Here is a 72089-nt window from a genome sequence, read left to right as displayed (position 1 = left end):
TGGGTACCCAATGGGTACCCGTCACCCGTGCGGGTGTGGGTATGGGGGAATTTTTCACCCGTGAGCGGGTGTGGGTAATGAAGCGGGAGCATTTCATTTCAATGGGTGTGGGTATGGGGTAGGCGAACCCGATGGGTACGCACCCGTTGCCATCTCTAGTGATGGCGCCTCCGTGATCCTCTGTACCACGCCCCGCCGGACCTCCACCAAGCTTCCCCTACGAGCTAGAGAATGAGAGGATGAGGGAAAAAAGGTGGGGACTGGGGAGGAAGGACTCCAGCAATGACATGTGGGGCCGCAGAGGTAGAAAGAGAGAGGAAAGAGAAGAGAGAGATGGGAGAACTGACCTGTGGGGTCAGGGGTATTGGATGTTTCACGCTGTTTCTCTCCATTATTTAGCCAGAAATGAATATTCTAATAGACGCGGTGTCCAGCAGCAAATATCCATGTTTTGGGAGTGCTTTCCCCGAAAGATTAACTTCTGCAGTGTTCACCAGCTAAAATTGCAAAGTCGTGATGTCCTATACCAAAATTTGCCAATCTTTACTGCCAGTCTAAATAAAGACTACTACAGTTGGACTTCAGACTCTCAGAGAACGGCTTGTTTATTCATCTTTGCTACCATGAATGCTGCTACTGAATACTCTTTTGTGTCAAGCCAGCCCTAAACTCATCTAACCAATCATATTAACAAACAATACGCCATGTGGAAGGGTTCATGGGGGTAAACAATGCCATGAACCATAGTAAAAAATGCCGCACCAGCCACCGAACCATCTGAGCTCCTGGTTTGCTGGTGTAACGGTCCGACTGCTGGGTCAGCCATTCAGCTGCAGGACCAGAAACACTTATGTCATGTGTACATATCCTTCATTGGTCACACCATGCGGGTTGGCTAGCTGGAGGGTTTGACTCCCATATCACCTCTTTTTGCACAAATATTTGGAGTAATATGTATATGAGCCTTACTAGGTAGACTATTGGGCCTAATAAAGGTCCATGTCTTGGTTAGCCTGCACACGAACCACCAGTTTCTGTCAATAACTGCCCGGTTCATCTGGTCCTCACTTGGTCAATTGCATGAATGGTCCTTCAAGTAAGCTGAACAGCTGAGGGCGCTGGTTCCGCGTTTTGTACTATGACATGAACCCCTGCACATGAAACACTATTTTAGTCATGTATGTTTGATATATTGTATAATATATTATACTTGGAAAGCGAAATTCATGTGATGATAGTCTGACTGTCATGCTTTGATATCCCTTATGTGCAAAAATCCTGAATCCTTCAGATGCTGTGAGATATGATACAAGTGTGTTTGGTATTAAGTCTTTAAGACCAAAGTAGATGAATACCATAGGGAACTAACATGGCAATGAAACAATCATGACATTGAAGAAGATTTGGTTATTCCTATAATCGTATTGCATATTCCTTAAACTCAAGCTCAAAATAGTACAAGGGGTTGACACTTTCCGACAACCCTCTTGGACCTTTTGTACCCTCGCGTAATTGTTTTACACAAGAATCCACTCATGTGCTCTAAATTGCTTCTACTTGCTTTGGATGAGTCCCTGCGGCTTGTTCATGGCTTGGGTTGTTTATTGCCATCCCCCTTTTATATACAAGTTCACTAGTCATCTTCCAAACAGAAGTAGAAATCATAATCTTGTTAGTGTTCGTCCTAATCGGGTAGGATACAAGTCACACACCTTTCAACACTGGCATACTCCATTTAGATCCTTGTCCATACTTAAATGTGTACGTATAATGCGTTATGCAAAGCAGGCATGTCTCCTCAAGTGCATATCTAATGGTCCAGCGCTTCATCTAATTTGTGTTATTTCATATGTGATCTTATCTGCATCTGGTGCTGCTTTCATGTCATCAGGATAGGAGCATCTGTTTTTCTAGCTACTTCATTACTAAGTACTCCCTCCGTCCCACTCACTAAGGCGCACGCACACTTTTAAATTCAACTCTTTAAATATTTGACCAATAAATATTTTATTATAAATTAAATTTTATTTGATGAAAATAATAACATTGGATTATCATTTAGATTTACTTTTATATGATTATGATTTAGTTGCTACAAACATTGTAGTATATGAGAAATTTAAAGTCAAAGATTAGTTTAGTGAGTGGGATGGAGGGAGCACTCAACGAGAAAAAGAAACATATTTTTAGTTTATTTAATTAATTATCAGAACTGTTGGATTCTGTAAAATGTTCCTAATTATCTTCATTTCCCATTGCAGGTTAGTCAAATCTATTGATGATGCTTTGCATCTTTCAGATAGCTATGGGTTTCAGAGAGTGGATTTTGGACATACAGTTATTTTGTTTGTGTTAAGCGTTATCAAAATATTGACTGACTGTATATTGGAAGATTGTGGTTTGCCAACTATTGATGGTGATGGACATGACATTTCATATGCTATTGGAGCAGAAAAAAGTATGAACATAGATGGCAAGGGAAGCTCATTTGATAGGAAAGATGAGCACCGTGAATGTCTGAGGAGGAAGAACACAATTATGACTTTAGAAGTAGTTGAGAAGATCACTGCTAACAAAAATACTCAAGTTTTTCTCCGTCTAGTCTATCGTAACACGTATGCAGCTGCATCCTTGTTTCTTAATCTTTATTGCCTAAGAAAAAAAGATTAAATAAAATCTTATATATCCATCCGAACTCTCTATCAATTTTTTCATGATATGATGCAGTTTTGTTTTACTTGAGTTTTTAGCTTTTATTATTTGAATATACTTAGGTATACAATTTAAATCTTTCATCATTATATCATATGTTAATTTTGTGGCAGAAACTGCTTAGTTAGAAAATCCACTCAAATCTTTTATCATGTAATACTGTTTTCAAATTTACCATTTTTCACCTTGTCTGATTCTGATATCAGTTTTAGTGATTCAGCTTCATTTGAGACATAGATTCATTAAACAACTGGTTTTCTTGCCATCACATTGAAACCGCTTGATGTGCAAATGCAAACGTGAAGTTTTTTAACATAAAAGTGTATGATATTTTGGCAGATATTATGCAGTAAGATTTCATATTTCACAGCCATTGACAGATCTAATAAATCCGTTCTGACTTAGACATTTAGTTGATGCTGCTGGCTGCAGCAAAACATTCATTCTGGATTTTAGATAATTTCCTCATGGTTTGAAAGTTGTCACTGTTTTAAGTTTTGATCAAATTCTAGATAACTGTAGATTAAGGGTTCAACATCTTTAGATCTAGACTTCTTATCTGAAGATTTCTTATTAGGTTGGTTTCATGATCTCATCTAGTTTCTGCAGTCCAAAGGTGAAGTTAATCCGTGTTATAGATAAAAGAATAGTTTTACTTTAGGTTTTTAGGGCTGTAAATAGTCTGATGGTCTGATCTCCACAATGGTCAGAATCAGACCAGGTTAATTGGGGCTAGATAGTTCACTCCGAAACAGAGGCCAGACCACCAGTATCACCGAAAAAACTTATCTTTTGAGTTGGGATGACTCTATACTTCAAAGTTGGGTTTTTATTTCAGTTGTCATTTCACTCATATATAATTGCTGTGCGTTTAGCTGTTTCAATCCTACATGGAAGCTGGAATAATTAAAAGTTTCACTTAACTGGCATCCACACTGACTGGAAACCCTTTTTTTATGGATGTGCTAGGGTAGACCTGAAAATTTCAATATTTTGCTCCAGAGGCTTCAGCTTATTGGTGCTCTGAAGTCAAAGAATTTTGGAACTGCACATAATCTGCTAGGCAGCTTGATGATGAATATACGAAAAGTTGTTACTACAGGACATCAATTACACAAAGGCAATCTATTGGGAAGTATTGTGAGTACAAAGCCTTGCAGTTCTGCTGCACGCAGTGTCTTTGGCGCTGGAAAGAGCTCTTGTTGGATACCTTTTGACATGTTTATGGAGAACACAATGGACGGAAGACATCTTGATACCATATCATCAATTGAAGCTCTGACAGGTTCTAATATATTTTTCAGTTGTTGATTCAACTGCTGTATAACCTTTTTTATCAACTTGAAACCTTTGGTTGGCACAGAACTTGCTAAGACACTTCAAGTTCTTAATCGAGCAACCTGGCAAGAAACCTTTCAAGCTCTGTGGATTTCAGCTTTACGGCTTATACAACGAGTTAAGATAACTTTTGAAACATCATTTTTTTCTTTATTAACAGATGAGGAAGCTAGAATGTTCGTTTAATGTAATTTTGTATCTGTTTACTAGGATCGTGGCATTCCAGAAGGGCCATTTCCTCATCTTCATTCTCGATTGTGCATGTTATTGGCTATTGTACCTCTGTCTATTGCTTCCATTCTTAAGGAAGAGTCTGACAAGATTGAAGGTGGAATGGTCTCTGTTAGAAGAGGAGAATTATTGTCTTCACTTCAAGTTCTAGGGCAATTTTTTGGTCTTCTTTCTCCTCCACCAGCAGTAGTGCAGTCAGCAAATATTGCAGCTAGGAAAGCATTAGTTGCTTTATCTGTTTTGAAGGATCGGAATGAGAGAGGTCACAATTATTCCAAAGATATCTCCTCTATTAAAGCAGGTTATCTCAGACTGATTTTACAATATCTAGTATTTTTCTTATGCATTTCTTATTAGTAAACAATTCATTTTCTCTCATAATCATTCTAAAATTGCAGCGGGAAATATGCTACATCTTATTGTGGAAGCTTGTATAGCAAGGAATTTAGTTGATACATCTGTTTATTTCTGGCCTAGCTATGTTGTTCCAGTTAAAGACGCATCTGCTGTTGAGGAATCCCCTTGGTCAGCCTTAATGGAAGGGTCACCCCTTATGGGCCTTAAGGATGCACTTATGGTTACACCTGCTTCGAGGTGATGAGTCATGGACTTGTAAAATTCAATTCCTTAAGAGCATTTTGGGTTTTTTAATGTTTGCTCACTAGCTTGATTAATGGTACCGTTCCTACTTGATTATTTTAGCCTAGCAGAGTTGGAGAAATTGCAACCTTTTGCAGTAAGTGGGTCAGATGAGGAAAAGTTGGCGGCGTCTAAGATTCTGTGTGGAGCATCCCTTCTTCGTGGCTGGAACATTCAGGTAGAATTCTGTGTGGAGCACAAATAGAACGAGTGGCACATACAAAATGCTCTTGTTCTATTTTACAATCTTTGGCCTGAAAAGTTCCGTATAGTATGTGTCATTATTGACTATTACTGCCTTTGAAAATGATTTAATGTGGCTTTCCTGTGCTCTTTTAGGAACATGTTATCCAAATGGTGCTTAAGTTGCTGTCTACATTGCTCCCCCTAGACTCTGGATCAGATGGGTTCTATATACATCACATGCCTATGCTGCATGCTCTCATATCTGGGATTTCTTCAATTGATGTGGTTCATATTCTCTCTATGTATGGCTTGGTAAGGAAATCGATGTTTTTCATAAAGACAATGAATTGCTAAATTTCAGAGTTGCATTTTAAATTATTAAAGCAAATATCAATATGCTGGATTTTATATAATTTACAAACTTTTCAGGTTCCAGAACTAGCTGCCATTCTAATGCCTTTATGCGAAATATTTGGATCATTACCTTCGTCTGACCATAGGAATTGTAGTTTTGAAGAGGCCTCTGTGTACTCCGTATTCTCATGTGCTTTCCTGTGTCTTCTTCGCTTGTGGAAATTTCATAGACCCCCTGTGGAGTATGCACTATCAAAACATGGAGTCTTTGTTTGCTCAGAGATCAGTTTGGATTTTCTCCTGCTACTACGAAACAGTCATTTTGCTTTGAATAGTCCGTATGATGTTAGCAGAAAGAGCATATTTCAACTAGATCCATCGTTTCAAAAACCGGTGTATATTGACTCATTTCCAAAGCTACGGGCATGGTACTTTCAGAATCAGGCTTGCATAGCCTCTACTCTTTCTAGTTCTTACAAAAGGAAAAGTATCCTTCAAGTAGCCAATAAGATACTGAAAATTGTCTGCCATAAAATGTCAAAAAGTGGCATCCCTCCTGTCAGTTCCCAATCAACATCAAGTTCCAGTATGAGTGGTTCATCTCTAGGCACACAAGATGATGTCTCCCAAGGGCCGCCAGCTACTGCATGGGAAGTGCTGGAAGCTGTTCCTTTTGTGCTTGAGACTGTTTTAGCTGCCTGCGCACATGGGAGGCTTTCGTCTCGTGATTTGATTACAGGTTTTTATTCAGTATCCTGCATTTTACTTGCATATCTAACACTGGTCTTCAATTTACACTAACAAGCTAAATCTTCCATTTACATTTAAGTAGTGTTGTTCAGAAACTAATAATATCTTTTTGATGAAGTTTCTTAATTCCCTCAAGTTCATACTCCCTCCTCCGTCCCAAAATATAGCAACCAGTACTACATATGACATGTCCCCCTGTCCAGATCCTTAGTAGCAGCATGTGTCGCATCTAGTACTACGGTGTTATATTTTGGGATGGAGGGAGTAGTATTTAGTTCTAGTTCTGTCCTGTAAGTTATCCCAGTTACTTTCCACTGTGAAAGATTGAATCAAATGCCTTCAGTAACAAAATTTCTTTGAGCTTTTATTATCATCAATTTAACTCAAGTGCAATAGTACTACTTTCATAAATGTCATCCTGAATTTAAAATTGCTTACGTGTATTCAATATTCATATATTATGTAATTTAATTTGCAAAAATATTTCTGTCTATGGATATACTTCTCCTGTCCCAAAATAAATGGATCTCTCGCATTCCAAGGAAACTTTAGTAGGGAGGGTAAAACACTAAAATGCCCCTCGATGAGAAATTAGTATTAGTGGGTGGGTAGGTAAGGAGTATTGAAGGGATACGATTTCTTGATTTGTGGACCAAGGGTAGGTAAGAGCCTACTCCATTCCAAAATATAAACATGTCTAGGATTCAAAAAGTGTACCACAACATAAGCATTTTTAGGATACTGATTCCAGTGCATGGATATCAAAGCATTTTCAATCATCAGGAGCTTGGGAAGGGAATCTAAGCAATTCAAAATTTGACCAATGAGGTGATTGAAAAGAAATCTTTTCCCTCAACCTTAATCTTTGCCAAACAACTTATTTTGGGACAAATTTTGAACTCTAGAAATCAATTTATTTTGGGATGAGTACCTTTGAATATTTCAGTTCTCAATGAGACTATCACCTAATATTTAGGTGGTATACATAAAAAAGTTGGCTTTAGACTTTCATTTCCTGTCTTTTTTTTTATTTTCAATTAATCAACTCGATCATGCATGAAAATATTTTCCTTTTCCTCTAAGTGGTCTAAATATTTTATCAGATTACTGGGTTTTTAAGTGTACAGGATGAAATGGAATGTCATAGTTTAATATGACCTCATAAACATTTAAAGGTAATTTTACCTTGTAAGATGGTGTCCCAGGCTGATTTTTGTTTTCACATTTTAACTCATTGAGAGCTGCCATGGAGTTGATTAAAAATGAGAGTAACTTTGGTCAGAATTGGAAAGAAGGGATTGCACAGGGTGACAAATGGGAGATGAGATTCTCCATTTGCCCCATTTAAGCTCTAGTTGAGTAGCCTAGAACTCTAGATAACTTCAGGGTGGCCAATTTTGGTGTTTGAGCAGTCAACGTAGAAACTTGTTTGTAAAACCACCTTTTGGGAGCAGTGGCGGAGTCCGCATCGTCATCAAGCCCAGGTGTCAAAGAGCATTTCCTGGTTGCTGGCTACTTCTTATAGGTGTTTCTGGTAGTTGATAGTGATGACGCCAGCTGCAGAGCTCAGGTGGACACTTGATCAGCCTGGGAGCTGGCTGCACCACTGCTTGGGGGTTAAAGATCCTGTTAAGTGGACTTTGGTCTTGTACTTCAAAGTTTAGGGCAACTCGTCTGGTTGTAGTTCTTAGAGTTATGTAGGATCTACTAAGTCTATGGCACTATGGACGTTTTCCCTCTATGTAGCATTATATAAAAAGCTCACCTTCCAGCTATCTGCAAATTGTTTTCGTTTATCGAAATTGACAGACATCAACTGTATTTTTCACTTCCCATTGTCATTGCATATTTACTGGTGCATACCGTTACACTCTTACAGGCTTGAGGAATCTTGCGGACTTCTTGCCTGCTTCAGTTGCTGTTATCGTCAGCTACTTTTCGGCAGAAATTACTCGTGGCTTATGGAAGCCAGTTATGCTGAATGGGACTGACTGGCCCAGTCCTGCTGCAACGCTTTTAGCAGTTGAGTCCGATATTGAGGAGGCTCTTGCATCCGCTGGTGTTCATATTAACATCTCTCCACGAATACGTAAGTTTATGTCTTTCTATACAAATGATTCATTTCTGTTTGCTACTACAAGCTACCGTTGTTTCTATTTTTTATTTCATTTCCAGTGGCCTTATAAGTTGTTGACCTCAGTATTTGATGTTTGAACATTGTTTTATGCATTCACTCTGGGTTCTGTGGAGCAAAATTTAAGCTATCCTCCCTCCATTATTATAAGTCACTTTGGGTTTGTCCGGAGTCAAACCTTTTCAAGTTTGACCAAGTTTATAGAAAAATATACCAGCATCTACGACACCAAATTAGTTTTATTAAATCCATCATTGGATAGATTTTTATAGTATATTTATTATGTTGGAAATTTTTTGTTATATTTTTCTATAAAATTGGTCAAACTTAAAGAGATTTGACTTAGGACAAACCCAAAGTGACTTATAATATGAAACGGAGGGAGTACATCATGAGATATATTTGTTATAAACTTATAATGGTAGGTGTGAATGTTGTACATGTATACATTAAATAGCTGCTTTAAATTATAATTAGTGATCTAGCATTTAATCTGCATACAGAAGTAGTAAATGTACTGTGATAAACTTATAATGGGCACCCAACTCTGGCGACACCCAAGCCAGCGACTAAATCAGGATTGTGTGAGGATTATCTTCAAGTTGGTTTTATCAGGATTATTAGATTGGTTCACTACTTCACTGTTAGTTAATGAGTTCCAAGAGTTTAGCTTCATTTGTAGGATTGATGCCTCTCCTATAAAGGGACTTGGCCAGATAATGAAGAGATAAGCAAGAATTTAGTCCACTCTGTTTTCTTCTTCCTCCACCACTGCACTGGGATGATGAGGTGCAGAACGCCCTCATCCTCCTGTCATCCATGGCTATAGACTTCAATCGACTCCACAGAACCCACTAGCTGAAGACCATGACACCACTAAAGATCCGTAGTGGGATACCTACGATATCCCCAACTCTCTTTTAAAGAGTAAGAAATTGCATAAATTTTATTTTAGGATCTACTCCTACCTTTACTTTAGTAATTAAAAAACTTGGCTTTTAAAAGGACAGAAACACATTTCTTATTAAATTAGGTTGCTAATAACACAGGAGTAGTGGTGGTTCCATGGTTGTATGTCACAGGTATATACTGCTGTTATCATATTATCCTCTTTAATGTTGGTACGTTTACTCATTCATGTCAAATAGGGGCTTTACAGGCGATAGTAAATCATTTATTTGTCTTCATTTGTGAGCTATGCCATTGAAAATTTATCTTGAATTTAAGAAGACTTTCCTTGTAAGCTCTTTAAATGTAAGCTTCTTATACTATAACTGTTGCTTGTCACTCAATCATACAGGTCCACCAATCCCAATGCTTCCATTACCAATAGCAACTCTTATCAGCTTATCAATAACTGTTAAGATGGAGGAATTTAATCACTTACAAGGAATTATTGACAAAGGAGTGGAAATTTGTGCTACATCAAGTTCATGGCCTAGCATGGCAATCATAGGGGCATTCTGGGCACAAAAAGTTCGGCGGTGGCATGATTATATCATCCAGTCATGTTCAGAGACACCATTTACCAGAGATAAAAATGCAGTTGCTCAACTAATCAGGAGTTGCTTCTCATCTTTCCTTGGGCCTTTGGTTGATGGGCGTTCTTGCTTTGTAGCTGACAGAGGAGTGAATAGGCTGCTGGGGCAGGCTCACCAAGAAAGAAGTCCCCGGTTTTCTTTATCGCCAGGATTACTTTACACACGATGCTGCCGAATGTTTCCTGACAACTATTTTGTATGTGAAGAGATTTTGAAGGTTGTCATTGAGAGAGCTCGTGCATTAGCAAATGAATGTGACTCTAGTAGACCTCATCTTCTGAAGTCTGGTCGGATGACACTATCTTCTGCCACATGTTCTGTAGAGCAGATAGCATCACTTGCAGCATCTATGCTTTGTCATGCTGGTGGAATAAAGTTGGTTCGTCTTCTGTATGAGCAGATTCTGCCAACAATGCTGCTTTCAGCTGGTGAAGCAAGGCTGGGTTCTGCTGGACCAGTGTGCAGTAGTTTCGAAGGATTTGCTTTGGCATATGTTCTCCTTGTTTCTGGGGCCAGCACCTGGGGAGTAGGAGAAACCTCCCCAGTTTATACTTCCGTATACACATCGAAGAGGCAACGGGTTGTAGATAGGCACTTGGAGTTTGTCGCCAATGTAATGCAGGGTAACATTGAGCTTGGCTGTGGCCAGGTCACTTGGAGAACCTATGTTATATGTTTTGTGGGCTTGCTGGTCGACTTTGCGCCAACATGGATCCCTGAGGTGAAGCTCGAGACGCTGAAGAAGCTGGCGTCTGGGCTTTGGAAATGGCACGAGTGCGATCTTGCCCTCTCTTTGCTCGAGCGAGGGGGTCCAAAGGCCATATCTACAGTGGTTGAATACATCCTATGATATGCCCGTGCCAAATTGGTGCTCTAATTTGCCATGTACTTATGCTCTCTTGCTCCAGTACAGGCATACACATCTTACACCTGATCTGACGTGCAGAGACCCCCATCAGAGAAGCATATGTTCTAGTAGATGGCTTGCTCTGAACTAGATAGAAGTCTATACTACAGAAAGGATATCCAGCAGTTAGGTGTTTACACTTTACAGTACATTTACAGGTCAGTTCTTATTCTGGTCTTGCTGATCACAGTGCATGTGTACATAATTCGTGGAATCTTCTCTTGGTCGCAATTTATATTCACAAATGTAATTCAAATGTCTTAGATAGGATGACATGGTGTAAATGATCAAGCATAGCTGCCACTCCAATGACATGGTGTAAATGATCTTTCCGGCTCAATTGGAGATCAGATTATTTTTTTGGTTTTGCTCTTTCTTCAAAGGAACCGAGACCAAGTCTTCCAAGCCTGTTTCGACCATAGCATTGGTGACAGACTACAGAAAAGAGAAGTTACATTTACATATAGTCCACTGTATTACTGTTCATATGATCAATGTACAATCTGGTAAGTACAGTAGTGACTCGCTCTCTAGAACATCTGGAACCAACAAACCTGTCATGCTATTGAGCATACAACGGTTTTTTTTTTTCTAAAAACAGTCGAGGCGAAGCTTGAAAATTTTCCCTATACCTTCACCGGCTATCTCAACGGAGCAGGAGAGAGACGTGACAAGTGTCTTTTTGCTGGTAGATTTTGCATGTACAGCTAACAACACGGCAGCGCAATGAAGTGAATAGGTACTAGTTGAGTCGTTAGTCAGAACTCAGAACCCATTGATTTCCGGTCCCAGACGAGGAGATTCTTGACAGCGAGAGAACAAGAAAGGCTTCGCGAACATTATTTGCAATCGGTCGGAACACACTAGTGGTCAATGTAGTGTTGATCAACGGAGCACCTTTCGCGTTTAATTCCAGTAACTAAGAAGTCTACATAAAAATTTTGCCCCCACTTTGTATATAACTAAGAAGTCTACATATGTATTTTTATAAATATTGTTTAATATAATTACCTTGAAAAAAAATCACATGTACGAGGTAAGAAAAAAGTAGATGAACGGGTAAAGGTAGCGAGCTAACAGGTGTACATATGTATTTAGCAGGTGTACATATGTATTTATGTATCTTTCATGTAATATCATGACCAGTAACCGGTAACAGTATAGATCATGGTGTGGAGTTAAGCAAATAGCGCGTGAGTTAGGGGTTTATCTTGCGTGCCTAGAATGAATTGAGGCCTGCAAGCCTAGTGTGCGTGTGGCGTGTGGCCTATTAGCTCATTTCAGAACATGTTAAATATTCACCGGGTGGCTCCACTGTAGCCAATCTGGCAAATGAAATGAAACACAATCCCCAACTCTGCTCTCACTCTCTCTCTCTCACGTTCTCTGCTTCCTCCTCCGATCAATCTCCCTCCCTCCAACCGAATCTCGTTGGCGACAATCTCATCGGCGGGGGTGTGTTACAGTGGTATCAAAGACTAGTTGTGGGTGTCGCTGTGCATCTCATTTTTGTTGCCGATTTTCCATGATGCCCGCCAAGCTCTCCGCTCCATTAAAACAAGGCACGGAATTGATGGAATCCAAGCTTCTGGAGAAGTTGGAGGTCATCACTATTGATCAGCGGCTACTGTCAGGGTGGAAATCTCGAGAAAGTAATTGCTAAAGTGGATCTCGCTATGGATTCTGTGCCAAAGTGCAACTTGAGTGTGCAAATTTGGCTCGTTCGTTGAAGCGCGTGGCGGGATCACAGGAGCATGCTGGGATTCTCGGGTCCCCTTTCGACATATCGCTGGTGAGTACAGGTTGCTCTGCTCCTCTTCCGTTTCCTCCTCCTCCGCCTCCCCCTGCATAGTTTCATACAGTCATAGTCCGCTGTCTAAAATGGATTTTCTTTGCACTCCCTCCGTCCATGATTATAAGGGATTATTCCCTATTTAGCACTAACTAAGGAAGATAAAATAAAGTACATCTAAGGACATATGGGGATTAGAGATGGTGGGGATTGAGGATATTTTATTTTCCTTTTATCCGGTTGGGACTGGGCCTTAGTAGTTTAGTACTAGTAGTACATGTAATTTTCTTTATGTGTCTTTTCAGATGTGAAAAGATAGGAGTAGGATTAGACCCTGTTTAGATGGGATTAAAACTTTTAAGTCCCTATCACATCGGATATTTGGACACTAATTATAAATATTAAACGTAGACTATTAATAAAACCCATATATAATCTTGGACTAATTTGTGAGACGAATCTATTGAGCCTAATTAATCCATGATTAGACTATGTGATGCTACAGTAAACATTCTCTAATTATGGATTAATTAGGCTTAAAAAATTTGTCTCGCAAATTAGCTTTCATTTATGTAATTAGTTTTATAAGTAGCCTATATTTAATACTCTAAATTAATGTTTAAATACAGAGACTAAAGTTAAGTCCCTGGATCCAAACACCACCTTACTAATGGCTGTTGTACTCATCCTCTTGGGAGAAGTGTCACACCCTAAAAATCTTAAATATATAAATTGTTGTTTAATTGGAATTTTTAGAAATTATTTTAAAAGCCTACAAGCTAAACCCTAATTTTCTAGGAAAATTTTCAACATAAAAATGAGCTAGATAAAATTCTATTAAATACTATGCTTGCTCCTCTATTTTCTAGATTTTTCTGGGAATTATTTGAGCAAGGGAAGTATTTTTAATAATTGAAACATCAATTCACAAATTGTTTTTGTTTAAAAAGTTCAAAAATCCCCCTCTTAGGCCGTTGGGCCGATTTCGGCCCAACTCTCTCTTTCCTCTCTCTCCCCGCGCGCGGCCCATGCCGGCCCAAGCCGCCGCCGCCCGCGCCCCTCTCCTCCAGCCGCTGACATGTGGGGCCCACATGTCAGGGCCGTCTTCAACCTCCGGCCGGCCGCCGCCGAGCCCGAACCCTAGCCGCCGCTTCCCGCTCCGATTCCGCCCAAATCCGAGCCCGATTCCTCCGGGTTTTTGAGGGGTTTTGTTCCTCTCGTTCTCCTTTCTTTTCCCCAAGAATCAAAGCGAATCGTTGGGTATTTTATCCGAATCGAATTCGTTTTGTTTTATCCCTAAAAACCGAGTTTGATTTCTTCCCGAGTCGATTCCTCTCGTTTGCGGCTTGATCTCTTCAATCCGAGCTCATATAAAGCTTCCCCTCGTTGTCCTCTTCCGTTTGCCCCCTTTCCCGAGCTCTCCCGTGCCCCCTAGCGCCGCCGCGACGTGCTTCAAGTTCGCCGCCGCCGCCGGCCGTCTTCGGCATCGTCGCGCCGCCGCCTCCGTCGTCGTCGCCGCTCGCCGTTTCCGCCAAGAGGAGCGCCGTCGTGCGAGGAAGCTCGGCCGCCCCTCCGTTTTCGCCGCCGACCCCCGGAGCACCCTCGTCGCCGTCGACCCGAGCCGCCGCGCCGCCTCTTCTCGTCGCCGGCCGCCGTCGTGCACCGTTTGCCGTGGTGGTGAGTACCAACGGGTTCGCCTCGTTGTCCTCTACGCGTAGGTGGTCTCCGTTTCCGCCGCCGACCTCCCTAGCGCCGGCGAGCCCTCCGACCTGAGCCGGCCGTCGTGCTGACGTCATGCCGACGTCATCGCCAGGGCTGACGTCATCATCTCCAGGGCTGACGTCATCCTCTCTCTCTTTTTCCTTTTTCCCGATTTTCTAATAGATTTAAACTTCGGAAAATCATAACTAAATAACCGTAGATCCGTTTTAGGTGGTTCAAGTTTCTAAATTCTTCTAAAATCAAGGTCTACATGTTAAAAATATCCACATGTACTGTTTATGCTTGTTTTTGTGCTGTTTTGTTGATTTTGTTTATTTGCTTTAGTTTCCGACGTTCTGGAGGAGAGCGTTTCCGTTGAGGAAGGTTCCGAAGCGTTTGTGGAAGCCCAAGGCAAGTCACACAGATCCCAAACAACCCTTTGAGCATGTTGATCCCGTTTAAAGCTATTATTTTATTTCAACTATGCATTGTTTTTGAATGTCATCGGGTGGTGAACCTTTCCCAGTTAGTTAATGGCCGAAGATGACTTTATTTTCCTATGGGTTATAATTTGATTAGCATGAACCTTATATATTGGATTGGTTCAGCTAAATGCTATATATAGGTTTGCTTAGCTATGCTTAGAAACATTAGCTAACTAAAAGGGGTTAAATATAAAGTATATACATAATTATTATTGTTAATTAGGGTTATATTCAATGGTAGCTCACGATGGTTAATCGTGTGATGTTAATTAATTGATAATTTAAAACCTGGATAAGGTGGGTTGTGAGCATATGGTTTTGATGGTTGTGCTCATGACAATTAAGGACCGGTTCGCGAGCTACTGTTGTGAAACATTTATCGTGCCAACCACAAGCCAGCGTGGGCAACGGCTTTATCTTTTGTATAGCGTGATTCATTATAGTGCGCCAGACTGAGAAGTGGCGAGAAGTCCATGGGGGTCGCTGGGGAGTCCATGCCTTGTTTATAAGGGGGTGATTATGATCCAGGTACGGTGCACTGTGGTGAATTGTGTTATGCGAGGGGTATTGTCACGACTCCTTTCCGAGGTATCGTGGTGGTACTGAGGCACATGGTAACATGATGTGGGGTTGTGTCTTGTGGGTACAGTGGTACACCTCTGATCAGAGTTTTAATCTATTCGAATAGCCGTACCCGCGGTTATGGGTGAGTTGAGCAATGTTTTTCGTGATTAGTCTCACACTACTCATTAGTGGTAATAATGTGGTAATTAATTTAATTCCTGGTTTGGAATGGATAATTCCTGGTTTGGAGGTTTAATTTGTTCAACTGGGGTTGGTTGTACAAATACGGTTGGGCCTATGCAACACGGGTGTGTTGTATGGTGTTTATTTAATATTGATTAATTATTCAACTGTTTTACTATTCTCTAAAATATTTATTAAATGCTGTTTTCTGCAAATGAACTATATTATGCCATCCTTTGTTATCCTGTGCACTTGCATATTTGCTGTGTGGCTTGTTGAGTATGTTATATGCTCATTCTTGCAATATTCATTCATCAGAAGAGGAGTACTTCAGTGAAGGTGATGATCTGGAGGATTAGGCTTGTTCTGGTTAAGTTGCATGTGGAGTGGAGTCGCCATAGCTGTTCCGTAGTTTGTTATAGTTTTGTTTTCCGCTGCGTAGAATGTTTTATTTTTCTTTGAGAGGAACTATCTACCTCTGTAATAATTTATTATTTGTGAGTATTCAATAGTTAATTATTTGTACTCTATTATCAATATTGTCATTGTGTGCCTCGGTTGATTCCTGGACGAGGGTTTAACACACATGTAAGCGTTTGGAATTTTGGATAGAAATTCCGGGCGTGACAAGTTGGTATCAGAGCCACCTTGACCTTAGGATAAGCCAAATGGTAAACCTTAAGTAGCCTTCAAAATATTTTGAAAATAGAACTGCTCTTCTCTATTCTCTTATAAATTAATTAAGTTGGCAGCACATGCAAGGTTATGCACAAAATTTCTTTAATTCAATTTCTTTTCTTTTAAAAGCAAAAAGTTGTTCTTCTCAAAATATTTCTTTTACTCTTTACCAAATCTTATTGATTAGTCGGCACTGTACATCTATTATGGTATCGATACAATCATGATAGCACTAGTACTACTCATCTTTCTTGTGGTGACACTGTACCGTGCTTAAATTAAATCATAAGTATTTTAGTTTTATTTTTGTTATTTGTCAAAAAAAAAATATTTGTCCCTGTCCAAAAAAGTTAAATTCTATAAAATATTTATAAAATAGCTTTGTATGTGTCTTTTCTTTTATTTTCTTCCTTTTTGGTCAAAAATCAGTTAAGTCTAGTTGGTGCAGCTAACTTAGAAAAATATGCATTAATTCTTCTCTTCTATGTTTCTTTAGATGCCGCCCCATTCACCGAGAAATTTGATCGAGGTGTTAGGATTCGTCAGGGAGCTGAGGTTGATGGCTTTTGAGGTAGGCTATGAAGTTGCTCCCGAGTATCGCCAGATTTCCCATGACCCCGACGAGGAGAAGTGTCGTGTTCGTGTGACGTTGGCTAGTGATAGTGAAGACCTTCCGTCTTATAAGTTCGAAGCTGGAGGAAGATCGTACTGCCATGCTTGTCAAGAAGTAGCTTTGGTGGCTATTGGAGAGTTGCGTCAACACTTTGAAGAAGAGTTGGATTCATCAGCTTTCCAGTATCATCCTCATAAGCCTCATGGTCAAGATTATGGAACCTATACCTGTCCAGATGGTGAAGAGAGTGCCACTCTGATGCATGTGGTGCATATGCTTAGTGCTATGGATGCAGTAAGTGTGGAGCGAGACAAAGCAGCTCATGATAGGGAAAACTGGAATCGAGGCAAGATTTGCAAGTTGAAGAGCAAGGTGCACCGTCTACAGAAGGAATTAGCTGAACTTAAAGGAGAGACGCCACCGCCAACATCCAAGCTTCGCCTCACTGCAAGGAAGAGAACCTGTCCGCCCCCTCGTCTCCAGTTAGCTTCGAAGATTCGCGTGATGGGTGAAGCTGTGCCCGATTGTGCTCAACCTGTCATCGACATCATAAGTGATGAGGAAGAAGAGGAAGATCCTAAAGAAAGAGAGCCAGCTACTCCAGAGGAAGAAGATTCATCGCTTCGTTCCGACGCAAGGCGGAAGTAGACGTTTAGTTAGATCGTTGCCATAGTTCGTTGTGTTAGATTGCTTGTTTAAGTTTGCTTGTGAGTGTGTGGGTTGTAGTTGTTGCTTACATCATGGGTGGGATGTAACAGCATGAGTCTAGTTCTTTTGCTTGTCAGAGTGTAAGATAGTTGGTGAGGTAGTGTTAATGCAACTTAAATGTAATCATACACAGTTAAGAGCAATATAGAAATTTAAATTAATTAAATAACTTCGTTCTAAGGCTGTCTCTCTGTCGTTCTTTCCTGTTGTCTCTGCTTATCGTCAGATGGTGAACACGCGCACCGGCACTGGAAGTGGAAGTGGAAGTGGAGCCAATAACAATGAAGAGAACTCAACGCTAGCTCAGATTTTGGCCCAACAGACACAACTGATCAATCTGTTAGTGCAGCAGGAACAGAATCAGCAGGGAAACAATCAGAACCAGAATCCACCCCACCTCCCCAAAATAAGTTGGCAGATTTCTTACGTGTGAGACCCCCTACCTTTTCAAGCACCACCAATCCAGTAGAAGCAGGAGATTGGTTGCATGCGGTGGAGAAGAAGTTGGATTTGATCCAGTGTACTGAGCAGGAGAAAGTTTCTTTTGCTTCGCATCAACTGCATGGACCTGCTGCTGAATGGTGGGATCATTTTCGCCAAGGCAGGGCGGGAGGAGAACCTATTACTTGGCAGGAGTTCACAGCTGCTTTTAAGAAGACGCATATACCGTCAGGTGTTGTAGCTCTAAAGAAGAGAGAGTTTAGAGCACTCAACCAGGGATCTCGTTCGGTTACTGAGTACCTTCATGATTTCAACCGTTTAGCTCGCTATGCTCCAGAAGATGTTCGCACTGATGAAGAGCGTCAGGAGAAGTTTTTAGAGGGACTGAATGATGAGTTGTCTTATGCTTTGATGTCTACGGATTTCCGGGATTTCCAGCAGTTGGTGGACAAGGCGATTCGCCAGGAAGACAAGTATAACCGTATGGAGCAGAAGAAGCGCAGGGCTGCCCAATTTAAGGCACAACAGGGCAGTAATCAGAGGCCGCGTCTCGTTACTGGACCTCAAGCTCCATCGTACCCTCAAGGAGGATCTTCGTCAGTTGTCCGTCCCCAACGCCAGTTCTACAACAACAATACTGGTAATCGTGGCAATGACAACCGCAACGTGATAGCTCGTCCTGCAGCAACTCCAGTTCAGAATCAGTCTGTCAGGAAGGAACAGGGAAGCAAGCCCGTGATATGCTTCAATTGTGGTGATCCAGGACATTATGCTGATAAGTGTCCGAAGCCTCGGCGTGTGAAGAACGTTCCAGCCCCGAACAACTCCAATGTTCCAGCACCGAAGGCTCGTGTTAATCATGTTGTAGCAGCAGAAGCTCAGAATGCACCAGATGTTGTTTTGGGTATGTTTCCTGTTAACTCTATACCCGCAACTGTGCTTTTTGATTCTGGTGCTACACATTCCTTTTTGTCTAAAAGTTTTGCGAGCAAACATGGGATGGAAGTTGTTAGTCTTGGGAGACCTTTACTAGTTAATACCCCAGGCAATCAAGTATTTTCGACACAGTATTGTCCTTCCGCTACTATAGAAATAGAAGAAGTTCCTTTCCCATCCTCGCTTATCTTGCTAGAATCCAAAGACCTAGATGTTATCTTAGGGATGGACTGGTTATCTCGTCACAGAGGAGTTATAGATTGTGCCAACCGTAAGGTGACTTTAACCAGTAGCAATGGGGAAACCGTTTCTTTCTTTGTGTCCTCTCCTAAATCTCATGATGTGATCTTAAACCAAGTTGCTCTACAAGAGATACCGGTAGTACAAGATTACCCAGACGTGTTTCCGGAGGATTTGCCAGGTATGCCACCTAAGAGAGACATAGAGTTTCGGATAGACTTGGTACCTGGAACCAACCCCATCCATAAGAGACCATACAGAATGGCAGCTAATGAGTTAGCTGAGGTGAAGAAACAGGTGGATGATTTGCTTCAGAAAGGATATATTCGACCCAGTACTTCGCCATGGGCAGCACCAGTCATCTTTGTGGAGAAGAAAGATCATACTCAGAGAATGTGCGTGGATTATCGAGCGTTGAATAAGGTTACTATCAAGAATAAGTATCCGTTACCCAGAATTGATGACCTGTTTGATCAATTGGAAGGTGCTACAGTTTTCTCTAAGATAGACCTCCGTTCTGGATATCATCAACTTCGAATCCGTGAGGAAGACATACCAAAGACTGCCTTCACAACTCGGTATGGTTTGTTTGAATGTACCGTTATGTCATTTGGACTCACTAATGCCCCAGCCTTTTTCATGAATCTGATGAACAAGGTGTTTATGGAATATCTGGATAAGTTTGTCGTGGTGTTTATTGATGACATTCTTATTTACTCCAAGACGAAGGAAGAACATGAAGAGCATCTTCGTCTAGCTTTAGAGAAACTACGTAAGCATCAGCTTTATGCCAAGTTCAGTAAATGTGAATTTTGGTTGTCCGAAGTGAAGTTTCTTGGTCATGTCATCTCGTCTGGAGGAGTGGCAGTAGATCCAAGCAATGTGGAGTCAGTGTTAAGTTGGAAGCAACCCAAGACGGTTTCAGAAATTCGTAGTTTCCTTGGACTTGCAGGGTATTACCGCAGGTTTATTGAGAACTTTTCAAAGATCGCCAGACCAATGACTCGTCTTCTTCAGAAGGAAGTGAAGTACAAGTGGACAGAGAGTTGCGAACAAAGTTTCCAAGAACTGAAGAAAAGGCTAGTGACTGCGCCTGTGTTAATTTTGCCTGATTCGAGAAAAGGTTTCCAAGTGTATTGTGATGCATCCCGACACGGTTTGGGTTGTGTGTTGATGCAAGAAGGAAAGGTGGTTGCCTATGCATCTAGGCAATTACGTCCTCATGAGAATAACTACCCAACGCATGACCTAGAGTTGGCAGCTGTGGTGCATGCATTGAAGATTTGGCGTCATTATCTTTTCGGTAACCGTACAGAGATATATACGGATCATAAAAGTTTGAAGTACATTTTCACTCAACCTGATTTGAACATGCGTCAGCGAAGATGGTTAGAGTTGATTAAAGATTATGATATGGAAATCCACTATCACCCGGGGAAAGCAAATGTTGTAGCCGATGCCCTTAGTAGGAAAAGTTACTGTAATATGTCAGAAGGTCGACGTTTACCTTGGGAGTTATGCCAAGAATTTGAAAAGTTGAACTTGGGAATAGTCAGTAAAGGTTTTGTGGCTGCTTTAGAAGCTAAACCTACTCTGTTTGATCAAGTGAGAGAAGCTCAAGTGAATGATCCTGATATCCAGGAAATAAAGAAGAACATGAGAAGAGGTAAAGCCATCGGTTTTGTAGAAGATGAGCAAGGAACTGTGTGGTTAGGAGAACGAATTTGTGTCCCAGATAATAAGGAGTTGAAGGATACTATCATGAAAGAAGCTCATGAAACTTTGTATTCCATTCACCCTGGAAGCACTAAGATGTACCAAGACTTAAAGCAACAATTCTGGTGGGCTAGTATGCGACGTGAGATAGCAGAATACATGGCTCTATGTGATGTATGTCAGCGGGTCAAGGCAGAACATCAGAAGCCAGCTGGTCTGTTACAACCGTTGAAGATTCCAGAGTGGAAGTGGGAAGAAATAGGAATGGATTTTATAACTGGTCTACCCAGAACATCGGCAGGACATGATTCTATTTGGGTAGTGGTTGATAGGTTGACAAAAGTCGCTCACTTCATACCGGTCAAAACAACCTATACGGGGAATAAGCTTGCAGAGTTATACATGGTCAGAGTGGTATGTTTGCATGGTGTTCCTAAGAAGATAGTGTCAGATAGAGGTAGCCAGTTTACTTCGAAGTTCTGGCAGAAATTACAATCAGAATTGGGTACCCGTTTGAATTTCAGTACTGCTTATCACCCTCAAACAGATGGACAGACGGAAAGAGTAAACCAAATTTTAGAAGATATGTTGAGAGCTTGTGTTCTAGATTTTGGTGGAAGTTGGGATAAGAATTTGCCGTACGAGGAATTCTCATATAACAATAGTTATCAAGCTAGTTTGCAAATGTCTCCGAATGAAGCATTATATGGTCGTAAGTGCCGTACGCCGCTTCTTTGGGATCAAACCGGTGAACGTCAAGTTTTTGGGACCGACATATTGCGAGAGGCAGAAGAAAAAGTAAAGATTATCCAAGAAAGGTTGCGTGTTGCTCAGTCGCGTCAGAAGAGCTATGCCGACAATCGTCGTAGAGATTTAGTTTTTGAAGAAGGAGATTATGTGTATCTTCGGGTTACGCCGTTACGAGGAGTTCATCGTTTCCAAACCAAAGGGAAATTGGCACCGCGTTTTGTAGGACCTTTTAAGATCGTGAGTCGAAGAGGTGAAGTAGCTTACCAGTTAGAATTGCCTCCGTCAATGGCAGGAATACATGATGTGTTCCACGTGTCTCAGTTGAAGAAGTGTTTACGTGTACCTACGGAGGAAGCAGATCCTGATCGTATAGAACTTCAGGAAGATGTAACTTATGTTGAGAAGCCAGTCAGAATTTTGGAAGTAAGCGAGAGGAATACCAGGAATCGCGTTATACGGTTTTGCAAGGTTCAGTGGAGCAATCATTCAGAAGAAGAAGCCACTTGGGAGCGAGAAGATGAATTGAAGTCAGCTCATCCTCATCTGTTCGTTAGTTCTTCTGAATCTCGAGGACGAGATTCTGTTTAAGGGGGGTAGGTTTGTCACACCCTAAAAATCTTAAATATATAAATTGTTGTTTAATTGGAATTTTTAGAAATTATTTTAAAAGCCTACAAGCTAAACCCTAATTTTCTAGGAAAATTTTCAATATAAAAATGAGCTAGATAAAATTCTATTAAATACTATGCTTGCTCCTCTATTTTCTAGATTTTTCTGGGAATTATTTGAGCAAGGGAAGTATTTTTAATAATTGAAACATCAATTCACAAATTGTTTTTGTTTAAAAAGTTCAAAAATCCCCCTCTTAGGCCGTTGGGCCGATTTCGGCCCAACTCTCTCTTTCCTCTCTCTCCCCGCGCGCGGCCCATGCCGGCCCAAGCCGCCGCCGCCCGCGCCCCTCTCCTCCAGCCGCTGACATGTGGGGCCCACATGTCAGGGCCGTCTTCAACCTCCGGCCGGCCGCCGCCGAGCCCGAACCCTAGCCGCCGCTTCCCGCTCCGATTCCGCCCAAATCCGAGCCCGATTCCTCCGGGTTTTTGAGGGGTTTTGTTCCTCTCGTTCTCCTTTCTTTTCCCCCAAGAATCAAAGCGAATCGTTGGGTATTTTATCCGAATCGAATTCGTTTTGTTTTATCCCTAAAAACCGAGTTTGATTTCTTCCCGAGTCGATTCCTCTCGTTTGCGGCTTGATCTCTTCAATCCGAGCTCATATAAAGCTTCCCCTCGTTGTCCTCTTCCGTTTGCCCCCTTTCCCGAGCTCTCCCGTGCCCCCTAGCGCCGCCGCGACGTGCTTCAAGTTCGCCGCCGCCGCCGGCCGTCTTCGGCATCGTCGCGCCGCCGCCTCCGTCGTCGTCGCCGCTCGCCGTTTCCGCCAAGAGGAGCGCCGTCGTGCGAGGAAGCTCGGCCGCCCCTCCGTTTTCGCCGCCGACCCCCGGAGCACCCTCGTCGCCGTCGACCCGAGCCGCCGCGCCGCCTCTTCTCGTCGCCGGCCGCCGTCGTGCACCGTTTGCCGTGGTGGTGAGTACCAACGGGTTCGCCTCGTTGTCCTCTACGCGTAGGTGGTCTCCGTTTCCGCCGCCGACCTCCCTAGCGCCGGCGAGCCCTCCGACCCGAGCCGGCCGTCGTGCTGACGTCATGCCGACGTCATCGCCAGGGCTGACGTCATCATCTCCAGGGCTGACGTCATCCTCTCTCTCTTTTTCCTTTTTCCCGATTTTCTAATAGATTTAAACTTCGGAAAATCATAACTAAATAACCGTAGATCCGTTTTAGGTGGTTCAAGTTTCTAAATTCTTCTAAAATCAAGGTCTACATGTTAAAAATATCCACATGTACTGTTTATGCTTGTTTTTGTGCTGTTTTGTTGATTTTGTTTATTTGCTTTAGTTTCCGACGTTCTGGAGGAGAGCGTTTCCGTTGAGGAAGGTTCCGAAGCGTTTGTGGAAGCCCAAGGCAAGTCACACAGATCCCAAACAACCCTTTGAGCATGTTGATCCCGTTTAAAGCTATTATTTTATTTCAACTATGCATTGTTTTTGAATGTCATCGGGTGGTGAACCTTTCCCAGTTAGTTAATGGCCGAAGATGACTTTATTTTCCTATGGGTTATAATTTGATTAGCATGAACCTTATATATTGGATTGGTTCAGCTAAATGCTATATATAGGTTTGCTTAGCTATGCTTAGAAACATTAGCTAACTAAAAGGGGTTAAATATAAAGTATATACATAATTATTATTGTTAATTAGGGTTATATTCAATGGTAGCTCACGATGGTTAATCGTGTGATGTTAATTAATTGATAATTTAAAACCTGGATAAGGTGGGTTGTGAGCATATGGTTTTGATGGTTGTGCTCATGACAATTAAGGACCGGTTCGCGAGCTACTGTTGTGAAACATTTATCGTGCCAACCACAAGCCAGCGTGGGCAACGACTTTATCTTTTGTATAGCGTGATTCATTATAGTGCGCCAGACTGAGAAGTGGCGAGAAGTCCATGGGGGTCGCTGGGGAGTCCATGCCTTGTTTATAAGGGGGTGATTATGATCCAGGTACGGTGCACTGTGGTGAATTGTGTTATGCGAGGGGTATTGTCACGACTCCTTTCCGAGGTATCGTGGTGGTACTGAGGCACATGGTAACATGATGTGGGGTTGTGTCTTGTGGGTACAGTGGTACACCTCTGATCAGAGTTTTAATCTATTCGAATAGCCGTACCCGCGGTTATGGGTGAGTTGAGCAATGTTTTTCGTGATTAGTCTCACACTACTCATTAGTGGTAATAATGTGGTAATTAATTTAATTCCTGGTTTGGAATGGATAATTCCTGGTTTGGAGGTTTAATTTGTTCAACTGGGGTTGGTTGTACAAATACGGTTGGGCCTATGCAACACGGGTGTGTTGTATGGTGTTTATTTAATATTGATTAATTATTCAACTGTTTTACTATTCTCTAAAATATTTATTAAATGCTGTTTTCTGCAAATGAACTATATTATGCCATCCTTTGTTATCCTGTGCACTTGCATATTTGCTGTGTGGCTTGTTGAGTATGTTATATGCTCATTCTTGCAATATTCATTCATCAGAAGAGGAGTACTTCAGTGAAGGTGATGATCTGGAGGATTAGGCTTGTTCTGGTTAAGTTGCCTGTGGAGTGGAGTCGCCATAGCTGTTCCGTAGTTTGTTATAGTTTTGTTTTCCGCTGCGTAGAATGTTTTATTTTTCTTTGAGAGGAACTATCTACCTCTGTAATAATTTATTATTTGTGAGTATTCAATAGTTAATTATTTGTACTCTATTATCAATATTGTCATTGTGTGCCTCGGTTGATTCCTGGACGAGGGTTTAACACACATGTAAGCGTTTGGAATTTTGGATAGAAATTCCGGGCGTGACAAGAAGCAAAATCCTCTATAATTTTGGAGAAATCTAGGGACCAAAATCCCCTATAATTGTCGACAGAGGGAGTACTGATGGCTCGGATGTGCGCATATGGTTGGATATGTGTGAGACGTATTTTGATATGTACCAAATCACCCCAAATTTCAAAGTATCTGTGGTTGCGTTACATATGTCAAGAAATGCTGCTAAGTGGTATCACTCTTACAAGTTAGTGGCTGACCTCAGTTCATGGGGCCAATTTCTTCATGCAGTTTTTTGACATGAAACAGCAGGAGAGGCTCCTACTGTAATATATATTAATATATATATATATATATATATATATAATAAAAGGGAGAATTTACAAAGGTTACAAATAATTACAAATAATTACAAATAAAAAAATAATTTCTTCATGCAGTTGCTTCTGAATTTGAGGGGATTGTTGAGCATGAGAAAATGGTTGCATTAGATGCTTTAACTCAAACTAGAACTGTGGCTAAGTATAAACATCAATTTGATTCACTGGTTTATCGGATTAGAGTATTTGATCCATCAGGCATGATGTTGGTGACTCGCTTTCTTGGTGGTTTGAAGGATGAGATTCGTTTTGCAGTAGTGGTTCAACTTGATACACTTCAGCAGGCAGTTGCTATTGCACTTAAGCAAGAAACTGTGTTGGCAGAGAAGGCTACTAAAACTAAGGGCAAGTTTGTTAAGTATACTTGTCCTAAACCTGATTTTGGTGCTGAGACAACCCCTGCTCGATCTGACAAAGGAGATCTTTGGAAATCTAGATAGCTGAAATACTATAGGTGTGCTTAGGGCCTTTGCTTCAAGTGTGGGGAGAAATATAGCCCTGAACATCGTTGTAATGTGATTGGTCATATTAAGGCTATGCAATTGAATGAAGTTTTGGCTGATGATGTTCTTGATGCAGTGGTGGCTGTAAAGTATTCTGAGGATAAGGATGATCAAAGTAAAATTTCTCTTAATACTTTGACAGGTGCATGAATTCTCACTACCATCAGACTTCGTGCTTTTGTTCAGAACAAAGTCTCGTTGCTCTTGGTTGACTTAGGGAGTACTCATAGTTTTATTGACTATAATTTTGCTTAGCTCTTGGGTCTACCCTCTACAGCCTATTTCACCAAATTCTATTAAGGTGGGTAATGGGATTGTTTGCCCTGTCAGTATATAGTACCTCACTTTTCCTGGTGGATTCATAGACATACTTCCACTTATGATATGAGAGTGGTTGCCTTGGGAGGTTATGATGCTAATCTTGCCATGGATTGGCTAGAATAGTGGGTTGAAATGTCTTGTAATTGGGCCCAAAAGACCACTAAATTTCATCACAAAGAAGTTCTCATTTCATTACAATTAGTGCAAGACCCTTCTACTCCTTCCGAACCTACTGTTGTTTATATGCAAAAATTGTTTAAATGGCACAAAGGCCGTGATATCTGGGCTGCTGCCCTATTGGAACAACCTTCCAAAGTCCATATCCACCTCCTCTGTCATACCAGTTCCAGTTCAGCAGTTGTTGACTGAATTTGACGATGTGTTTCAGGATCCCAAATGCTTACCCCCTCATCGAGTATTTGATCATGCTATCTCTCTCATGCCAGATATATCTCTAGTTAATTGTCGTCCCTTCAGATACTCTCCCTTGCAGAAAGATGAGATTGAAAAACAAGTGACAAAAAATGATAGATGTTGGTCTTATAACACCCAATATGAGTCCCTATGTTTCCCTTGTGTTGTTGGTGAAAAAGATAGATGACAGTTGGCGCTTTTGTGTTGATTACAGAAAACTAAACTCCCTCACTATCGAAAGTAAATTTCCATGCCAGTTGTGGGTGAGCTAGCTGGCACTATATTATTTTCTAAATTGGATTTGAAGGCTGGATATCACCAAATTCGAAAGGTTGATGCTGATGAGGCCAAGACGGCTTTCAAAACACATCATGGCCAATTCCAATTTAGAGTAATGCCCTTTGGCCTCACTAATGTCTCCTCTACTTTTCAATGTCTCATAAATTCAGTCTTTGCACCATTTATCAGAAAAATTTGTGTTTATCTTTATGTATGGCATTTTGGTTTATAGTCCTGATTTAACCAGTCATTTGAGTTAGCTGTAGCAAGTGTTTATGGTTCTTAGACAACACAATTTGTTTGCTAAGAGATCCAAGTGCCCTTTTGCTTGTCATAAGTTGGAATATCTTGGCCATATTATTTCTGACAAGGGGATGAGTACTGATCCTGAGAAAACAATTGTTATGCTTGCTTGGCCAGTTCTTAGCTCTGTGACTGAGTTGAGAGGATTTCTAGGTCTGACTGGATATTATCAAAAATTTGTGAAAGGATACAGTGTGCTGGCCAGACCTCTTACTCTTTTACTGAAAAAAAGGGCTTTCCAATGAAAGAATGAGGCAGCCCAACTTGCTTTTACTCAACTCAAAACAACCATGAGCACTACTCTTGTTCTAGCATTGCCAAATTTTCAATTTCCCTTTACTTTGGGAACTGATGCTTGTGCTTATGGTTTGGGAGCTGTTCTTAGTCAACAGAACCACCCTATTGCTTACTACAACAAGACTATAGGTCCTAATAATCAGAAGCTGTCCATTTATAACAAATAATCTCTTGCCATCGTGATGGCTGTGGATAAGTGGAGGTGTTACTTGCAAAGGGGTCCCTTCACTATTAAAACTGACCATAAGAGCTTGTGTCATCTTGATGATCAAATCTTGGGAACTGAGCTACAACAAAAGGTCATGACTAAATTGATGAGGCTCCAATATACCTTCCAGTACGGAAGTGAGTGGACAATGTGGTTACTAATGCTCTTTCTAGAATCTAATCCCAAGTGAGTGCCATTTATGTGGTTCAACCCCAGTGGATTGAAGAGATGATTAATTCATATGCAGTGGATCCACATGCTCAGTGGCTGTTAGCTGAATTGGTTGTGCATTCTCCCAACAGCCCGGGCTATTCATTGAAGGAAGGACTGATTCGATATAATGACAAAATTTGGGTGGGCTCTAATGCTGGTCTCCAAACCAAGCTTATTCAGGCTTTTCATTCATCACCAATTGGTGTCCATTCCGGTATTGCTGCTACATATCACCGACTCAAACGTTTGCTTGCCTAGCCTGGGCTGAAAGCTCATGTGGATGGTTATTTGAAACAATGCCAAATATGTCAACAAGCAAAATATGAACATTGTCGTGCACTGTCACGCCTAGAAATTCACGAACCAGAATTTCTAAGCTTAATGTGCATTAAATCCCTGTCCAGGACCAGCCAGGGTACACAAACGACAATTGTTGACATACAGATCCACGTCTTACAAAAATATAAAAGATTACAAATGCAGCGAAAAGATAAAACGAGCTAAACTTGGAAGCCTGACTTCTGCAGCGGGCGACTCCACTCCACAGGCAACCCTTGACAGCAGCGACAAAACCAACCCTAACAAGATAGCTCCAACTTGGAAGATCTCCAGCTCTGGTGTGGGGGAAAAGAGAGCAAGACTGAGTACTACCCACTGTACTAAACAAGTCATACTGGAAGAGAAGGTATGATGCAGGATAAAACCAAAGGAGGCTAAGGGTTCATTTGCATAAAGCAGTCATTTAAAAGTAGTAGTTGAAAGCAGTAAAACAGTTGTAATAATTAAGCAATATTAACCAATCACTGTCCAACGCTACACCACGTTGCAAAGGCCCAACCAACCACCTGAACTACACCAGTTCATTAAGCTACACTAGGGGTGAGACTAATCACGGTGAATCTGGTTGATCGCCCATAACCGCGGGCACGGCTATTCGAATAGTTTTACTATGGCCAGAGGTGTACAACTGTACCCACAAGACACGATTCCACACATGTCGCCATGCCCCGAAGTATCACCATGATACTGCAAAGGGGGAAATCGTGACAAGACCCTCCGCATAACCCTCCCCTAACCATCCACACCACGCTAAGGTTTCACCCCCACCCCCAGCAGGCAGTGGGCAGTCCCCTCTGCGCTGCGGTGAATCCGGCAGCTGGACAACCGGACACCCCGGCCGACCCAACTCCATCACGCCCACCCTCGCCTAGGAAAGGGTCGAGCTATACTTCAGATCAAGCAGTTACCCACTCCCGCTTGTGGTAAGCACGGTAAGTCTCCCAGGGTTTCCCATGAACCGGTCCTTAATTGCCATGGGTGCGACCAGCAAAACCATGCACCCACAGCCCACCATTCAGTGTATTTTAATTAACTGACACCATTGTGGTGGCACCAATCCAAAGCTATACTCATAGTTAAAGTCTATGTAATAATGTGATCCGCATTGGTGTACTAGTTGAGCTAAGCATGGCTAAGCATTTCCTAAACCAACATCTAGTCATTTTGATACCCAAGTTATCAATGACATAAGGTAAACAATAAATGGCTGAGTAATAGGACCCATCCCACATGACATTGTAAAAGAATACAACATTTAATAGAAATACGGGATATTTGTAAATTGGGTACAATATGATCAATTGTAATGCATGACTTGCCTTGCCCTCGCATTGATGATACCACAGCAATGTCTTCGAGAAACCGCGGATCGACGAAACGGCCGAAATCTACGCGACAAACAAAGCACACAAGCAAAACACACTATAAGACTACTGAAACAAAGAACAAAACAATTTTTAATGGATTCTAGAGAATTTTATGAATTTACTGAGACTTGAATGGACTTAAACGGAGCTCGGATGAATTACTTATGAATTTTAGAAGATAAACTGTGTTTTTACTAATAGAGAAAAATCCTTAATCAATTTTATTGCGCAATATTGCCCCAGGGCTGATGTCATCAAAGGAGGGGGAGCGGCGCCGACAGGCGGGCCCCGCATGTCAGTGGCATGAGGCGGCCAGTCCACCGTGGACCGGGACCACACGAGTGGTCCACCACCGGCCCACGGGACTGACGGTCCAGATCGGCCGGGAGGCCGATCGGACGGCGCGGGCGGTGGCTTGGCATGGCTCGGCTCGGCAGAAAGCCGGCCGGCCGGCCATGAGGAGCGGCGGCGGCGCAGGAGGCGGCGGCGGTGGCCGAAGGCGATGGCGAGCTCAGAGAGTGGCGGCGCATGCGGGACAGGGGGAAGAAGGGAGGAGAGGAGCTCCTCACCGGCAAGCACGGCGGCCGGGGCGAAGGATGAAGGTGGCGGCGACGACCGGCGACGGCGAGCGATGGCCGAGCTCTGGGACACCCTAAGAGAGAAAAGAGAAAGGTTAGAGGGGGAGTGGGAGTCCACGGCGAGTGAGGATGCCGGCTGAAGGCGGGGAAATGGAGGAGCTCACCGACGTACGTGGGAAACGGGGCTCCGGCGGAAATTTGCGGCAACCGAGTGGCGGCCGAGGAGCAGGCGGCACCGGCGATCGCGAAGGCGGCAGCGACGAGGCTAGACAGCGGCCATAGTGGCGGTTAGCGGCTACCGAAGGTCGGCGGTGGGCGGCGGAGCTCGGAAGAGAGATGCGACGGCGGTAGAGGGCACGGATGGAAGCGGCGAGGGCGGAAAACGAGAGAGGGGTCTCGGGGGAGCGATTTATAGGTGTGAGAGGGGGGCGGACGTGGTCGGTTAGCCACCCTATTGCGCCGGCGACGTGGGAAGGTCGGGAGGGAGAGAGAGGGGATTCAAACTTGAATCCCGGTCGGTGCGGGACGCGCGCGCGTGCGAGAGAGGTGGAGGACTAGGCGGCGACATGGGCACGAGCGCGGGAGAGGCGCGGGATGGGCGCGGAGGAGTGGCGTGGGCGAGGCGGCGTGGGCGGCAGCGGCGGTTGCTGCCGAGGCGCGGGTGGCGGGTGGTTAGGGACGACTGACAGGTGGGCCCCACCTATCGGCGTCCCCGAGAGGAGGGAGGGGAAACGGGCCGGCCCGGCCAAGAGGAAGGTGAGCGCGGGAGGGAGATTGGGCCGACGGCCCAACAAAGGAAAAAGGGAAAATAAAAAGAAGAAAAAGGAAAAGGGATTCCTGGGATTAAATGTTGCACTTGCTCATTTTTAACTGGTTAAAATTATTTATAGAGCTCTGAAAATTTCACTAAAAATCATGTTAATGTATTGGAGCATGGGGAACTCAAGAAAAATTCCACCACGCCGAATTCGATTATTAAATGCATTTTTTAATTAGGGAATTAGCTCTAGGTTAATTTAAATAATTTCTTCGAGCGATTTATTTAACAAATTTTTAAAGCAAGAAAAAGGGAGAAACTTCAGGGCGTGACATGCAGCTGGGTTATTGGCTCCATTATCTATTCCAAAAGAGGCATGGCAAGATATTTCTATGGTTTACCTAGATCCGATGACTACAATGCTATATTGGTGGTGGTTGATCGTTTTACCAAAATTGCCACTTTTATTTCTCTTAAGAATTCTTTCACCGCTCCTCATGTGGTACATATGGTTGGAAAAAAAAATTTCAAGACAAATGGCATTCCTCGTTCAATTGTGTCTGACAAAGATAGATTGTTCACTAATCACTAGCAAATTTTGGACAACCCTCTTTGAGATTTGTAACACTCAACTTCAGAGGAGCACAACATATCATCCACAGACTGATGGTCGGACTGAAGATGTGAATCAAGCAAAATCCTAAAAAGTGGAACAACTAGATACACTTGGTAGAGTTTTGGTATAATTCTAATTATCACACATCATTGGTTTGTTCTCCTTAGAAAGCTTTGTTTAGCAAAGAATCAAATTACTCTCAACTCCTTGACCTCACTGAGACAACTCACCCTGAAGTTGTGGATTTGCAGACTAAACGATAGCATCTGTCTGAATTCTTACAACAACAGCTGACTCGTGCCCAACTTCGTATGAAACACCAAGCAAACAAGGGCCGTTCTGAGAGGGAGTTTGCAGTGGGTGATCAAGTGTTCCTGAAACTCCAACCTTATGCTCAATCTTCTGTGGTTAATCGCCCTTATCCCAAGTTGGCCTACAAGTTCTTTAGTCCCTTTGGTATCCTGGAATGTATTGGCAATGCAGCTTATCGGCTTGATCTTCCGGGTAGTAGTGCTATTCACCATGTGTTTCATGTCTCTCAGCTGAAGGGGCAAGTTCCCAACAATACACCTGCCTATTCTTCATTACCTTCGCCGGTCATCCTCGACGCTGTTAAGGCAAGCTATTTTGGATCGCCGTTTAGTAAAAAAGGGGAACTTGGCTCATGTGCAAGTGCTGCTAAAATGGTCTTCTCTTCCTGTTGATCATGCCATTTGGGAAGATTATCATGTGGTGAAGAATCACTTTCCTGATGCTCTAGCTTGGGGACAAGTTGTAACTCCAGCGGGCGGCACTGTCATGACCGGCAATAGTATGGATCACAACGTAGAGGAGTTAAGCAAGTAGCGCGTGAGTTTGGGATTTAGTCCTGCTTGCCTGGAATGATTTGAGGCCTGTGAGCCCAGTGTGCCTGTGGCCCATTAGCCTATTTCGGAACATGTTAAATATTCATCAGGTGGCTCAACTGTCGCGAGTCTGGCAAATGAAATCTATCGTGCATAGCTACCTTAAGTTCTTCCCAAGTAGTAGGTAAAACTCCCTCGTCAGCTAACCCAGTTCACCACATGATAGCAAAATCTTTGAACTCACTACTGGCTTGTCGAACTCTATGTTGCTTAGGAACAAGGTGGGCACTAAACTTTTGTTCTACTGTCATCTCTCAATTAAGGTATTTCTCAGCATCATAATATCCCCAAAAAGAGGGTATTTTAAACTTAACCTTAGCATAAGGATCATCGGGCACACGATTATTGTTACCTTGTTGGTGGTGGTGATTTGAAGTGCCACCCATACCTGTGCGGTTTGTGCGTAGATGATGTCGTAGCCGTGCTTGCCTTGTAGCTTGTGCATCAATATTGCCACTAGAATCATACACCGTGTCTTTAGGATGACCACTGTCGTTGCTGCTGCTTACTTCCTCTTTGGAAGGTTCTTGTGTCTCCAACACAGCAACCCGATCAGTTAGCTTGGACATCCCGCTTGTCCAACCTCTCCATTTGGTTTACGAAGCCGATTTTAAGGATGGCATCTTGGACAGCCTTTGTAACGGCCTCCGTCATCTCCTTTTGAGCATTTTCTACAACAGTAATATGGTGCCTCTCAACAACTCTCAGCAATATGGAGCTCCTTACCAAGCCATTATAAGGTTCTTACCAGCAAAGCAAAGGATACCTGGAAGATGTAATCAGCGATTGCAAGGATCAAGAACCTGTGCTGTCTAGAAGTAATATGTTGAGCTAGGAAGGCCAAATATATGTGAGTGGTACGCAATCCAATGACAGATAGTAATGCTGAATAAAATCCCAAGTCACTTGCCCTTAGTTGCTAGTCTACTCGTGTCCTAGACAGTAGTGGTAACAATGATGGCGCAAGGAAAATGACACTAGTAAACAGCAAGAAAGGACTGGTAGGCAAGCTTCGGCGAGTCTCAGCAAAAACAGCAAAACCGCAAGGCTGATAAGCTCAACGGAGCGCGTCGTGAGCTCGATGCACTAGTGGAAATCAACTTTTCTTTTTTTTTATTTTTTGATATTTTTTATTTTCCAGGAGCACAAAAATAGGCACACCACGAAGTTACAGCTCAATCGGAGTTGATATGTGGCCTACAGAATTTTCTGAAACCACTATAAAGAATGTACAGAAACTTGTGAGCTCGACAGACAATTTTGCAAACCAAATTTCAGAATTTTGTATTCGCCAAACCCTCCGAAGGTGGGGAGAAACGGATGTAAATTTTTTTTCTCTTATCCGAAAAGTTATGGTTGTTTGAAGTTAGGGCTTCCGACTAGGTTTTTCAGAGGGGATATAACCTAGTCTGTTTAGCGGTGGTATTGGGATATGGTGGCAACGGAGTATGTAGGATGCTCTGGTGATGCGTGGTGATCTGGATAGGTGTTTATGATGGCGGAAACGGCTCTCAAAGGATGAACCCTAACACACGGATGAAAGGTGGCGGCTAGGGTTACAAAGGAAAACACACGACTAGACTAAAACACGCATTAGACCAGCAACAAGAACTTAAACTAGGACTCAAACTCAACACTATGGACTCTGAAAAGGATCATGCAAAGGCTAAACACGGTCTGGGTTAAGGTGTCTAACGACTACAACTTTTTTTTGGCTTTTCTGTAGACTCTAGGATAACTGCAAAGAACAAAAACTAATCTAGGGTAAAGAAACTGAGCGAACCTGACGGTGAACCTAGAGCTCTGATACCACTTGATGTGGACTAGGGAACCCGATCTTCCGAAAGATTCTGATAATCAACGATTTTGGCGGAGTCGCGACACAAATCGATCCGGCTTCTTGAATGAACACGCTCTTGAGCCCCGCAATCGCAGCACCACGTCTGCTCTAGTTATCACCCGTGTTGAAACGCGGATGACCTCACCGAGAAGGCTAATCCTTGTTTGCGAATAGAAGAACACAAACAAGAACAAGGTAGAATACAACCAAAATTGCAGATGAATGATTAAGCTCACAAGTTGGGGTCTTACAAACCGATCTAGCGATGAAACTGTTCTCGACAGAATAATCTAAGCAAAACCCAAACCCTATAGATAATGGCGGGTACTGATATATAAAGTTTAAGGTTGTGCAACCAACCCTTGACGCAACCCTAATGGGTTCCAACATGATACACAGCCTAAAGGCCCAAATACGGCGACACAATACCGGGACAGATTCTGGATGTCAACTTATTTGGTTGATTACCGTTGACTCGGAAAGAATTTGGACGTCGGACCAAAACCATTGAAAAGATTATCTTCTTAGCTTTCCATCCATATAAAGAACGCCCAATCCGAGCTTGTATGTGACCTATGCGCCTGTTTTAGTGCAGACTGGTCTTGGACTCCGAATTGCACTCGAAGTTGACTTGGTTTGGACGTCCACCTTGATCCTCCATAACTCTAGGTCCTTCTCCAAGTGTCTTCTTATCCTCTCCATTATTCCTAATCACAATATAATCATTAGGTAGCAATATATTCTCAAATTCATACAAAGAAGAACATAGGAACGAGCTCACCTCTAAATTCAATTGTCGCGCGCGAGCTCTTGTTATCGGTCCTTGAATGACCGGTGGAGGATTGTTGTGTGTATCCGATGGAGTGATGTCCGCATCACTCTCTCCCTCCAACCTAATCTCGTCGGCGACGATCTCGTTGGTGGCGGTGTGTTACATGTAATCAAATCGTAGTAAAAAAATGTAAAATGGAAGAATTCTTCTCTGATTTTATTGTGTTATTTTTTGAAACACTTCTCCGCTTTATCAAAATGGTGAGCTTTACCTACCCCTGGATCCTGATCTTAGCCTTAAGTACTTAATCCTATCCCAGTGATTGCTAGATCAGCATACGGTTTCACCGCACCATCACCTACTTAATTGAGTTTTAATTATTTTAAACTTAGAAAATTAATTTATCTAATATTGTAGAGCAACTTCTATATAGAAAGTTTTTGCACGAAATACACCAAGGTAAAATCTGTACCCTAAGTGCAATGCAGTGCTCTTCATCTCCAATGGTACAGTATCTGCTGTTACAAAAATACTATCTCTGTTCCAAAGTATCTGCTGTTACAAAAATACTATCTCTGTCCAAAAAAAAGCTAACCTAGAAGGGGATGTGACTCTCCTAGTGCAATGAATCTGGATAGCCCTTTGTCTAAATTCGTTGTACTAGGAGGAGTCACATGACTCACATCCCCTCCCAGGTTGGCTTTTTTTTTTTTGATGGAGGGAGTAGGTTTGAATCTATATTATTAGTACAAATTTGTTGTTTTAGCTTGATAGTCCTAAAATGTTTGGATATAAGCTAATTATTTTTTTGTTTAGTATCATAAAACTAATATTCTACTTAAGGATGTTCAATTTATACACTATATTATTTTTCTAGGTTTAAATCGGGGTTATATTATTTAGTTATCTTCATGTACTTTTGTTTGATAATTCTCCTATTTATGTTCATGGAATGAATCTGTCATTCCTTTCTTATGTTCCTAGCTAGTTACCAATAACATATGCAAGTAATAAATTGCATGCACTTTTGTTGAAAAAGTTAATTCGTTCAAGTTGCCAGATAACATGATCTGTCAAATTCTTGTGCAAACTTTGTCGCCGCTCATACATCATATTGTTCAACATTTCTCTTTAAGTTGCATACAAATTCAGGGCTAGAGAAACCAACATGCTATCCAATGAAGAGACAGTAAAGCTGCACAAGGGCTTCATAATTTACATGTTGCTTCTATTTGGTCGTTCTATCTTTATTTTCTCAAGCAAGGTCGTTCAATAATTTTTATGGGCATGATTAATTACATACATGGTCAAGTGATAGATTATTTGAGATTTATACATGAACTGAAGCCGGTTTTATTGTGCAGTGAAGCAGGAGAGGAAACTTATATATGCAACCATGTGCGAACTAACTATAGGGCCGTAAATGCATATTTGTTGAGAATACACTCACTGGTGGAGAGAAACCATCTTTGGTCGGTCGACCAAATTCCACAATAGTCCCGGTTCTATTAAAAACCGGGACTAAAAACGATTTTTAGTCCCGGTTAAAAAAATTTTGATCTTTAGTCCCGGTTGGTAAACTAAAGATGATTTTTAGTCCCGGTTCATCCCCTGTCAGATGTATGTCAGGGGGTCGAGAATCTTTAGTCCCGGTTTATACTACCAACCGGGACTAAAGATTACCACTTTAGTCCCGGTTAGAGTTATCAACCGGGAGTAAATATTTCTCTCCCACATCTGATCGGTTAAGTCCAGACAGATATTTACATAAGATTAAAAATCCCCTCTCTTCCTCTTCTCAGATCCAATCCTCTTCCTCCTCCCCTCCCCTCTCTTCCTCCCCTCCTCCCCTTCCTCTTCTCCTCCTCCCCTCTCCTCCCTCCCATCAGCTGGCCCTTCCTCCTCCCCTCTACTCCCTCTTCCATCAGCCGGCCGGCGGCGGGCGGCGGCAGCGCGGCCGCGCGGGGGGAGGCGGCGGCGGGCAGGAGGTGGCGGTGGGTGGCGGCGGCGTGGCCGCGCGTGGGGAGGCAGGCGGCGGGCGCGGGGAGGCGCGCCGCGCGGCGCGGCCGCGCGGGGGTAGGCAGCGGCGGGCAGGCGGGCGGCAGGTGGCGGCGGCGCGGCCGCGCACGTGGAGGCGGGCGGGAGGCGGGCGGCGGCTGCTGCGCACGGGCAGTCGGCTGCTCGTTTGCTTTTATTTTATTTTTTTTTGTAATTTGTGTTTCATTGGATCTATAATTTTTTAGATGTTGTGATTCATTGCATGGCATGGATCTGAGATGTATAATTTGTATAATCTGTGATGTATTTAATTTGTGTGTAGTTTTTTAGGATTTGTGATGTATTTGATCTGTGTGTAGGATTTGTGATGTATTTGATCTGTGTGTATAATTAACTTAATATTTGGGATGTTGATTTGGAGATATGCATCCCATTTGATTCGGGAGAAAATACAGGGATTAACACTAGCCATTAGCAAATCAACAATAAAATAAAATAAAAAAGATCTCGAGGTCTTTAGTCCCGGTTGGTACCAACCGGGACTAAAGATTCCCCCTCTTTACTCCCGGTTGATGGTGTTACCAACCAGGACTAAAGATCGATCTTTAGTCCCGGTTATTTGAACTGGGACTAAAGATAGCGATCTTTAATCCCGAATTCGTAGTCCCGGTTGGAAAACCAGGACTACAAAGGGTTCTAAACCGGGAGTAAAAAGCATTTTTCCACCAGTGACTGTTAATTGCTTGCGGAGCAGTCTTGAGATCAAGGCCGTAGTGCAAAATGTTATGAATTCTGGCTGCGGTATTATTAGCAGTCGTCTACTTGATGCTGTAAGCTAGCTTCAAGTGAAATTGGAGGTCAATGGAATGAAATACTCTGAGATGCAGTTCTGTTCGTACAAAACTGAGGGTAACCGAAGGTTTTTGCCTTCTTTAAAAGTTCTGTTTTGGATGCTTCATGTCACTTGGACAATATGCTGGCATAGACGGTATGTACGATTCATTGAATATAATATAACATGATTCTTGGTTTTTCGGATATTTCATGTAATAATGACTCATGGATCCATTAATTCTTGCTATATAGCTGGTACCCATTACTAACAAATATTGCTATAAAGCAGCTCTCTGGTGCAGCCACATCATCGGTATGTTGTAGCCGTGGATCGTTGGTCTTGTTCTGATCTGAGCCATGTGATAGCATACGCCATCTCCTGAGTCACAGATCAATTGAGCAGCCTATGTTTAGCGGCTAAGCCAAAGTTAGGAGGATGTATGGACGTACGACCCATCCAATAATCCTCACGGTCGCATGGCCCCCTTCATCCAAGTCTTGCTCTTAAGACATCTAAGAGCAAGTTCTACATAATTGAATATCTTGACTGCAATGGGGGTTACATATTTGAAACTGTTTATGTCATTTTGAAAGTATCAAAATATTTCAGTAGTTTTCATTTGATATCGATATCTATTGCTACGTACAACCTGTTTTTTGCTACTTACTACAGTTGCATATATATCGCAGCTTGCTTGTACGGTTTCAATATGTAATACTCCTCCCTCCGTTTCACGATGTAAGTCATTCTAGCATTTCCCACATTTATATTGATGTTAATAAATCTATATGAATGTAAGAAATGCTAAAATGACTTACATTGTAAAACGGAGGAAGTAATATCTATCTCAGATCTAAAATATAGATGTAATACCCTGCAACAAAATATAGATATGATAATTAATATTATGATTTTTGGAAAGCACTTAATTTCCTATTTAGTCATTATTTGAGTTAGAAATCTATGTATTAAGTCATCTATGAGGTCCTCGAAAAAAAAGTCATCTATAAAGCCCGCAGCAACACAGCGGGGTATCTGCTAGTTGGGTCTGGTGTGAATGCCACGTTTTGAACGTGATGCTAAATGGATTGGTGTTGCAAGGCTGACTTGGCAGGGGGCTGACTTAGCAGGGTTGTGGGGGGCGTTGGGGACTTGCGGTGTATTGACCTCTATTTTGGTCAGAGCACAAGGGACGTGGTCTATGTGACTTTTTTTTGTACCGTATGTGCAATCGTAAGGACGCAGGAAAAAGAAAAGTCTAGAGGTAGCTAAGTCATTTTGCTCGTGCAGATTATGGTTTATCACGGGAACGCTTTGCAAGCTCTTAAATTTAAATTGTCTGACAATTATAGTATAGTAAATGCAATAACTAAATTATTTTGATCATTTTTTTATACATATTCAGTTTCTAAATATACTTATTTTGTATTCAGTTTCTAGACTTATTTTGTCAATATACTTTTCGTAGATTTGTATAAGCATAGTGCTTAATTTTTATTATTCTATTAAAAGTCAATTAATTTTACTATGTGGAAAATTTTGTATTTGGGTTGAGATTTGAGAAGGTGAAGAAAAAAACAAATCCAAATTAGGGGTGCAAATTCAATGAGCAGCATATAGATCAAATGCAAGATTATAATGTAGGCAAATTTTGCTACAGGATATCGCAACTTCGTGGTATTAGCTGTGGGACACCGCACAAAGTAGCTTTTGGGGAAAGACAGTCTCAAAATGTGGTCATTTGCCAATGCACACCGCAGACATTAAAATATTAATTTCTCGTTCAATAGGAGAGATAAACGGTGTAAAAGGTCAAAAATGCTCCTAGGCCCACTTGTCATATTGTTTTCCCACACCTAACTCCCGGCCATATCCTTCGATCACCGCCAGCGACCACCCCGACACCGACGTCGGCAACGGCGCGACCGCACCACCATTACTACTTGTTCTCCAGCAAGCAGCTCAACTCGTTCGGCGCCACGGCCGTGCTTGCCTTCTCCACCACCGTGCCGCTCCTTGCGCTCTACATCCTCGACAGCCTCCGCTTAGGCGACACGGTGGGTGTCACCACGGCGTCCCCGCACGCGTTCCTCCTCGCCGCGCAGATCTTCACCGAGGGCCTCCACGCTGCCGCTGGGTAGGTCGTCGTGCTCCATCTCGGCGTGTATTGGCTTGTGTATTGTGCGTCTATGGTGGGTGTTCTCTCTCTCCCTAGGAGGCCTTGTATTTATAACCATAGATGCCCCATTGTCTAAGTAGAACTAGGGAGTCAAGTATAGATACGATCCGAGTAGTCCTTTTCGTTTCCATATAGAACTTTATTGGTCCTTCCTTATCTGAAACTCCTTCTGTATACGAGGTATGATTCCGTATAAGACTTGGTATATGGTGGGTCCCGTCGAGCTTAGTCGATTACTATTGGGTATGTGGTATCCATAACGCTGACACTATTAGAATATAATCCACTTGTCAAGTCAGAGCAAAGTTTTGTATTATATAGTAGGAAAAACTTATAAGATTACAACATTAGAGGTTGTAACCTGGCAAAAAGAAAAGAAAACAAACATGCCACCACTACCACAACACAGGATGGCAGCTCCACAAAAAACGTGAGAGGGTACTAGCACTAAGCTGATTGCTGCTAAGCTTGACCGATCGCCAATAGACCTAAGGGGGTCATAGGTGCCCCGCCAAACACCGACTCCACACAGAAGAACGTCAACGTACGAGCTCCCGGTTAAACTCATGTACAGGGGTTGAGAAGAGGAAGAGAGCGAGAGAGAAGGAGATCCACTTGGACCTACCTCCAACCTTATGGCAACAACCAAGAAATGTCGATGATTAAACTGAGAGAAGGCGGCAACAGTGAGGAACGAAAGACCTCCTGGGCAATGCCTGTGGGGAGGTGACGCTAGAGGCTCCACCGTCACCCATGAAGGATGAGAAAGTGGTCGCTTGACAATGCCCTAATAGAGGGTCACGTTGCTAGAAGGCATCACCGTTGCTGGCTCAGGGAGATGTCGAGCTAAGCTTTCACCTGCAGAACCCACACCCACACCTATCGTCTCCACCTTAAAGCCTTGTTACCCGATCAATCTCTGCTAGCACATAACTCCGATGCACCAACACCCCAACGCCGGCTAGCTCATTCCCGCCTTCGTCGGGTCTCCACGTGCCAAAGTCGCCTCCCGCACCCATCGGTGTAGCTCACCACCGACAACTGCTTATCCTGCAATCCATGCCACGACCACCAGCCTCCATTGACTCACCCGCAATGGTCGCCTACAGCTGCCGGTCGTGCTGGCCTCCTTGCTGTCTCCAATGTAGTCCTCTTGTCGCGCCGGCTGTGTTAGCCTCCCGGCCGTTGCCCGTACCCTCACTGGCCGCTAGTGGCTATCACCACGCGGGCCTTCAGATACGGTGCGGAGGTGCTAGATACGGATGCGAGGACTCCAGATCTAGTCATGGCGACACCGACCACTAGCTACCGTCCCTAGGGCCATCTGCGGGAGCGCTAGAAGGTGTCGGATCCACCGCCTGCACCGCCCTTTCTTCGTGCTGCGTGCCACACTGTCTCCGCGTGCGCCAGCATGCCGCCTTCTTCGGTGAGCACACCATTGCGCGGTGTTTCCCCCAAGCCGTGAGGTGGATGAGAGGAGAGAGACGAGCGGTGGCGGCACCTAGGGTTTTCCCCCGAGCTACCATTGGGATGTAAATAATTATATCCATATATGTAGATATACGAGAAATGAATTTATATTTAGAATAGAGTTACATAATTTGAGTTGGTCACCAGGATTCTATGTTTGCACTGTGGGGTGTCGAACTAGAAAAATGATACGTTTTGATTAGTGTTCTTCTCTATGCAAACGATGAGTTCAACTCCCCCGTCTTATAATATAGCAACATAATACTGGATGAAATATATCCTAATATACTACGAATCTAGAAAGAGAGATGCATATCATCTAGTACTAGCATGAGACAGAGGGAGTATATAATTATAAGAGCTTGTCCCAGCTCATATCGTTGTAATTGAAGCCTGGGAGAGTTCGCGTCTATCCTAATTCATTTTTTAATTGTAATTAATTGGCTATGTGCACCGTGAACTTAGTGCAAAGGTCGGAAATATATGCTTTCTATAAAGTTTATTAAGTCTAAAACTCAACATGCAACCATACCACATCACCCACTAGCAATAATTACATATTTAATCACATGTAAGTATACAACATGATCTATATTTTATTTAATTCTACAAACCAAAATGCAAGCATATCCAATCATCACCCCTCATATCATCATTTACACAATATTTTAACAAACATATCTATCACTTTTATAATATTTAACATATAGTTATCAATATGTTTCACACTAAAGCACAGGTATCATTTGACTGATAAACCCTGATGTTTCTCTTTTATTTCTTTTTACTCCTAGCTTGATTGTAATATATATATATATATATATGTATATATATATATATATGTATATATATATATATATATATATACATATATATATATATATATTGAATCGCTTAGAAATTCCCGCAGCAAAGCGCGGAGAATCACCTAGTGTGTGTATATATAAATATACACTTCCTATTGTTTTAAAAAACATGCATGTGACGAATGCTAGCAAATCTGAAAACGGCGTCCCATTTTTCTTCAACTCGATCGACTCTAGTAGATCCCAGTTAACTTTTCGCGTTCCCATATGTAGATAAGTATATATATGACCAAATTCGTGTATTACTGATAATATACTTTGATCATTCTAGATCAGGAACACAAATTTCAACACACGGTCCCGGCCCCTTTGCACCTACCAGTCAACAAGCAGTACCAGGTCTTCACCCTGGCTGTCTCTTATCGAGTGATCAATTAATCCTAGCTAGTCCCATGTAGCTCAGTCGAAACTTCATAATTCAGCTGAGGTAGATGAACTCATATTCGTCAAAGGCAAATTTCTTGCGTTCCAGGTAATCTAATAAAGACCAGGTGATCTTCTTTGTGGTTGAATCGTGACAAGTCGACTGCCGCCAGTGGTCGATCGTAACAGTCAACTCTAGGACAGGTGTTTCGTTGCCTAGCATAGTGATGAACTTACTATGTCATATAAACAGAAGATTTAGTACGTAGCTGGTGACGACAACCATATATATCTTGAAGAAAAATCTCAAACACGACGTAGAAATTAACACACGGCGATCGAGTATATTTGGGCAGCAATAACTATAAATAGAAAGCCCCACCTCCAAATGAGATGCAGACACACATCTCAAGGCATTGTGCACGTAGACACGAGTGAGCTGTTTAATTGAGACTTCGTGCAGTCGTGCTCCTATCTTCTCATTAGGATTTAACTTAATCTGATCAGAAGATAGTATATGCACACGTGAGTGAGTTTGGCGGTTAAAGTGCGGTGACAGTCTGAGAGTGCGTGCGTGTAGTTTTCAAAAGAAAAAAAAAGTGCGTGTTTCCTAGTTGAACTCGTAATAGAATAGGAGTAGTAAACTAAGGATACGTGGCACTGATGGAAGGCAGCCGCGGTGACAAGGGCAAGGTAGTGGTGGTGATGGGCGCCACGGCCACCGGCAAGTCCAAGCTGGCCATCGACCTCGCATTGCGGTTCGGCGGCGAGGTGATCAACTCCGACAAGATCCAGGTGCACGACGGCCTCGACGTCGTCACCAACAAGGTCACCGACGAGGAGCGCGCCGGCGTGCCGCACCACCTCATCGGCGGGGTGCCCCCCGACGCCGACTACGGCGTCGACGACTTCCGCCGCGACGCCGCGCGCGCCGTGGCGTCCGTCCTCGCCAGGGGCCGCGTCCCCGTCATCGCGGGCGGGTCGAACAGGTACCTCGAAGCGCTGCTCGACGGCGAGGGTGGGTCGTTCCGCGAGCGGCACGAGCTGTGCTTCCTGTGGGTGGACTCCCGCGCGCCGGCGCTGCACAGGTACGTGCGCCACCGCGTGGACCGCATGGTGGAGCAGGGGCTCGTCGGCGAGGTGCGGGGGCTGTTCCGGCTGGACGACGCCGACTACTCCCGGGGGATCCGGAGGTCCATCGGCGTGCCGGAGATGGACGCCTACCTCCGGCAGGAAGCCACCGGCGCCCTACTGACGCACGGAGACAAGTACAAGGTCGCGCTGTTGGCTTCCGCCGTCGGCGAGATCAAGGCGAACACGTGGAGTCTGGCACGCCGCCAGCTGCGGAAGATCCACCGGCTCCGCGGCCTGCCCGGCTGGAGCCTCCGCCGGCTCGACGTCACCAGAGTGCTGGAGTTGAAGGTGGAGGCCCGCAGCGAAGCGGAGTGCGCCGCCGCGTGGGAGGCAGACGTCATCGCGCCTGCGGCGCGGGAGGTGGGGATGTTTCTGCATGGAGGAGGGAATGTGGTGGAGAGCGGTAGGGAGGAGCAGCCGGTGGTGGTAGAGAAGATGGAGGTTGCGGCAGTGGGTGGTGCCGGTGCGGCGGCGGCCGCGGAGAAGTGGTGTGGTCGGCGGTTGCTGGAGACGACGGCGGCGTACCATGGAATGGAGGCGGCCGCGGCAGTTTGACCAGTTAATAACGTCGGAAGAGTAGTACATATATATTCATGACGTTTCATGGTTTGGTTTGGTTAGGTTAGCTGGCGATTATTTTATTAATTAATTGTTTCATTTTTTAATAATTGTTGTATCCATTTAATAAACTCAACCTGAAGGTTGATTTTCGGAATGTAAGTTTGCGTCACCTCTTCTCAATATACTGGAGAATGTCAGCTCATTTTTTTCATCAAACTCAAACAATTATAAAAAAATCACTACCGTAGAAAGGCAACAAGTGCCGGTTGGGAAACCCTAATTGGTGCTGGTTTTTCCAATCGGCACCACGGAAGCAGTATGGATGACACTGGTCATCGGTGCCACCAAAAACCGGCACCTATATAGTCCTAATAGGTGCCGGTTCTAAGCCAAAAAGACACGTGGCTACTAAATTGGTGCCGGACCTAGCTAATAGGTGCCGATTCTAATGTAAAGAGACACGTGGCTGCCAAATAGCTGCCGTCTGGTAATGAAAAATCGGCACCTATATGTTGGGTAAAAAAAATAAATATTGCAGGAAATTCATCCATACAACCCTAATTCCATACGACCCCAATTTCATCCCTAAGTCAAAATTCACCAAGTCTAAAAACTCATGGGTCCAAAAATTCCTATCTTTAAATCCTAAACATTTCAATATATATTCTAACTCAAAATATGCTAAGTTTAAATTTCCTAAATCAAAAGATTGTAAGTCTAAAATTTTTGAAGTCTAAAAGTTGTGGGCTGCGGCCTGCTAACTTGTCAAGGCCTAGCTCGTTAAGGCTCGCGAGCAGCTCGAGCTGGCTCGTTATCTCTAACGAGCTAAAATCCTAGCCCGGCTTGTTAGAAAAATGAAGCCGAGCCGGGCTTGTCACGAGCCGAGCGAGCTAACGAGCCACGAGCTTCCTGTCCACCCCTACTTACATCCATTGTAAACTAGAGTTTTGGAGTCCTTCACCATGGTTGTGATCTTGCGATATTCCCTATTATCAGTGCCAAACCTCTCCCCATCGCGCAGCATCTGATCTAGAATAGGTTCACCATGATCGACACACGTTTGGTCCTCCTCCTCCTCGCAGCCGTCATTTGCATCATGCCCGTGATAGTTGCCGGCACTTCCCTCACCTTGCTCCTCCTCGCCAAGGAAGTTGCCCACAAAACCCCTTGTAAGAAGATGTGCATGGACCTGTTGAGCCGAAAGTTGTCTGTCTTTTTTGCAATCATGACATGGACACCAAATTTATTCCAGTGCATCAACTAAGTTTGTGCTGGTGGCCACGGCAACGAGAGCCACGATCCGCTGTAGTTATCCATTCCAGATCCATTACATTCAATGGGTACCTGCGATTATTATCGTTTATTACAAACCGTGAAGGAAAAAACAATGAAGATTTCATAATTTACAATTACATTAGAATAAAAACAATGAGGAATGACCATTTTATCCTATGATAAAATTGAGATTTTTGTACACACCCACGTCACAATACTTAGATATTCATGGCTAACGAAAATATAAAAAAATTTCTATTTTTCGTCAATGCGAAAAAATATTTGGCTAATGTGAAACACTAACGACGATGGCATAGATGGAATAAAACATTAATTCAAATTTAGCATAACATCCGAGAACAGATCTACGAATGACTGATGGATCCATACAAATGACTAGTGCATTTTACATGTATTACCACATGGCAATTCAATTCAACGAGAAAATGTGAATCGGGGTGAGAAATAATGAATATTTACCTTGTAGGCTTCAATCTTCAACTAAAACCCAAGAAAAATCGAGCAAAACCGCTTCCACCTCCTCTAGCCGATCGATGGGCACCCTAAGATAAATTTGAGATAAATCAAGCTGTCAATGGACATTTCCGTGGCCTTAAAATAGTTTGACTAGCATTAATTTGACTAACGACCATGACATAGATGGAAGAAAACATTAACGCAAATTTAGAATTTCATCCAACAATAGATTTAATGAGATTAATCGAGTGGCAAGGGAGGGAATACATGTACTGCTGTTGGAATAAAGGTGCTGGTTCAAAACCCAAAACCGGCACCTTAATTTCTCTTGTCAACCGGCACCTATGTGTGGGGCCCACCAACGGCTAATACATGTACTGACAAGCATTGTTGGAACATAGGTGCCGGTTCTAGACCCAAAATTGGCACCTTTGTCTTAAAATCGGCACCTATGTGTGGGGCCCAGCGACGTCTAATTTGGGAGGGAGAAGATTAAAGGTGACGGTTTGACGGTTTTTTACTATGAACCGACACCTTTCTCTGACACAGATTTTAGGTGTCAGTTTTATTTAAAAACCAGCACCTATTGTACATAAAGGTGCCATTTTTTGAAAATTTGGCACGTGGGAGCAGGTGCATAGGCACGAAAGGTATTATAGGTGCCAGCTTTACCTACTCCGGCACCTATAGTGCCGACACCGTAAATAATACGATTGACTAATGTAAGATATACCGGAGAATGTAAGTCTCCCGTAACTTTTTTTATACAACCTTCCTTACCGAGCTCTAGCTGGTAACCTTCCAGATTGCTTAATAATGTTGTGGTCAGAGTAAAGCCATAGACGCAAAACCTGTATCTGGTCTAGACAAGAGAAAGTACAAGTCTATAATCTCTCTAATACTGTCACGCCCAGAAATTTAGCCCAAATTTCCAGACTATTTTGTGTATTAAATCCCTGTCCAGGACCAGCCAGGGTACACAAAACGACAAGTAATAAACAGTTCCAAACGTAAATAAAGCGTAAAATACTTACAGAAGAGGCACTTAGTCCTCACACCGAAACAAAAGCAGCAACAGCGGAAAAAGGCGATCCTAGCGGGGCTTCAGCTCCACTCCACAGGCAAAACTCAACTGGGGTCTGAGCCTTGGTCTTCTAACTTCGTCTTCAGCTCAGAAGCACTACACTTCTGAAAAGGGGGAATAATAGCAAGGCTGAGTACAACCACCGTACTCAGCAAGCCACACCAATGATGCAGACGTGCAAGGGGATACAGGGATGGTTTGTGGCTATTTGCATAAAGGCGGTTGTAAAACATTTTATTGAGCAAAACAGTAAAACTGTTGAGTAATTAAAGTAACATTAAAATCTCCACTGATCAACGCTACACCACGTTGAACAGGCCCAACCAACCCACCTGGACTACAGTGCATTGGGTCGATTTATTAAGGTGGGACTAATCACGGTGAATCTGGTCGATCGCCCATAACCGCGGGCACGGCTATTCGAATAGTTTTACTCTGGCCAGAGGTGCACAACTGTACCCACAAGACACAACCCACCGACATGTCACCGCGTCATCATGTGCCCATGATGCACACATCACCATGTCGAGTGATTGTGACGAGACCCTTCGCATAACCCTCCCCTAACCATCCACACCACGCTAAGGTTTCACCCCCACCCCTCAAAAGGCAGTGGGCGGTCCCCTCTTGCGCCGCGGTGAATCCGGCAGCTGGACAACCGGACACCCCGGCCGACCCAACTCCATCACGCCCACCCTCGCCACCGGTGCCTAGGAAAGGGTCGAGCTATACTTCAGATCAAGCAGTTACCCATTCCCGCTTGTGGTAAGCACTGTAAGTCTTCCAGGGTTTCCCGTGAACCGGTCCTTAATTGCCATGGGTGCGACTCACAAAACCATGCACCCACAGCCCACCATTCAGTCGCATTTTAGTTGGATAAGCACGACCATAAAACATGGCCAAAAGTCTCGAGCACGCGGCTCAACAAGATACTAGAATGTCTAAAACTGCAATTATCCCATCGACTGATCTAGTGGTAATTAAGCATGGCTAAGCATAAAGTTCTAGCTAGGTCACATAAGTAACACAAGCTAGTCGATTTATTACCCAGGGTTGACAAAGGATAGATATCAAGTAAACATGGCACAAGCGAGCAGATAGGTAAACCCTGATCCCATGTAATTAGCAAAACATGCATATTTATTTGTAAACGGTAAAACATTTATAAATTGGGATCAACATGCTCAAGGGGAATGTGTGACTTGCCTTGCTTCCTCACTTTGATCTTCTAAACTCTTTTCCTCGCGACCGCGATCTTCCGAAACGACGGATTCTACACGCTGGCACGCAAAACGAGGAAAAACCCTAATAAAAACCAAGGAAACAGTACATAAAAAGTAAACAAACATGTAGAGCTTAATTTTAGATGAATTTTGAAATTTGAATGGCTCAATTCGGAGTTCGAATGAATTAGATATGAATTTTAGAAGTTTTGAGCCATTTTAATGAATTTCTAGAATTAAACTCGATTTATTGCGCAATTATTATTTATTTTTACAAAGGAAACGGACCTCGCTGACGTCAGCAAAGGGGAGGGGCGGCGCCGGCAAGCGGGCCCCACACGTCAGCGAGTCAAAGGGGGAGGGCGCACGGTGGACCAAGTCCACACGTGGCCTCGGGGGCACGTCCACCACGTGGACGGCCCAGATCGGCCCGAGCCGATCGGGCGGCCGAGGGGAGCGGCGGCCAGGGGCACAGCACGGCACAAGGCCGGCCTGGTCGAGCGATAGCGCGCGGCGGCGTGCGGCCAGACGACCGCCGGCGACAGCGGCGCGTCGCGGCAGCGGGCACGGGGAGCGGCGGAGGAGGGAAAAAGGAGAAGGGACGGTGGGGATTCTCACCGAGGACGGCGACGGTGAGACGACCACAGGGAGGCGGCTGGCGGCGGAAAGGATGGCGGCGACTGGCACGAGAGGCGGCGGGAACGGCGTTCCGGCGACACCCGACCATGGCGGAGACGCGGCCGAGGGCCGGCGGGGCCCTCGAGATGACGAAGCCGGAGGAGGTGGCGGCACAAGTCGGCGTCGACCGGAGAGGCGGCGCGACGCGGCTAGACTCGGCGGTGGCGGCGGAGAGAGATGGTGAACGCGGCGGCGGCGTTCCAGGGGCAGGGAGGGGAAACGGAGTAGGGGCCGGGGTGCGGCGAGGAACGGCGATGCCGATGGCGGTGGTAGCGCAGCGCGGCAGCGACGGGAGCGGTGGTGGCGCGCGACTGGAGGTGACGAGAGGCAGCTGTGGCTCGGGTGCACGGTGGATGTGGTGTTTCGGCGGAGTTTTGTGGAAACGGAGCGGTGGCCGGTGTGCGGCAAAGAGCGGCGGAGCCGACGGTGCAAGCGGCGCGGCGCGGCGGCGACTAACGCGGCGGGAAACGGCGACCGGAGTTTGCCGAAGTGTGGCAGCGCGTGGGTGCGGCGTGGGGAGAGCGAGGGAGAGTATGCCGGGCTCGGGAAAAAAGGGGAAACGGACGAGGGGAGCACGGGGATGCTTTTTATGGGCTCGGGAAGGCGGGATCGAGGCCGGACGTGGCGGATTTGAAGCGACAACGGCCGGCGACGTGGGCGACATCGTGGGCGAAGTAGGGCTCGATTTGGCGCCAAAAATTGGGGAAAAGTGGGGGATTTGGTGGAGGAGGTGGAGGGGATCGTGCCCACGTCGTTGGATGCGAGCTCGGGTGCGGGAGGGCGCCGTATTTTGCGGCGACGTGGACGGCAATGGCGGTTGGGGTCGGCCGGCGAGAGGTAGGAGGAGGAGCTGACGGGTGGGACCGCCGGTCCCACCTGTCGGCGAAGGGAGAGAAGGAGGGACGCAAAGCAGACTTTTGCGAGCGGGCCAAGGGAGAAGGCCGGCCCGAGAGGGAGAGAGGGGGGGGGGAATTGGGCCGAAAGGGGCCCAAAGAGAGGAGGGAGGATTTTATTTGTTTTCTTTTTATTTTAATTGGTTAAATGATCTTCGTGACTTTAAAACTATTTCTCGAGCTCCGAAAATTCACGGAAAATTCCGGAGAGTACATTAGGGCACAAAGAATATTACAAAATATTCCCGGCCATTGATTTTTAAGGGAAAATTTCAAATTCTCCCATTATTTTACTTGATTAAATTGATTTATCTTTTATTTAATTTCTAGAAAATGTATTATTAATTGATTTTTATTCCCGAACGAAAATCGGGGCGTTACAGCACAGGGTACACATTTTTTATTATGTGTTCTATATGCATTTACTCATTGAGAATTAGTGCCTTCAACCCATTCTACTCCCCTCTCATGTTACTTGCCCCGTCATAACCTTGCCCTCTTATGTCTTGTAAAAAGTTAATGTCAGACAAGACAGCACAAATTGAGTTCTTAAGAGTCAGTGAAGAAGTGTCCTTATAAGTCCTTTGTTGACAAACCGAAGAACTATTGCCATCTGCTCTTTTTTAGATTTATCTCGAGCTTCATCAACCATTATGCAATACTTGCTATTACCAATTTCTTCTCTAACTGATTTTTGCACTTTTTGAGCAATTATGCTTAGGATTTCTTTTTGGACATCGGATGATGTATACTTTTCATTTCTTGGAGAATTTTCTAGCACAACTTCTCGCACATCTTTGCTATATGAAGCCAAAAGCTTAACCATTTCGAGAAAATTATCTCGATTTAACGAATTTAGAGATTCATTATGGCCTCTAAATGGACACCCTTGAAATGTTAACCACCTACAAGGACATAATCAGCACACAAACACAAGGCTATTAGATATTATAATAGTATAGCCTGTAGAGTTTAGATGTAAATAATGTGCAAAAAAAAAAAAGAACAACTCATATAATTATCTAATGGATTCAATGGTAGTCGTAAGCCTTAGTCTTGCTCCTTCCACCAATATATCATTCTGCTTAACCATCACCTCGTCAATGTGAGCCATAAAGTTTTTTATATTATTGTAACAACCAACTCAAAAGTTATGAGCAGAAGTGGCATTCCCCATGTGTTTCACAAAAGCACATTCTTTTCCATCATTAACTTTCTTCCATTTTGAAACTCCTTCACTGTGAAAGTAACTAAGCCGAACTTGCCAACTGGTTCTTTGAAAAGAGAAAACATGGCAGGCAATAAGCACGGTCTGTGTGTGGTGAATACTCTAGCCAACTAAATTGTTTAAACCAATTACTTTGGAATCGACGAGCATGGAATGCACCATTCAGTGGGTACTCTTCCAAGATAAATTGGTATGGCCCCTCAGATATATAAAATCTCCTACCATCATCTCGTTGGTCAGCAGGGAGTGTTGGGATACGCATAAGCTACGATAGCATAAATCAAAATTTTCTACCACGTAAACTAGGAACCATGCAAGTATTAGATAGATCGTTACCACTCGACGCGCTGCGCAGCGAAAGAAAGCGCTAAGAAGGCGAAGGAACCTCGCGATGTAGCGTACGTCGATGTAGAGGAAATAGTCGATCTCACTGGCTCGACCTTCTCCTCCTCGTGCGTTCTCCTCGCCGTACTCCTACGCCGATCAGCACCGCAAACCAGCGGCCCCTCTACCGGTATCCACATGTACAGGGATGGAACGCCACGCGCAGATGTGCTAGCACCCGCGCGCGGCTAGGGTTTTGCTCGGGGAGGGGAGTGGCGGCTAGGGTTTCTCACGTGATGCAATACCTTCGCCGGTCACACCCCTCACGAATATATAGGATCCATGACTCAGGTCTCCAAGACCCGTAGGACTCCTATTCGGATCCCTAACCGAATTAAGCTCATTTTGGATCTCCATCCAATCCCCTTATTCCGGCCCATTAAGCGTGCGACCCTGTAGGTTCATGTACACTCGGCTGTAACCCGAAAACTCCTTTTCGATCCACGTGTCAACAGCGGCCCCTAGCAGAACGTATTGACCCACCAGGCATACATAAAGATCATATCGGCTAAACCTCTAGTGTATACTTGTATGAACCCCTTTGCCTCACGATATCGGTTAAGCTCAAGGCTAGATATGTGTCATCCTCTAATAACTCAATAATTCACTTGAACCTGTGATAGATTATATAACTTGTGATTGACTCCTCAATCACCTTTGGCATGGCCATACGCTTCCATAATCTATAGCATCGAGGAGCCCAGAGATATCTCTCCATAGGAGGGGCAAATCCCATCTTGATTATTCATATCCCACTACATGTTTCGTAGCATACCCGAAAAATACTTTTATAACTACCCAATTACGGAGTAGCGTTTAGCAATCCCTAAGTAAGCTACTACACATGTTGAGAACCATGATAATCACAGGTCTAATAATTAAACACCAACACTAAATGAGATCACTGATGACACAACACATATAGCCCTTGCAGTGTCTCATGTTGGGTCTATCCAACAACATGTTCCCCAACATGTGTCTACATTATTAATTTGGTATCTCTATATCATGATCCATGAGACATGATCATCAATTAATACATGTGCTGATCATTTAAACATATTTGTTCCACATACGATATTTGATCAGGGATTCTTTAGAAATAGTAACAATCAACATAAAGAGTCTCATGAAAGAATCACATATTCATTAACCAATAATGAGTTATCTATTTCAAGAAATAATATTGGATAAATATGTAAACATATTATGTGATACAATCTTCTCAATGATTACCTCTAAGGCATATCACTAATAGGGAGTGCGGAGATTTGAACATGTTTACCTGGGTCCCTTTCAAATGCCGTAGTTACAATTCCTTGTTCAGCTCTAAAGGTTCAGCACTGTTCTGATTAGGAGATTGCAGATTAACCGGATCAACAGCTTCCACATTAGTTGGGTTAGGATTTTTCAACAGAGCCTGCCCTTGGAGCCACTGGCTTGTAAAAGCAATCAATCGTTGTTATCTTCCTCTTCATCTTAGCTAAACACCTAGCAATTTTGATGTAGCTGAAAATATAAATAAAGGAAAATCACAAAATTGATTATTGATTCTGCTTTACCGGATCAAGGTTAGTAAAACTAGAGAATATAGAGTGGATTTACAGGGTATTTACAGTGTTCGATTTGGGGATAACTTACCAAAAAGCAGCAGCCAACAGATAGGTGGAACCTGGTCCGTGAGCTCAGAAGATGTGCGCATGTTCTGCAGACCACCTCTGTTGGATTGCTTGCTCCTAGCTCCTGCTTGGTGCCTCGAGCAGCCACTCTATCGGCGGCTGGCCGCGTCGCCACGAGACTGCAATCGGCTGATCGCCGATTAGCGCCGGACGGGACGAGGGAGACCGGAAACGATGCGTCGGTGCTGCGTGCTTGAGAAACTGAAGGCCGGCCCCTAGCGATCGCCCGTTAGCCATCTCGCAAGCGATGGGACTTCACGACGAAGCCGAGGTATCGCTTGACTCTCTCCCGTATATCGAGACTCCAAGTGCTAATGGGCTGGGCAGCTGCGCAGATGGCCAGATGGGCTTTGTCGGGGGTGGGGAATCGTTCATGGGCCATTGGGGGGTGCCAGGCCCAGTTCGGCACCCCCTATAGCTTCGACACTGCTACCGGCAATGGTCGAGTGCACCGTCGCCGGCCATGTCGGACGACGAGAAGGTCCTATCCTCGCCTCCTGCTCCACTAACGCTGCCATCTGCTGTCGGTCCGCCGCTGCGGCCGACGGGGCGGATGACCTTGTTTCCCACAGCGGCATGCGGCACAACTTAAAACTACTGGCCCTCACCGGCTCACCGCTTGCGGCTCACCTCCAGCTAAGGTTGTCCATGATCTGCGCCCGCTCTTTCCTCCTCCCCACTGGCGACACCAATGGCGAAGAAGAGGGGGGCAACAATGTCTTTTGTTAAATTCTCTCTCCAGCTCTAATGAAAGTAATAGTTTAATGGTTCTATTGTTTTGCCGTAAATTATCATATTTTTAAAGTGTTTTTGAGCAAATTAACGTTCTTAATATGTCTACCAGTAAATATCATATTTTTTTAATATCCTGTAGCAAATTTTGTTAAATAATTATTCTAATTCTACTATGTTAAAGAATAAGCTTGTTTGTTTAGGGTAATTTTTTACCAAGCCAAAATTTTATCAACTTTAATAATGTCGCATGTATATTTAATTTGCTACTCTATTTTTCTCACAGTAGTTCAAATTCTATACTTAAATTTGATATTGATAGCGCCAAAATTTATTGACGACACTAACAAAATTTTGATAAAATAAAAATGAACTCTATTCCAAACGAGCTCAATAATTCATATGGATGCGAGTCTTACGCCACCGTGAAATATCCTACTCTACCTTTGTGCGCCCCAACCAGCCGCTGTCCACTCGGCCGTCAACGACGACGTCGTCATGCGCGAGAGCGAAGCGCACGAGCGCTGACCCTGCCGCGCTGCCGCAGCCAACACGCCACGCCAGGAGCTTAGCACTGAGCGCGCACAAGAGATTGGCTGGCATGAATTAGACACGGCTTCCAGTTCCAAATCCGAAGGAAAAACACAGCACTGCACGCCCCCCGCCCCAGCTTGATGATCGATTAATTGTCGGCAGCTCATCTTTCCTTGTCACATATCGCAAGAGAAGTCATAGATGCACTAGTCATATATAGTACGGCTCCCCGGGACCCGGCCACGGCAGGCTTAGCTGTGCTGTGTGACCCAGCGAGCTTCGCCGGCCGGCGCCTCTCCATCTCCGGTCCAGTTTGAGCTCCATGTCAGAATTCACAGTACTGCAGTGGACCTAAACGCGCTCGATCAATCGCCGTCTAATTAGGCCTTGTTTAGTTTAGAAAAATTATAGGTTTAGTTGTCACGTCGAATATATCACTGGTGGAGAAATGCTTTCTAGTCCCGGTTCATAACCCCCTGTAGTCCCGGTTTTTCAACCGGGACTATGAATCCGGGACTAAAGATCGCTATCTTTAGTCCCGGTTCAAATAACTGAGACTAAAAATCAATCTTTAGTCCCGGTTGGTGTTACCAACCGAGACTAAAGATGGGAGCATCTTTAGTCCCGGTTGATAACACCAACCGAGACGAAAGATATTTTTTCTTTTTTTTCTGCTTTTAATATTGAATATTGATTTCACACAATCCCATCCCATATCCAAATCATCACATATTACAGAACATCTCCAAATCCTCACACAAATCATCTCCAAATATATCACAAACTCTTAAAAAAATTACATCACAGGATTCTAAAAAATTCATCACAGATTCACATCTCACACAAAAATACATCACAGATTCACATCTCAAAAAAAAAAGAAAAAAAATCCGGCCGGCGGCCACTGCCGCCTCCCCTCCGCGCCGGCCGGCCGGCGCCGCGCCGGTCGCCGCCGAGCGGCCGCCCACCGCAGCCGCCGCCTCCGCGCGGCCCCCGGCGCCGCCGCGCCGGCCGCGCACCGCTGCCGCCGCGCGGCCCCCCGCGCCGCCGCCGCCACGCGGCCTCCCACGCCGCCGCGCCGGCCGGCCGCCGCCGCCGCCGCGCAGGCCGCCTCCGCGCGGCCCTCCGGACGGGCAGCCGCCGCCGCCGGGCCCTCCGCGCGGGGCAGCCGCCGCTGCCGGCCGCCAGCGCCTCTACCACCTGCCTCCGCGCCGGCCGGCGCTTGCCGCCGCCGGCCCTCCACGCCGGCCGCCGCCCGCTGCTGCCAGGAAGACAGGGGAGAGAGGAAGGAGAGGAGGAGAAGGAGGAAGAGGAGAAGGAGTGAGGAGGAGAACGAGTGGAGGGGAAGAAAAGCTAAGGATAAGACTGAGGAGCAGGGTCAGACAATGGACACGCGAAGAGATAAACATCGCGCTCGGCTTGGGGTGATTTTTAGTCCCGGTTGTTTATACCAACCGGGACTAAAAATAATTGGGGCCTGACACGACCTGACAACCTCTTCAACCGGGAGTAAAAATGATCTTTAGTCCCGGTTGGTGTTACCAACCGGGACTAAAGATCAAAAAATACCCCTAAGCTTTTAAACCGGGACTAAAGATGCTTTTTAGTCCCGGTTTTTATTGGAACCGGGACTATTGTGGAATTGGGCCGACCGACCAAAGATGGTTTCTCCACCAGTGTATGGACATATATTTAAAGTATTAAACGTAGTCTACTAATAAAATAAATTACATATTCCGTCAGGAAACTGCGAGATAAATTTATTAACACTAATTAATTCATCATTAGTAAATGTTTACTGTAGCACCACATTGACAAATCATGGTGCAATTAGGCTTAAATGATTCGTCCCGTAATTTACACGCAATCAGTATAATTGATTTTTTTCCTAAATTTAATACTCCATTCATGTGTCTAAACATTCGATGTAACAGCGTGAAAATTTTTATTTTGTGAACTAAACAGGCCGTTAGATTATATAGATTAAATATCGTTTTTGGACGATTGAGATTAAATATCGTCTGTGATGCCATATTTTCAGGTACATCTCTCAACATGTGTCTTATTAAGTAGCTTTGAAAATTCATACACTATGTTAGCGCTGAAATGTCCAAAATTTTTCATGTGAAATGTGCATTATCCTTTGAAGTAGTCACTATATAAGGAGAACTGATGCGGAAAACTATTTATTAGCTTCCCGATTTCCTTAAAAAAATTGCAAAACAACCCCAAAAAAAGTCAATCAGAAGAACAACGACAAATAACAATAGGCTCCACATAAGGGAGACTTAATTGCCAATCGATCAAGGTGAAAAAGGTGACTGAAATACGAGGGGGGGGGGTATGACACTACTATTTTTTAGCAAAATTGTTTGAAGAAATACTGGTCTCTCCAGAAAATCGGTTACTGCTATTATTGGGGAAAAAAATCAAATTATTAATTTTAAAAACCTGTAACTAGCCACCACTGCTAATAACGAGTTGTTAACCGGTTCTTGAGTTTATTTTGGATCCAAACTATTAATATAGCTAATGTGTAACTATTCATAATATGGCATATAGAACACATACATATACATGCATACATTGCTTATGAAACACGTTTTTACGAGCGGCCAGACGTCCTATGTGCGATCAAAGAGATGCGAAAATCATCAACTTTAGCAGGTAGATCCACGTTCGTTTGCGAAAACCGATTTTTCTTGCTAGCACCCCTAAGTGACCCCCCTGCAAAAAGAATTTTGGAAAAAAAAACATTCACATCATACATGCTTTGATTTAAATCCACATCTATGCATCAATTCAGATCTACATCTAAAGAGCGCATCAGATACAAATCTACAGGCAATAGAACATGCAAAAAAAAAAAACAACATCAATGGCAGATAGATGTCATCGTAGCAGCCAGAAACAGCGCGCTGCTGGCTGTTGTCGTCACTGCGTCGTCGCAGGATCCACCTCTTCCAAGTGCGTCCTCACAGGATTTGTCTTCGCCTCCGCCTCTCTTGACAACCACCACAGTGTGCTCCTCGACAAGCTTCTCCTGTAGGTGCAAACGTTCGATATGACAAGGTGAAAAATTTTAGAATAGGATCTAAACAGGACTATAGTGTTTATACATGACATACAAGTATGTAAACTATTTGATAGCTTCTGGGTTAGGGATGGCCTAATCCCTCGTGGATATAGACAGAGGGTTAATGAAAATCTATTTAAAAAAAAAGTTGTTGTAACGAAAAGAAAAAAATCTCTCGCAAGATACGCTGATGATCATGTACTACTACTGTACCTTTTGTTGGTTTGAAATTCTGCTGAGAACTAGGGGACAAAAATCAGCACTAGCGTGCTAGCGTTATCCTAGGTCGTTTTCGCGATGAATTCAATTCAATTCGGTCGGTGGAGCGGCCAATTTCGTAACCTGCATCTGTGCCGACCTATTTGTCCATCAAGTAACTTGAATTCGATAAATAGCACGCTATCAAGGAACTTGAACTCGATAGATATCGATCGTGCTAGGCTAGTTAACTACTCGCAGATGTTCTGAACATGTCAACAACATTTTAATAACCCCTAAAATACATATATATAGTAGCATTTCGAAATATGTTTTTTATATCTTTTATCTAAAGTTAGCGTTTAGTGTGCGACCTGTGCTAACTCATACCTCTTAGCCTTTTAGCATGTGTGATTTAAAAAAGATAGGATGTGTTTGGATGAGGCGAACCTATTTTATAAGATGTTTACTTAAAAATAGATGGGTTGAGATTACCTTCGAAGGGAATTATTTTTTTTAAGATTTGGGTTAGCTTTACGTGAAAAAAGTGGCGAACCAATCAAAACCACTTTCCCGCTCTCGCTGACATACGAGTCACGCCATCCCTTTTCTAAAAAAAAAGTGATCATTTATAATCTCTTAAATAACAAAACAAATAGCTAGAACCATCCTATCTAAAACTAGAGATAAACCTAACCCATCCCACCTTATATAAAACCTAAAACACGCTTAGCTATAACCTATTAGCCGTATACACCAAGTGCAGATGCCAGAAATATAGTCCAGGGACTAAACTTTAGTACCTATCATATCGGAAGTTTGGACACTAATTTAGAGTATTAAACATAGACTATTTACAAAACTAATTACATAAATGAGAGCTAATCTGCGAGACAAATTTTCTAAGTTTAATTAATTCATAATTAGATAATGTTTACTGTAGCATTACATAGGCTAATCATGGATTAATTAGGCTCAATAGATATATCTTGCGAATTAGTCCAGGATTATGGAATGGGTTTTATCATTAGTCTACGTTTAATACTTCTAAATAGTGTCCGAACATCCGATGTGACAGGGGCTAGCCCCATCCAAACAGGGCCACTTGTTACTATTTTTTTTGCTACATCAACAGAACATACATAAAGCCAAGAACATCTCTTGATTTTTGTCTAGTTAACAAATTTTTCATGTTAACAGAATCTTCTTCTGTGCTCTTTCAGACGCAGTGAACCAGCCAGCAGCTAGAAAAGAAAGCTTGATTCTTTCGATCTCTATTTTTCGTATATAGGAAAAAATGGTTGCGTTTCTTTTGTTCCTTTTGTTCCTTTGGGCAAGTCAAGTCATCCACTTTCCTAACTCACCAACCCAACAATCTTAGCTTAAAGATTCAACTACGCACAAACAGAGCCCCAAAAGGAGGAAGAATTACTTCTCCAAACATACTTCACAAGTTACGCTATTTTCTCCCCTCATAGTTGCTTCATGTCAAAAGAAATCGAACAGTGTACAATCTTCTAGAGCAATTTCTTCTTCAACTTTGCTAATCGATCCAGCTGAAGCAATCAAATTACACAGAAAAAAAAGTAGGATAACAAATGAAAGTAATTAATTAAATTAACTATATTCTGAATATTGAGATAAATAGTAGGAGAAACCAAACTCAAAGTTTTATTAATTAGAGGTATGTATTAAGGACCAGAAATTTCCTTTGGGAAGGAAACAAAAAGGGGCTGGGATTTACATGTTCATATACACTCCATACAAGATCTTGGATCATCTGCCCTACCAAAGTACCAACCTTAAGTGCACAGTTTTGTTTTCACTAACTTAAAATCCGAAAACCTGGCACTTATAGAACACCTCTGGATACCCATCCATCGTCCGATTCTTAACCCTAAATCCTGAACCCGAAACCATAAAAGCGTCACACCCCTACATAAAAAATGCTTCTGCTATAGCTGCAGATTGATCATCTCAGCTCATGAGTGATTCATAACTTTGCTAATCTTGAAGCATAAAAAAGAGAGGAGGTGTCTTGAGCTCTCAAGAAACAAGGAGATTTTTGTTCCTTGTGGCACACAGCTGTGGTGCAGGGAGCTTTGAGATTCGTGCAGCGGCAGGGGGAGGGCGCGCGAAGCTTTCACGAGGCGTGCATCTGGTCGAGGAGGATGACGACGGCCATGGCGAGCGCCGGCTCGAAGCCCGGCTCCACCACCAGCCGGAACACGTCCGGGCCCACGGCGGCCTCCTTACTGCACACCGCCGCCACGCGCCGCCGCTGCTCGCCGGCGCTGGCGGAGGCGAACACGTCGAGGCAGCGGGCGGCGTACGAGCCCTCCACGTCGTACCGGCAGGCGCCGCTCGGCGCGGTCGCCGATCCGCCGCCGGCGGCGGCGGACGACGACGCGCGCGCCGGCGACAGGTGGGCGAGGGACTTGGTGGGGCGCAGGCTGACGTGGCGCCGCGCCGTGAACCTCTTCGGCCCCGGCGCCGCCGGCGACGCCGCGTCGCCGTCGTAGATGAGCCACTCGTCCGCGAAGCTCAGCTTCTGCAAAAGACGGACCACACGAGAACATCAGCATCTGCGGCGGCCGGCCATGGCCATGGCCATGGGCACCAAAAAACCAGAGCAAGAATTCAGAGACCACATACCTTGCGGCGGATGGTGAGGAGGGCGCGGCCGTCGGCGTCCATGAGCACGACCTCCCTCGGCGACCCCCCGGCGTAGCTCTCGACGCGGAACACGAGGTTCCCCTTGCCGTCGAACACCGTGAACCCCTTCCCGTTGAACAGCAGCGACCGCCGCCACACCGTCAGCGACACCGCCTCCCCCTTCTCCTCCTCCACCACCGCCGGCGCCACCACCGCGACGTTGGGGTGCACCTTGGTCATGGCCGCTCGCTCTGCGGCGCGGCGGAGCAGGGGAGGTCAAGGACAAGGAGAGGAGAAGGCGAAGCGAGAAGAGGAGACGAGTGGTGATGAGAAGAGGCAATAGTGTGGCGCGTTGGATTTATAGGTGGGGGAGGCGCGTGGACGGAAATGCCCCTGCGTGTTTGGGGTAATTACGGGGCATGCCATGATAGAGATTAGTGGCCTCTTTTTGCTAACTGCGAGCATCAAAAGGTCAAACCTGAAAAGGGGTGGTTAATGGGTGGTGTCACCACTAGGCTAGTATTATTAATTAATGAATAGTTCACTTCGAGGTTGATAATTTTGTTTTCACCTGCACGTACATGTCACCTTGCACAAAGTATATAAATATACTAAAATTAACATTTCACCTAACATGTGCATGGTATAGCAGATGCTTATATAAAATGTACAGTTACAAAAAGGATTTAATCTAAGCAAGAGGTTAATATCTTGTGGCTTCAATTTTCCCTAAATATGTGTGTTTACTTTTTTCACAATTTTTCCAAACAGTTCAAGGGGTTCTCCTTTATTGTGGAGGGCTATATGTATATATATTCTTCTTGGTGATGCCTTTTAATTTGTTGCCTCTTTATGTGGTAGGCACAGACTTGGAAAGGAGTGGAGGGAACAGATGGTTGTTTCTGTTTCTTGCCTTCTCCATTTAGAGGTTTTAAAGATATTTAGATTTTACACGTATGTGCTAGTATATATATTTCCAATACTTGTGCAATTATCTTTAATATTTATAGTACATCATATCTTGATTATCTGGAAGTTAATTTTTGTCCCGGGGAGAAAAGGAGAGATTTTTTTTCTAGTCTGAAATTCTCCAAGTTAATTTCATATTGGACATGTGCGGTCGCACACTCTATCTCTCTCAAAAGAGACAGTATTTCCTTTTTGGCAATTATATAAGAGATGCACGCAGCCACAAACACACCCTTTAAGACATCCTCAAGAGATAGAAATCACTACAAATCACACAATATTCTATTTAAAGCATAATCTAGTCACGGGCTCACAGCAGGTGCTCTTTTTTTAAAAAAAAAAGAAAAGAAAAGAAAAAGGAAATCAGTTTGTATATTCCTCTATATTATTGCAATATATCCATCTGAATTTAGCATTAATAAATAATTATATCAAACAGGCCTAACTGGTAAGTTAATGATTTGATTTTTTTTTGTCATATATAGCGACCTAGCTAGGCAGCTACATGACATTGGCCTGAAAGCGTTGTTTTGCTACTTTGGCAACGTGGCCTGGAAAAAAAAAGACAATCTTTGCAGTAAGGTGATGGAAGTTTGTTTGCTTGTTTTTGTTTTAATAAAAAATAATCTTTTTCCTGTTAGGATCGATAAAAGGTACGTAATTACCTAGCTATGTAATTAATGTACATAATGCCATATCATTGATGCTTTAAACATATATATAAAAAATGGCACAAATCATTACTAAAAAATTGTGTGCCTCTTTCAAGTTATCATCAAATTTTGTACACCCACGCTCTTGGAACCCACATCAAACACGGCCGACCTCCCAAAAAAAAGAACTAATGCAACTAGAGAGGTCGTATGTGGGTAATATATCCATACACATTAATTTAAGTACGGTTTTTTGGTAGCATATGTAAAAATATATTTCTGTAGCGTAATAAATAACGGTGAACTATGCAGTGACTTTCTCGCTAATGTCTTAGAATTGCTTATACGGTGAACAGTCAAACATGTTTAAAAAGTCAATAGCGTTAAATATTTAGAGATGAAGGAAGTAGAATGTACATATGTGTATTTATAAGACGAGTGAATATATGGTCATCTACGCTGTTTGTACTGTACTTAAAAAATATCTTTTGCTTGTTCCAAAGATTTTCTTTTCTTCAAAACGATGTTACCATCAATAGAGCAAAAAATCTATACTACCGGCGCATAGCAGCGGCTTCAACCTTTCACGCATGGTCAAACACACGATAGATGGTGCTCCATATATAGTAGACCCAATTCCTGGCCGAGAGAGAGCCACGTGGGACGCGGTAAACACCCAATTAGTGGTGTAAATTAGGAAGGGAGGTGTTAATTAACTAATTAATTAATTAAATTAAGATTAGCCGATCGAGTAGCTCGATCATATGGCTGCAAGGCCCTCGTAGCTTGGGCGGCTCAAGCTGGGGCCCAAACCCGGTCATAGTTAGATTAATTAAAACGACTCCTAATCAGTTGATTAATTAATTAATTAATTAATTATAACCATGGCTATGATATCTTTATCTGGCTCCTCTGGGCCGGCTTAGATCACCATCACATTAGATTTAATCATCAGGATTTGTTAGGAAATCATTTGCCGTCGACATCTCGGCGTGATGGGAAGAAGCTAGCTATGTAAGCTCCGGTCACTGCTTTGGCTGGTCCTTGCATTGATCCCTTCTCCTTGATAATCTCTGCAATAATTGTCGGTTTGTGTGCTAATGACGTTGGTTGGTGGTTGTTAATTACTTGGGTGTGCAATGGACCCAATTAATTGGTAATTAATTAGTCAACAAGGAGCGTTGCTACTGTGGAGTAATTTGTTTCTTCTCATTTCAGATTTTTTTTAATTGTTCTGGAGGACATTAATTAATTATAGATCTAGCCAGCAAATGCAAGCCATGGTGCATGCATGAGGTGTGTTTTGCTTGTAATATTATTCAATCATGTTATTTGTTGTTTGTGGTGGTGATTGAAACCTAGGCTGGAATTTCATGACGTGGCTTTGGAAATCTTGTTTTTAAAGTTTGGCAGCTTGGAAATTTCTTATTGTCATAATGGTTTCTAAACTTTGTCTCTCGTGGTGGTTGTCATAACTTTACTGCTGGCAACGAGAAAACCCTGAAAAATATGAGCCATCTTTGGTCTTCATATATGACTTTGAAAATTAATTTATACTAAAAATCTATAAAACCATGCATAAAAAATATAATATTGTGAGTGTAACTTTTGAGGAAAATATAGACATATCCAAAATAATATGTTTTCATAACCGTAGGGAGTAGAGATGTACAGTTTTATATAAGTAATATACTTAACATTTGCGCTTTATTTTAATTTATAATTAGTAAAATATATAAGTATTCTTTATTAATTAACAAAAATATTGAGTATTTTATCTGTTCGTTTGGAAAATAGAAACTTCCTATCCTCTTTCTCGAGGTAAATCTTTCTCGAGGTTTTACCTCAAAAAAGGTAGTATTTCTTTTGTTCATCTGGAAGAGATTTGCACTTTATCTATTGAATATGTAATTATATTTTGTGGATGAACAATATCTAATACTAACCGAGCAGATGGCGCACTAATTCACAGTATTCAAGTAAAATATGTTTTTACGTCACTGTTTCCAACAGGTAAAAAAAATGTTTTTTCGTTTCATTCATCGTTGCCCTAGTTATTCAAACTAGCTTGCTTGTCTAGCTTGGCGATTTTTTTTCTCGAGCGCTTGGCTATTTTTTTTAAAAGGAAAAGAGTTCAGGATTGATGCTATTTTTTTTCTTTTTTGCTATTACGATTATGATAATTCTATTGCCATCATATATCTGCCGTACTGTAAGAGAAGATAATCAGAAGCAAAATTTGTTTAGTGTATGGTGGGAAATATGTTGTTATATATATCCTCGAAAATTTCCAACTCATGTAGTGAGCAAACAGATCAACATGTACCTACAAGTCTAATAAGCCTATTATCACAATATCTTTTTGTCAGCATACATATCACAAAAGTGCTGCCTTTTGTTCTCTCGACATATCCTCTGATGGACCATCTGTCCCCTACTTTTCTGAAGGATATCCTTTATCTACTGTAGAGCATGCAGAAAATTAAACTAATTAAACAAAACAAAGATATTAACATCCAGCATCATCAGCAGCAACCAGCAGCAACCAGCAGATAAGGGAGAGAGATCGATCGAGAGATCAGAGAGGAACAGAATTGATGCAATAATGCAGCGGCGTATCACGCTCGAAGTTTGGAAGCAACAAACAGATAGGGTGACCCATGTCATTAATTTTAGGCCATTTGGCAGTCTACAAGAGAGAGGCCTCTGACGACCGAAACTGCAAAAGGTAGTAGTAGATTCCAGCTTTTTGGGAAGAAGAGCCAAACGGGTAATAGGATTGTGACATGCACTAACACGTCGCACAAGGAGTATGGTTAATTTGGTTATGGGCATCCATGGCACATGGATTATATTCAACGAGTTTGTGGCAAACCACGCATGGAGCTCTCCTTTCCGGCCTTGCAGAAAAAGTTGTGGAAGAGAAAGACAGCGATCGAGAATGATGAAATGAAGAATTGGAGATTATGCGTCTTCACGAAGGAATGGAAAAAAAAAAGGAAGGCATTGAGACCGACAGGGAGTGAACCTCCAATTAATGTATCTCATACGGTAGAGCATTTGAGTCCAGGCGTGAACAATGATGTGATGTATAAGTTTTGTGAGAATATTGCCTTGTACTCCCTCCGTCCCATCTTAAGTGCAACCATAAATTTCCATGCTCAACTTTAATTGTCCGTCTTATTTGAAAATTTTTTATAATTAGTATTTTTGTTGTTATAAGATGATAAAACATAAATAGTAATTTACTAGTGACTTATGCTTTTATTTTTTTTAAAAAAATTTAAATAAGACGAACAATCAAAATTAGACACGAAAAACCATAACTGCACTTAAAATGGAACTGAGGGAGTAGAATTTTTGACGAGGTAAAAGTACGCCAGAGAGAGTGGATAGAGAAGTAAGCCATCACTTGGGCAGGAATTAGGCTGTGTTTGAGGAGAAGGAAATAGAGAAGATTGGGAAGATATGCAAAACGAGGTGAGCCATTAGCGCATGATTAATTGAGTATTAACTATTTTAAACTTCAAAAATGGATTAATATAATTTTTTAAAGCAACTTTCCTATAGAAAATTTTTGCGAAAACGCACCGTTTAGTAGTTTGAAAAGCGTGCGCACGGAAAACAAGGTACAATCTCCCCTATCTCCCCTGAAAGAACGCAACCTTAGTCTTTGTACTCCGATCCCTTAATTATTTAGTATGAGATATTTTATGTTTATTTTAAATTAAACCTTAAGTTTGAACAAGCTTATAGAAAATATAGTTGCACTTTCAATGCAAAACAAATATATTATAAAAACATATTTAACAGTGGATTTAACGATAAACTAATTTGGTAATGTACGTAGATATATATTACTATGTTTCTGTAAACTCATACCACTTAGAAAAGCTCAATACACCTTAATTATAATATATGAAACGAAGGGAGTAGTGTTATATCATCTATATGATATGTCTATTCACTCAAACAATTAGTCTTATATATACTTGAAAAACAACTAAATAGATGCTAACATGTTATACGAATAGTACTGTATATTATATAATTTGACAAGTAATGGTTATATAAATAATAGTATTGTCTAAATTATTCCTCACGTCCATGGTAGAATGCAGGAGAATTAATTCATGTTATTCTATACATACATTAATTAATTAGGCACTACGAGAAAGCTTTTAGGTTAACTAGAAAGAGTTAGCCATTGATTAGATAGACCATATATACTATCGTAACTAGAATATGTGTTAGATACGCAATTTTAAATGTCGCAGACCCTTTCATTAGTTTTTCTAAATTTAATGAGTGGAAAATTCGAAATTAATAAAGAAATATGAAGTCGTATCCGTATGAAAATTCAGAATTTAGTATTTCATTAATGTTATAATTTCAAATTAATAATTAGCAAGTTGTAATAGATATGGACTCTTTCTTTAATTTGGTCAAAGTTTATTAAATTCAACCAAATTTTGTTAAATTTTTAAATAATTTTAGGCACAAAAGTATGAAAATTCCTAAAATTTTCCGAAATTTCGGTCCGAAACGAAATTGACAACCCTGATATAAGCTAGTGGCGTAGCTAGGATTTAGAGTAAAGGTGATCCATCTATACGTAATAAGTAAATTAAAAGGGTGGTCCACTATATAATTTTTATTATATTAACTAGCACATATACTATAATTTCAATCTCGATCAAAATTTTAGGTGGTCTATGGCCCACAGTGCCATCTAGCTAGCTACGCCTCTTATATAAGCCCGTGTAACGCACATCTCTTGACAATTTTTTTTTGAACGAATATCTCCTGACAATTTGTTCCTGCTAATTGTACTCCCTCCATCCCAAAAAAGGTAAACCCTGGGTTTCCATGTCCAACTTTGATTGTCCGTCTTATATAAAATTTTTTAATAATTCGTACTTTTATTGTTGTTAGATGATAAAACATGATTAATACATTGTGCGTGACTTGTCTTTTTAATTTTTTTAAATAAAACGGACGGTAAACGTTGGGCACGGAAACCAAGGTTTGTCTTTTTTTTTTAAGGACGGAGGGAGTATATATCTAGCTAGCTAGCTATCTTTACAGTACAGGAGAACTAAAACGTACTTAGTATCTCTCCTGCAACCAGATGGTTTTCTGGAGAAGTGACTCAATGAGTTGATGCATGCATGTTACTTCGATTGTACCATATGCTTCCGCGGAAAAGCAGATGACACGCACAGTTGAATGAAGGACTCAATACATTACCACCACAGACACAGGTCCATCCAGATTAAACTTTTTTGAAAAACAGAATCTCCTACTGAACGTGGGCACGTCTTCTACTGAACGTTTCATGTGTCTTTATTTAATTCGCACATGTCGATTTGATCATACGGCCGGTAATATCAACACGCTGTTCACAAATCAGAATTCAAAATATCACTGAAGCCAAATCTGCCAATTATTAAAAACTAGACGGCGAAAGCTCATGGCCAAGCGACCATTCAAGCACACACCCACATATGTCTTGACAGTTTGAGGCGAACAGAAACAGTGAATAAACTGCTACTACATGTTACTCCACGCAAGCCAAGTCGTCAAGAATCTTGCTTCTTCTTCTTCATCAGAGATATATATATCCCTCTCGATCGAGATGGAGGCTGGCAAGGCTTGGAGAGTGTGTACGTACGCACGTAGCTAGTCTTGTTCAGAGTTTTTGTTTTTGTTTTTGTTTTGTTTTGCAGCGAGTGTGTGGCGTTTCCGTTGGTCATATCGCCGTCGGTAACCACACGTGGGGCGATGCCTGCATCGTTGTTCTTCGCCGTCGCTTTGCTTAGTTGTTAGCTCATGACCACTTGTTCCCGTCGGGGAGCTAGATAGTATACTCCACTTTCTGTGGATACCAAAGAGGATGTCAGATTATAATCAAAATAAATCTTATCAATTTTGGTAATGTCAAAATTTTGATATAAGTTGACAATATTATTAAAATTTTAACATGATTTCTTATGTATTTTTGAAAGTTTGGTAAAAAAGTAAATGCATATATCTTTGATATTTTTTTAAAAAAAGATATGGTTTGAAATAATATCAATCTGAACAACCTCTAGCTACTCTACAGTGACCAACTTGCCGGCCGGCTGGGAAGATCTCAAGCTCCAGCAAGCAACTGTATTTTTCTACTTGCCTGTCAATCTGACTTCTAATGTAAGACGGGTTAACTATAATTTAGATGAGTCTCCTCTATAATATTGTCCTCTATCACTGACATATAGGCCTGTTAATCATGAAACCCACTTTTATCCGTTACTCAAAATTATAGGGCTAGCTCTACAGTAGAGGATTTGTTTCCCTGTTATTTGTATTGGCTTTAACAATTAGTTGACATGGGTTCAATGCCAAATATGATGATGGTGATTTTCATACTAAGTTGATGTGATAATTATATATTTTTTCCTTTATAATTGTATTCTTTTTTCATACTAACAACCTCGCTATCAATTGATTTAAGGAGAGAAGTAGTAGACACTATGTGTTTAGCATGCATAGCTCAAACCTAGGTAGCCACGTGCGCATGACGACACTTCTGGCCAATTGTGCTATGCACAGATCTCTACTATGGAATTTAAATTGAAAAAGAAACAGTTAGGACATCTACAACAAAGACACTTCATGGGTGCCCTCACTAACCGAAGCCACTACATGAGACACTATTCTCCCAACGGGGGTACTCATAGCTGGGCTCTTCAAAATCTCAGGCAAATTGATGGGGCTTTGAGGTTCTTGGGGTCCTTTTTCCTGTCATCTTCTATGGTTGAGTTATAGGTAGCTACAACTTGCCTCCAATATGTGTCACCTTTTCTAGCATTTCCCTCAATTAGATCTGTAGAGTTCTCAAGCCAGGCACTCACCTACATATCATCAAATGCTCAACATATACCTAACAAATGCAAAATACACATTGGTAATAACATCACAGAACATTTCGAGGAATACATGTTCTGCTATCTACCAAAAGGAACCAATTGTCATAAAAAAAATGCAACTTTCACCCATAATCAGTCAACACAGATATTCTTGGATGCTCCATACATAACTTCAATACATCAAAAGTGTGCAAATCAAGGAGCCAATTATTTATAGCTACCAAAAACTTTTCATTTATGTCAACAAAATTAAACTTCGGACACATCATAACTTCAACAAAACAGATACATATGCATGCATCACAAAGGTTTGTGCTTCTTCTCTATCAACAAGACAATGTTATGCACAAATTTTGACAATTTGACCCTTTCTAAAAACTAATTTTACAAATTAACTGCGGCCAAAACTTATTTCAGAAAGGACCCTTTTGTTCAGTGCCAAATCGTATGGCGCTGAACTTAGACACCTCAGCGCCAAATAGCACGGTGCTGAATGTACATTGGCACGCCGACTCAGCCTCTCATCCATGGTGGCACGGCATTCAACGCCAGTTGACGTGGCGCTAAGGTGTCTAAGTTCAGCACTATACGATTTGGCGCTGAACAAAAGGGTGATTTCTGAAAGGCAAAATTTGCTACAGGACATCCAAAAAACATGTAATTAGCTAGAGGACACCATCAAAACGTGTATTTGCTGTAGGGCATCGCAAAAAACTGGTAATTGGCTGCTGGACATTCGAAGCATCATTTTATTATTTTTGGAGGAAAGAGAGAGAGAGAAATAGTTGTGTAAATACGGTTATACCCTTTGAATTTTTTTCCTTTTTCTTTATTCTTTTCTTTCACATTCTCTTTCTCTCTCTTCTCTCTATTATTTCTTCTTGCTTCTCTCTCGATCCCCTTTCTCACATGCAGGAGGCGGCTGGCGCAGGGTGATGTGGGGCAACGGCCAGGTGTAGCAGCGCAGGCACCGGCGGCCAGCGAGCGGCGGCGCGGCGGGGGCGCGGCGGCGGCTAGTGGCTTGCCGTTGTCGGCGTGGTCGCCGCCCTTGCCCCAGATGAGCGTGTGGTCGTGCATGACGCGAAGAAGGAGGACAGCTCGGCGGCGAGGCGCAAGCCACCGGTGCCGGCCTCCAGGTCCGCAGATGAGTTTCGGCGAGCGTCGTGAGAAGGAAGACCTCGGCGAGGTTGCCGGCGAAGAACGACGACGCCGGGAGGGAGACGAGCACCGGGCCGCCACCGCCGCACTTGAGCGCCTACTCCGACACAACCGACGTCCCGGCCACTCATCGCCGAGCCGAGCACGCAGATGAGCGTTAGCGGCCGGCAGCGCACGTCGGCGTGGCTGCACGTAAACCCCTCCCCCTCCCCTCTTGACGGCGAACGTGGCTGGCACTGCGGCCGCGGCCGTGGATCGCCGCTCTGCTACCCGGCCTCTCTGGGAAGGAGGAGAGGGAGAGGGAGAGGGGACTTCCATGTGAAGCCCGAGTTGGAGTCATTTGAGCCAAGGGTAAACTTGTCTTTAATTATTGTTTCTCTCTCCTTTTCCTCCAAAAATAATAAAATAATGCTGCGGGGGTCCAGCAGCCAATTACCAGTTTTTTGCGATGCCCTATAGCAAATACACGTTTTTACGGTGTCCTCCAGCTAATTACACTTTTTTGGATAGCCTGTAGCAAATTTTGCCTTTCTGAAATAAGTTTTGGCCGTGGTTTATTTGTAAAATTAGTTTTTGGAAAGGATCAAATTGTCAAAATTTGCGCAATGTTATGTAGGCAACCACATGTACATGAATCACACTCCCATAAACTACCCATAAAGAAGCAACATTTTCTACACATGGGTACTGCTACTTCTCATCATCATCAGTTTGCAAAACAACTTTTTTTTTCTAGGCATCCCAAACTATATCAATCAGTCTCATAAAAAACCACACAAACACACAAATTTTTCTACACATGTTTCAGATCTTTATGGCGGTCTTCGAATCGCTTAATAATCTGAGATGTGCAAACATGAACCTTCTGAACTCAGCTAACATCGTCCTGATTCCAAAAAAGGAAGGCGCGGATGAGGTGACGGACTACAGGCCCATTAGCCTAATCCACAGTATAGCAAAGACCCTCTCCAAAACCTTGGCTTTGCGACTACGATTACACATGTGAACCCTCGTCACAGTCAATCAAAGCGCCTTCATCAAAGGCAGGAGCATCCACGACAACTTCCTCTATGTTAGAAATTTGGCAAGAAGTTGCCATAGAACAAGGCGGCCAAAGCTTCTCTTCAAGCTTGACATCACCAAAGCCTTCGATTCGGTGCGTTGGGATTACCTTTTAGCCATGATGCAACATCATGGGTTCCCGCAGAAATGGAGAGACTGGGTGACGGCCATACTTACTACCTCCACCTCACAAGTACTGCTCAACGGGATACTAGGAGAAAAGATAGCGCATGGCAGAGGACTCAGACAAGGGGACCCGCTATCACCGCTTCTCTTCATATTGGCAATTGACCCCCTACAATGGATCCTCTCCAAAGCAACGGAACTAAACGCCATAACCAAGCTAAGAGGCAGAGCGGCTCGCCTCAGAATCTCCATGTACGCTGATGACGCAGTGGTTTTCATAAACCCTGTTAGAGAGGATGTCTAGGCTTTCACCGACATTCTCGTGCGTTTTGGACATGCGACAGGACTGGTCACAAACATGCAAAAATCGCAGGTGGCGGCAATCAGATGTGCAAGCATTGATCTAGACTCCATCCTTGATGGCGTCCCAGCGTTACGGGCCCAATTCCCCATAAAATACTTAGGACTGCCGCTTCTACTTGGAAGGCTGCGCAAGACGGACGTCCAACCGATCTTTGATAAAATAGCAAACCGGGTCACCGGCTGGAGGGGAAAAAACATCGGGCCGGC

The 72089-nt window shown here is 43.1% G+C and overlaps 3 protein-coding genes and 3 long non-coding RNA genes across 8 annotated transcripts in view; 4 read left to right on the top strand and 2 right to left on the bottom strand.

The window, feature by feature from the left end:
* Positions 1-11159, top strand: part of LOC9270664 (mediator of RNA polymerase II transcription subunit 33A) — a 13986-nt gene extending 2827 nt beyond the window's left edge. The window contains exons 3-13 of one of the 3 annotated variants that reach the window (XR_001546075.3): positions 2262-2615; positions 3687-3997; positions 4076-4167; positions 4261-4582; positions 4680-4875; positions 4984-5098; positions 5260-5418; positions 5536-6199; positions 8090-8299; positions 9645-10950; positions 11057-11159. Coding sequence is in view for 1 of the 3 variants with exons in the window: in XM_015784080.3 (XP_015639566.1) it covers positions 2262-2615; positions 3687-3997; positions 4076-4167; positions 4261-4582; positions 4680-4875; positions 4984-5098; positions 5260-5418; positions 5536-6199; positions 8090-8299; positions 9645-10735 (3514 nt within the window). In the remaining 2 variants the exon portion in view is untranslated. Of the gene's footprint in view, positions 1-2261; positions 2616-3686; positions 3998-4075; positions 4168-4260; positions 4583-4679; positions 4876-4983; positions 5099-5259; positions 5419-5535; positions 6200-8089; positions 8300-9644 lie in introns of all 3 variants that reach the window. The other 2 variants (XM_015784080.3, XR_010741477.1) reach the window with 2 other exon arrangements.
* Positions 11160-13681: 2522 nt separating this feature from the next.
* On the top strand, positions 13682-16050 carry LOC136356563 (uncharacterized). The gene is made up of 2 exons (XR_010741475.1): positions 13682-14261; positions 14631-16050. It is a non-coding gene; the product is annotated as an uncharacterized lncRNA (long non-coding RNA).
* A 6567-nt stretch (positions 16051-22617) lies between these two features.
* LOC136356562 (uncharacterized) lies at positions 22618-24965 on the top strand. Its single transcript, XR_010741474.1, has 3 exons — positions 22618-23176; positions 23546-23611; positions 24751-24965. It is a non-coding gene; the product is annotated as an uncharacterized lncRNA (long non-coding RNA).
* An 18264-nt stretch (positions 24966-43229) lies between these two features.
* On the top strand, positions 43230-44703 carry LOC107277295 (adenylate isopentenyltransferase 3, chloroplastic). Its single transcript, XM_015783380.3, has one exon. The coding sequence runs from the start codon at positions 43493-43495 to the stop codon at positions 44516-44518; it is 1026 nt and encodes a 341-aa protein (XP_015638866.1). The 5' UTR covers positions 43230-43492; the 3' UTR covers positions 44519-44703.
* A 5789-nt stretch (positions 44704-50492) lies between these two features.
* Positions 50493-54006, bottom strand: LOC4338379 (uncharacterized). Its single transcript, XR_001545936.3, has 3 exons — positions 53408-54006; positions 53052-53275; positions 50493-51059 (listed from the first exon to the last, which is right to left on the bottom strand). It is a non-coding gene; the product is annotated as an uncharacterized lncRNA (long non-coding RNA).
* Positions 54007-59633: 5627 nt separating this feature from the next.
* On the bottom strand, positions 59634-60968 carry LOC4338378 (protein LURP-one-related 8). The gene is made up of 2 exons (XM_015782019.3): positions 60641-60968; positions 59634-60536 (listed from the first exon to the last, which is right to left on the bottom strand). The coding sequence occupies exons 1-2, from the start codon at positions 60878-60880 to the stop codon at positions 60129-60131; spliced, it is 648 nt and encodes a 215-aa protein (XP_015637505.1). The 5' UTR covers positions 60881-60968; the 3' UTR covers positions 59634-60128.
* Positions 60969-72089: the final 11121 nt, after the last annotated feature.

The sequence above is a fragment of the Oryza sativa genome, chromosome 5, assembly GCF_034140825.1.
Source record: "Oryza sativa Japonica Group chromosome 5, ASM3414082v1".
NCBI classification, from domain to species: Eukaryota; Viridiplantae; Streptophyta; class Magnoliopsida; order Poales; family Poaceae; genus Oryza; species Oryza sativa.
Note: the sequence above shows the minus strand (reverse complement) of the source record. Positions and strands in the feature narration are given on the sequence as shown.

Coding starts and splice junctions, on each gene's coding strand:
- LOC107277295 (XM_015783380.3), top strand. CDS start 43,493: ATGGAAGGCAGCCGCGGTGACAAGGGCAAGGTAGTGGTGGTGATGGGC.
- LOC4338378 (XM_015782019.3), bottom strand. CDS start 60,880: ATGACCAAGGTGCACCCCAACGTCGCGGTGGTGGCGCCGGCGGTGGTG. Junction 60,537..60,640: donor TCCTCACCATCCGCCGCAAG/GTATGTGGTCTC, acceptor CGTCTTTTGCAG/AAGCTGAGCTTCGCGGACGA.